General features: G+C 42.9%; 1 protein-coding gene across 1 annotated transcript; it reads right to left on the reverse strand.

Moving 5' to 3' along the window:
• Window positions 1–3,452: 3,452 nt before the first annotated feature.
• Window positions 3,453–42,497, reverse strand: Map3k7cl (MAP3K7 C-terminal like). Its single transcript, XM_057765213.1, has 5 exons — window positions 42,196–42,497; window positions 39,670–39,778; window positions 25,670–25,731; window positions 15,355–15,470; window positions 3,453–4,596 (listed from the first exon to the last, which is right to left on the reverse strand). The coding sequence occupies exons 2-5, from the start codon at window positions 39,737–39,739 to the stop codon at window positions 4,416–4,418; spliced, it is 429 nt and encodes a 142-aa protein (XP_057621196.1). The 5' UTR covers window positions 39,740–39,778; window positions 42,196–42,497; the 3' UTR covers window positions 3,453–4,415.
• Window positions 42,498–72,089: the final 29,592 nt, after the last annotated feature.

Raw genomic sequence — 72,089 nt, forward strand, 5'->3', positions numbered from 1 at the left:
TTAGCCACTCCCTGCATACTTACTAGAAACATTTTATCAGATTCCTCCTATCAGGGAGAAAATTTGGTTTTCACTTTTTGAGGGAATTTTTTTAGAAATATCTGAAGCTGCCCCACACAATTACTTAAGTAAACATATGTTTTCCTTCCTAGATTAAGAATTTCTTGGAAATAGGACCCCCCTACACACACAGCTCCCACTTTTCTCTGCCAGAAGCCTGAAGTACATAGGCACGCAGTAATGTTAAATGGGTGGGAGGAAGGGGATGAGGAAGGGGATGGGGACAGGAACAGAGAGTTGAGGGATGTGAGAACGACCTGAGTGGCATCTCGGTAACTGGATCCTAGATCTAGAGAATTTAGTATAAACCATGGAATCTTAATGTTCTGGTTCAGGTGAGTGTAAATACAGCGACTGAGTAGGGGCATCCGACATGATGTATACGTTATGGCAGATACAATCTATAGACACGCAGCATGAACTACAAAAGACAGAATACATATTTTCTCTTAATTAAAGATCTAGATTTAGTTATGTATACACACAGCTAGCTATACATGTGTGTGTATGTGGGAGACATGAAAACATGAGAGGGGTTATCGGAGGTAGAAGGGGACCAGCCAGCCACAGGGGACTAGCAAAGATGAGGAAGCACAGTAGGAAAGTAAATATGAGCAGAGTATAATGAGCTCTTTATCTAATTTATATGAAAACATCATGATAAACTCATTATTTTATGCTATAATTTAAAATTATTCCAAAGGTGGCTCTGTTGTGCAGTGGATAGCACCAGGAACTTGTAAAATCCTTCAAGAAGTAAATGGCACCCTGTCCTGACCACACCCTTGGAGTCCGACACGGGGGGGGGGGGGGGGGGCTGAATCTTTTTCTTCTCCTTCCATGTTTAAATCACTTAGGCCGTCTATTTGATGTGGATCCCACTTCTGGTGTATCTCCCTTCCCTCCCATCTACTGGTGCATATCCAAGGCTGTTACTCCAGGACCCTTGCACATCCCTATGAACCCCCACCAATCTCTCTCTCTCTCTCTCTCTCTCTCTCTCTCTCTCTCTCTCTCTCTCTCTCTCACACACACACACACACACACACACAGACAATCAACACACTACAAACAGACTACTTATCTTTAATTCCTTACACCATCTGCTCTTGCAGTCTCTGTTGCTGCCATATTTGTTAAATGTGTGATAGCTGGGGTGAAGAATTGCATATGAATTTCAAGTCCTTTCTGCTCCTTGTTTGTGCAGAACTGATAATATACGCAAGCCCTTTGTAACTTAGAGAACCAAGCTCAGCCAGTTCCAATAGATTTGGCTGTTAGCCATAGTTGATCACATTCTTCTCAAGTCTGCACAAACTAAATGGCCCAGAAATAGCAGATCTTTTAGAATAGCAATTGGAAAATATAATGAGATTTTTATCACTCTTTAATTCTAGCTCTAAGGCAAGCGCCTTTACGCTATTACTAATAAGGCCTTTGTTGAATGTTGACGTTCTGTAATAGTAACAATGGTGCTATATCAGGAATTCTTCCGTTCCATTTTTCCTTTTTGTGTTGCTGGGGATTGGCCCTAGGGTCTCACTCAGTGCTAGTGTACTATAGAGTACTATACTATAGATGGCAAATTTTCAGTGATCTGTAGTAGACAGATACTATGCGGTGGTACGTAAGGCTTGTAGGAAGTTGCCAAATGAATGACACATTCTGCCTTTAGGTTTCTCAGACTTGCCATAAAATAGACGATAGTTCACATTTTAATAAATTGGAATCTACTGAAAACACGCACACTTGGGGCAAAGTTTGCGTCTGAGAATTAAATGTGTGTATTTTGGAAACATTGGATAAAAGTTCTCATTGAGATTAGCAGTGCTATTCATACAGTGGTTCTGGGCCATGATCCCAGTGGCATCCTGTGTGGTTTGAATATGAATGGCCCCCATAGGTTCACAGATATCAGTACTTGGTCATTAGGGAGTAGTGCTTCTTGACATGGATTCGGAAGTTTGGCCTTGCTGGAGAAAGTGTGTTACTGGGGTTGGGCTTTGGGGTTTAAAATGCTCAAGTCAAGCCCAGTCTCTCTCTCTCTCTCTCTCTCTCTCTCTCTCTCTCTCTCTCTCTCTTCCTGTGCCTGCCAATCTGGATGAAGAACTCTCAGCTCCTCTCCAGCACCATGTCTGCCTGCACACCACTATACTTCTTGCCATGATGACAATGAACTAATCCTCTAAACTGTAAGTCAGCCCCAATTAAATGCTTTTCTTCTATAAGAGTTGCTGTGGTCATGGTGTCTCTGCACTGCAATAGACACTGACTAAGACATGTTCCAACAGTTGTAACTGCTCTAATATCTATCCTGCCAGCATGAGGACTTGGGAACTATTTCCCGAGAGCCCCTCATCCTTTGCATAAGGTCTCCACTGCTTGGGCTCTGCAGATGCTTTCAGCAGCTGAGATAAACCCCACGTCTGAAGCTACTGTGTGTGCCTGCTACTCCATGTGCCCTAGAATTGTGTATATCTGGTAGGATCTCCTTCCTGTTAGTACTTCTAAGCTTCCCAGCTACTACAAAATAAACATCGAAAATAGAGTCTGGCCAGAATCACTGACTTTTGTTTTGCTTTTGTTTTCTACTTTGGGTCAACGATTAAAGTAACAAAGGCTGTTCAGGCTTCACAGCGTTAGAGACCTGCAGAAAGGTTTCATCTCTATAAGAGGGGGGCCTCACAATCCCTGACCACATATAGGGCAGGCCCTGGCTTCCCATTCTGTACCCAAGATCCCCAGAGATTGGTTCACCATGCGGACCATCACTCTTTGTCCTGCTGACACAGAACTGAATTGGATAGCTCCTTTTAGGAAAGGCTGCCCCTAGTGTGCTGTCATCCTTGGGTTCTGGCCTCCATGCTAGTGTTGTCCTCTGCCCTAACTGTGGCAACCAAAGCAAGATGGCTCAGCGGGTGATTGCTGCCAAGCCCGAGGACCTGGGTTCAATCCTGAAGATCTACAAGGTAGAAAAAGAAAAGAGATCCCAAAGTGATCCTCTGACAATCACATGGGCACCATAGCACACACGTACACACACACTCACACACATGTACTCACACACAAGCACACAAATAATAAACATTTTTAAAAGGAAAGAGATGCCTCTAGACACTGTCAAATATGCCCTAGGGGGACATCATGCCTGGACAGAAACCACTGTCTACATCTAAGTCATCTTAGTACCTCCTAGTCAGTAGTAGTGCTCTGAGGATTTTCCGGCCTCGCAGTCAGTAGCAATGCTCGGAGTACTTCAGATGAGAACGCTAAGTGCCTCCGTGGAAAAGGACTTAGTTCTTTTTCAGCACATCCTGTGGAGAAGACGCTCTAACCAGGGCAACTCCTAGCGCAAAGGGCTCAAGAATGAAGCAAGACACAGAGCTGCACTTTTGATCGTGTTTAATGAAAAAGAAGTCACGTGAATAGAAATGGACACAGAACAGAGATGGTGGGTGGGAAAGCGTGGCAGCTGGAACGACGGGAAGTCGCTTTGCTTCTGACTTCACAGGCACATCCTGTCAGTTACTACTGACCTAACACGATTCCGGAAACCCCAAACATCGCGATAGTATGCCATTCCACTGACCTTCCACAGACACGCAACCAAGTGTGTCCAAATGGTGTCTCTCCACTTTCCCCCAACCCAGATCCCGAAGATACACGCAGCCAAGGCAAGCGTATCCACTGTGCGTTATCCCAGAGCAAGGACGCACAGCAGCCTTGGCTCTTTATTACACAGTAAGTCAGCACGGGCCGGTGTGCTCTGGGCACGGACACGACGGCTGCTAATATTTTCACGAGAGAGCACTTAGGCTACGCAACCGTTTATTCTTAGGACAATCAATCGCTGGAGAGTTACATCTGACTCTGCCAGCTTCAGCTATGTGGAAAGACGTTCCTATGGTTTGTAGCTGAGCAGACGTGAAATATGAAAAGGCATAAAGTTTTAAAATGCACAGATGTGAAACTACAGTGATCATCCTGGCTTGATTTATGGCTCATGATTTTCAGTGGGACCAGTCAATATTCTATTTTTATTATTTTCTACTCTAATGAATAGTACAATCATATCATTCTAACTAGGAAATATACATATATAAATCTTTGGAAAGGAACTCTGATCTCGGAAAATATATACTGGTGAGAGCTTTGCAGTTATGACCTCGCTTAAAATAAAATATCCCTCTCTCAAGCTGGAAGCTAGGCAGCACTAAACTCATTCTAGACATTTGCCATGTGGGTAATAAAGAGAAGCAGTAGATTTTACTCTTCTGTCCCCTTTAAGATACAAATCTTGTTGGCCAGGGCAAAGCAGCCAGCAACCTCGTATGCTCACATTTCACCGACTGACGTTAGGAGGACCCTTGCCTCTTCTGATACTGGATGCGGAGTTTTTCCAGTTGTTCTACACATTGAGACTGGGCCATCTTCAGTGTCCGGTTCTCTTCGGTCAGAGCTTCAAATTCCCGGACCAGCTGAGCAGCGTCCAGCTTCTCTTTCTCTGCCTGGTCCAGCTTGGCAATGAGCTCCTTTCTGAAATTCAGGACACAGGGCAAGAAGCACAGGCTGTGCTGCACACATACCCAGCAATCCGCACTCCCCACTCTGTGTTTCTCAGGGTCTGCCCTCTGACTGTCAATGACACCGCTTACTTTTCCCTCTTCTTTTCTTTCCCTTCCCTTTTCTTTCAGTATCTTTATATTAGCTTACAACGCAACAGGTTTCCTTCCACATGGGATGTTTATACATCTCTCCCTCCTTCCTTCCTTCCCCCACTGTACCCTTCGGACCTCAGGCCTCCCTTCTACTATGTTCTATGACCTTGTCCACACTCCCCTTGAAGCCTTTTCTTCCACTCTCACAGGCCACTTCCCAGATTCCTGCCCTTTACTCATTTACATCCTCCTGGATGTGAGTATTTAACAATTAGAAGTTAGGATCCAACTCAAAAAAAGTCAGTAGCCCTCCTATATACAAACGAGAAAGAAGCTGGGTAAGAAATCAGAGAAACATCACCCTTCACGATAGCCACAAATAACATAAAATATCTTGGGATAACACTAACCAAAGAAGTGAAAGACCTTTTCAACAAGAACTTTAAGTCTTTGAAGAGAGAACTTAAAGAATATACCATAAAATGGAAAGATCTCCCATGTTCTTAGATAGGTGGGATCAACATAATAAAAATGGCAATCCTACCAAAAGCAATCTACAGATTCAATGCAATCCCCATCAAAATCCCAACACAATTCTTCACAGACCTTGAAAGAACAATACTCATATGGAACAGCAAAAAACCCAGGATAGCCAAAACAATCCTGTACAATAAAGGAACTTCTGGAGGCATCACCATCCCTAACTTCAAACTCTACTACAGAGATACAGTATTGGCATAAAAACAGACAGGTTGACCAAAGGAATCAAATTGAAGGCCCGAATATTAATCCACACACCCAAGAACACCTGATTTTTGACAAATAAGCTAAAATTATACAGTGGGAAAAAAAAAAAGAAAACATCTTCAACAAATGGTGCTGGCATAACCGGATGTCAACATGTAGAAGAATGCAAATAGATCCATATCTATCCCCATATCTGTGTATGACATCTATTTCCTTACTATTGTAAAAAGAGCTATGATCCACATGAATAAGTCAGTATCTCTGTAGCAAGACGTATAGCAAGTCCTTTGGGTGTGTGCCTTGGAGAGGTAACTAGGTCATAGACTAGTTCTATTTTTAGGTTTCTGAAAAGCCTCTCACTGGTTTCCATTGTGGCTGCAGTGTTCTATCCTCACATCAACAACAGACAAAATAAGGTCTCACTCTACAGACCAAAGTTGGCCTAGAACTCACTATGTAGGCCACGGTGACCTTAAATGTTCATCAATCCTCCTGCCTCAGTTTTTAAGTGCTGGAATTATAGTTGTGAACTACAATGCCTAAGTATTGATCTTCTTTTTTATCTTAATTTCTCCAAAATCATGGGTCTTTGGAATATGTTTAGGACCCAGAGATCTTTCAATCATTCAAAACAGTGATTTTTCAAATTATTTAGTGTGTGTGTGTGTGTGTGTGTGTGTGTGTGTGCGTGTGTGCATGCAGATGTGTGTGTGTACCATAACAAGCAATAAAATCAGCTCTCTCCTTCTACTATGAGTTCTGGGGATCCAGCTTAGGTGGGCTACCTTGTATGGCAAGTGCTTCTTGCCTGTTAAGCCATCTCACTGGCCTGCGGTATTGTTACAGAATATTTGTTGAACTATGTACAGATGTGTTGCGTTTGTTTTAACTATGTACAGCTATGTTGCATTTAACTGTGTATAGATATTTTGCATTTGCTTTTAACTATGTCCAGCTATGTTGCATTTGTTTAAATATGTGCAGATATGTTGCATTTGTTTAACTATGTATAGATATGTTGCATTTGTTTAACTGTGCATAGATATGTTGCATTTGTTTAACTATGTACAGATTTGTTGCATCTGTTTAACTATGTACAGATGTGTTGCAATTGTTTAGCTATGTACAGATGTGTTGCATTTGTTCATGTTAGAGAATATTTATTCAACTATGTAAAGATGTGCTGCATGTATTTAATTATGGAAAGATATGTTGCTGTCTTACCTTGCCTGCCTAAAGCACCTGATAGATCTAATAAAAAGTTGAATGACCAATAGGGATAGAGGAGGTATAGTGGACTTCTGGGCAGAGAGAGTAAGTAGCAGGAGGAATTTAGGCTCAGGGAAGAAAGAAGAGGACAGGTGGTGTGGGAAGTTCTTCTGAAAATGTGTGTTTTTATTGGTTAATGAATAAAGAAACTGCTTTGAGCCTATAGTGGGGCAGAATGGAGCTAGGCAGGGAAAACTAAACTGAATGTTGGGAGAAAGGAGGCAGAGTCAGGGAGACACCATGTAGCAACCAGAAGGGAAAGACACAAGCTGCCAGCTAGAACCTTGCTGGTAGGCCATGGAGCCTCATGGTAAAATATAAACTAATAGAAATGGGTTAATTCTAGATGTAAGAACTAGCTAGCAATACACTTAAGTGATTGGCCAAGCAGTGATTTAAATAATATAGTTCCTATGTGATTATTTTGGGAGTCTGGTGGCCGGGAAACAAACAAGCAGCCTCCTATAACAGACAGGGAGATGTGGGGATGAAGGAAGCAGGAAAGTAAGGCATACAGAAGGAAAAAAAAAAGAAGCCGTGAGACAAAACATAGATGAATAGAAATAGGTAAACTTAAGTTATGTGTTAGCATATTCCATACACTATAAAGCATACTCAGATATGGATATGTAATGAGATAACACTGGCTGCTAGGACAAGTGGGTGAAAGAAAATCTGATGAGGAACAATATTTTTCCATGTTCTCCAAGTATATTCCCACAAAATCTAATGAACTGCAATGGATAGATGAGAACAGAAACCTGGGTGACTGCTTCAGCCAAATCAAGAGCATTGTTGTCACCATGGAGACAAATAGGTACCACATGCCTGTGAGGAACAGGCATTACAGCTGCGGTCTTGCCCACCCAACCCAAAATGCACACACTAAACATGAGGAATATTAGACAATTACCAGACAGATATCCCACATTGACAGGAAAGAACAAAGCACATTCTGGGAAACTTTTAATAATAAACGACACAAGAAGATTTGTGACACTTTCTTTTGGGTTTTCTGTATGTTTGAAACCTTCAAAATTATCTGTGAAGGGGCAAAAGTTAAATTAGAATAGAAATTCTAGTATTTTCTTTCTATACCTGATAAACTCGCTTAACCACTCAATTTGGTATCGGCTGAGCAAAATCAAGCTTTACAAAAGAAAGAGGACCCAGCAGGACCAAAGGGGAGGGTGTGGAACACACTAAGTCTATGGGCTCCAGTTGATCTCTGGATCTTCCAAGATGTTTACAATAAAAACTTGGCAAATGAATAATTGAAGAAAAAAAGTACTTCAGGGAAAGATCATTTATATCTTAAGAGAAAGGAAACCTAACTCAAAGTGCTCTATTTAATTAAAAAAAGCCACACAGCTAATAAGAAAAGGCAGAAATCAAGCCTGTCCTGATTAAAGTCTTAGTGTTCTGTGTCCCTGAGCACAGGTAAAGCAGAAAATGCCGATAATTAAATATTGATCAGGAAAAGTTCTCTTGTAATGATCTTAAAGATATTAATGAGAAAAACCCTACACGGGGTTGAGAAAGAGAACTGTGGCAAATCCTCCACCCATCAGGTCATCCCTGGTCTGCCTGGGCCCCCCCTCACTTTAAATTACCTACATCACACAAACCATTTAGAGTTCCGCTTTCACTACACAGTCTGGGGGTGGCTAGTACCAGATCGAAGGATAGCTACTTTCCTGACTTTCTGTTTGACTTTAGTTAATCCCCTGATGCTCTCTGTCTTTTGTTTTCATTTCTAGAGATGACCAACTGCAGGATCACTGACTTTCTAACTGCAAGGAACGGTTGAGACTGTCTAGTCCCATCTCTCTACACTGGAGAATGTCAATAATAATTTCTCCTTTACTACAGTCAAGAAGCCTCGGCTGATAGGTTTCTAAATTAGCTTCATGTAAGTAATTATATAGATAGACAATAAAAACTGCCAAGATGTCTGCTGTTTCCTGTTTGGAACTTATTTATTTAGACACATTTATGTTCGTCCATTAGCAAGTCATGAGTAAGGCCAGGCACATCAAGCTACTGAAGCTATTTCATAAACAGATGATTCCAAGAAGAATTCATTGTTTACAATGAGGCAAAATATGGACCCAACTTTGATCTTTCAGGCTACTGTGTCTATCACTCATCTACTGTTATAGAATGTGGTGGAGGGAAGACATAGCTATGGGAATCTTTTTTTGATGCTAAGAATCTGTAACCTAATACTCTACATGATGTATCTCAGCAGTCTGAGGGCCACACCCCTAGCATCTACCATGAATCATCAGATGTCCCCATCCTAAGCCACAGACTTGAAAAAGTTCAACTTGTAAAGAAAAAGGAGAGAAGGAAAAGTATTAGTAAGAAAAAGATATGTGGAACTTAGTTTCAAAATGTAGGAAATTCTTTAGGCTCCAAGAAGTTGATTCATTGATAGTACAAATACTTTTTGATCTAGAGAGATCACTCTTGGGCTGGAGAGATGACTCAGACATGAAAGGCTAGGCTCACAACCCAACATACAGGACTGGAAGAATCACTATTATGGTCCTTGGTGATTATAAAATTAACTAGGAATTTTTATTGAGAAAAAGTTACAATTCTAGACAGTTTGGCTCTGATGAGCTAGTAGGATAAACTTCATTTTTAAAACATTCAAATCCTTGACTTGGTGGTGCTTATATGTTCAGAGGCCCTTATTTATATAGGATAGAAAAAGCAGATGCCTCCAGATGAGTGAAGGATTGAAGATCTTACCTTCCTTTTTTTTAACGATGGAGAGATAATGAATTATGTTGAATCGAGGCTTCCAAACTCAATCTGCCAATGGTGCTGATGGCTCATGAATGGTAAGTGCATACATGTACTAAGAAATGAGGAGGCAGAAGCAGGCCAGAGGACAACACTGTACCCTTGCGGGGGTGGGGGTGAAATTGAGTCTAAACAAAGGCTTGTTTAATGTGAGCATGGTTGGCATTTAGACCTGAAGAGTCTGCTCTAGACAATGGCATTACAGGAGGCATAGCATCATCCTTGGCTCTCAATCGCTAGACGCTAGACACAACTTCCTCACTTCCTGGCCAGGAATTCAGACATTTCTCTAGATATTAGCCTGGTCCTGGGTTGGCAATGAGGGAGCAGAGTCTTCTTATGAGAAACACTGCTTTAAGTAAAGAAGGCTGCAGGGCTCACTCAGGTCAACCTGAGCTGATCCCCGGGTGGGGTAATAAAGTAAAAAGGAAGACGCTTCTTTATTCTGCTCCTCTGGAGACTGTATTGTTGCTGCCTCCTTGGTAAAGGAAATAAGTTAAAGATACACTCATTAAGGGTCCATAAATGCCTTGCCCATTTTAATAAGGCCTCAGGCAGAAAATAAGGGAAAAAGATGTAGTCAAGAGACTGGACAGCCCTGGGTTAGATGGTGTTAGAGATCCAATCACTATAATGGGGGCATTAAAAAAGTATGATCTCACAGCCAGGTGATGTCTGGAATGTTGACATTTAACACAAAACTAGCTATTTAAATGAAAAGCATCCATTTGGCCCTTCCTCTGCCTCCTCAAGCGAAGCCTTCGGCAGTCAATTTTCAGACTCCTCTGGTCAACTTGCTCAACAAGTATTATGTCCAAGCGCAAACCAGGCAGTGTGTCTATTCTGGCTGGTGAGCTGGTGTCGGGAAGCACACTCTCACTGCTGGGAAATGAACTCAGATCCCATACTTTCCCCAGGAAGGAAGTTGCACACATCAGACATCATGAGAAAGAGAATTTAGGTGTTTGCACCGTGTGCCCACCCACTATTATAAACACCTGGGGGAAATACCACTCTTGCTGTTCCTGGATGACAGGGAAAACCCAATTTCTAGACTGAGTAAATGCATAAGACCCACGTTTCTGGAGGACAGAGAGAGGTGCAGTTCTCCGTGTGTTCATACTTTACAACAGTTTTACAAACCTCCCCCTCCAATAGAGTGGTGCGGATAAAATTGTCCTCTGCTCGCTCTATGACAGTGGCCTATTGAGCTCCTCTCTGTCCCCCAACTTTGAGAGACTTTCCAAGAACTTGCTTAAAAATCTTTCTTTGAAAATAATCTCAGGCAGCAAGTGTTCCTATTTAAACACAAAAACCTCTGTTGGCAGTTTCAGAATGAGTTAAGTAGCATGACAAAAGGCAAGTAAAAGGAGGGTTATTTTTACATTGAAGTTTTACAAGTTATCTAAGTACCCCTTCCCATAGTGCAGTGCTCTCCTAGTAAGCTATTGTTCTCCATAATTACTTTATATTAATAAGACTTAAGCATGCAGCTCTTGTAATGTTTGTGGCTTCCCAATACAAAAAAAAAAAAAAAAAAAAACCTTCTAATGCTTCACCTACTACTAAAGTTATATAGTTACTCAATGATAAAATGAAAACCCTCTTAAAATTGGGCAATGTATCTAAGTAAATATTTCTCCAAGGAAACCTAGAGACAGCCCAGAAGTGCAGGTAAAGCTGTGCAGCATCATAGCCATCAGGGAAATGCACGTGGGTACCACAAGGACACACCACTTCCACCCACTAGCACTGGCATCCTCGGGACCAGAGCAAGCACTTGGAGAGATAGATGTGCAGCAACAGACTTTCAACAGATGTTAATAGTGGCATCATTCAAAATACTAAGCAGGGCAAACAACGCAAATATACATCAACCAATGAAAGGCAGATAAGATGTGGATGATAGGATATTATCCGCAGATAAAAAGAAGGAAGCGCTTGTGTGTGACACATGGATGAACTTGAAACACCATGCTCTGATAGTCTGAGAGTCACGGCAGAAACAGATTACACAATTGCATTCATTTAAAAAAAAAAGTGTCCAGCAGCAAGCCGGTAGATACAAGAAACAGGTTCAATTGCTAAAATAGCTAGTGAAGAAGGACAATGAGGGGGACTGCTCACGACTACAAGATTTCCTTCGGGGCTGATGAAAACTGTCCACATACAAGACGGCAGCACTCAACGCTGGAAACACCGCAGAGCCTCAAATGTCAAACAGAGAACTTTAGGGAGAAGTATCTTCTCATCCTTTGTAACTATCCCTTTCTGATATTGCCCATCTCCTCAGAATGGTTCAAATACAGATTGGTGAAATGCTTTCTCTACCAGACAAGACGTGCGCATGTCGAGAACTCAGTAACCTTTATAGCCGGTGTTGTCTAATCAGATATCTTAAATCATTTATGTCTGGCAATTGGTGCCAGATATCTAAAGTTATACAATGTACAAAAGAAGCTATGTGTACCAAATGAAAATTCTTATAAGATGTATCAAAAATATGTCATGTTTCAATATATGCAATTATAAAAAATATGGCCACATGCAAAAAGATCTAGATGTTCAACTAACGTAGGAACTGACTTTCTACATCATTGGTCATATGCCAGAAACACATTTAAATAAAATAGGATTTACTCTGTAAACTTTGAGAAAGTTTGACTATCTTTATCCACCCAACAGATATGACCAATGACAGCTAACTCTTCTCTCACTGTGAGTCCTCTCAAACTTGATGCAGGGAGACCTCCTCTGGAGATACGAGAGAAGTTCAGTCTCAAGCGCAAGCATCCGGCTGTGCACAAACAACCCCAATAAAGAAAACCTCTCTTTAAAAATACTTGAGAATCTTTGTGTCTCACTTGCATGAGTCAACTGCCAAAGGCATCAAAGTCAGTCACACTTTATGAAAGGTTGGGAAAGAAATTTTCATCATAATCCTTTTTTAATGGAATGCTAATTGCTTGGGTCAAATCTGTATGGCCAGATTTATCTTGCTTGAAAACAAAGGCTTCGGAAAAAGATCTGTTATAAAATGAACCACTGGCTCACGACAGCGTGATGAGAAGCAGTGCTGCTAACAGCCCTTAGAGGATGGATTCCGTACGGTGGTGACTCCAACCACACTTTAACAGTTTATCTTAGCAACCCTTACTAACATCAAGTCATATTTTAAATATGAGGCTGTAGCAATACAAACAAAATATGTTTACGCAGAGGGCATTAATGCAACCTATAACAGGTTACTGTAAATCAACCTAATTCATACTTGACATCTATGATCTATGATCTTTCCTGGGGCAGAAAAGACATACTAAAGAGAGTGCATGCCTGAGAGAGAGAGAGAGAGAGAGAGAGAGAGAGAGAGAGAGAGAGAGAGAGAGAGAGAATCATAATGACAGGAATAAACTTAATCATGACTCCTGATAGCACTAACTCTCCAGTTTCTCCTTCATTTCTGAAGAAAAAAATCTGATCACCATGAATGAGGACAGGGGCTGGATCTTCCTAGAGGAACTGCTGCATGTGGAGCAGACACAGACAGGACCAGCTATGTCCTGGGAATGGGAATAGGCTGATACAGTTGAGGCAGTGTCAAGTTAGGAAGTTCTATAGTGGTCTCTGGGCATGTTACTGTAGGTTGTGAAACCCAGGCCAGAATTGGGTGTGGGGACTGGGAGTGCAGGTCCATTTGTAGAATGCTTGCCTAGCATGCAGGAAACTCTGGGTTCGACTCCCAGTCCTTCATATACAGGTGTGGCTGTACGTGCCTATGACTGAGCCATCAGGAAGGTCAAAAATGACCAGGAGTTAGGGCATACTTGGGTACACAGTAAGCTTGACTCCCAGCCTGGATCCATGCGACTGCCTCCAGAGAGAGAAGGGGCAAGAGAGAAGGAGAGAAAGAGGTGGGAGTTCTATTAATTTTAAAGAAGAAAAAAGCCACACACACAGGAAGGAAAACACAATATTGCACCAACCAAGATTTGAAGCAGAAAATTGTAAACCCAGATAAAAGAACTGGGAACTTGAGAAACTAAATGGGGCGGGGGGTGGGGTAAAAGATTTGTCCTTGCCCTGTATGTAGCCAATTGTTTAAAGAATTGAGATACAATTGATGAAGGAATAAGATGACTTGTACAGAAACACACGTGGCCTTATGAGTCCCTAGGGGGCAGGCTTCTCCTTTGAGGTCCTAGAAGGTTGTATAAAGGTTTTTCCCTAACCAGCTAGCTGCTTCTTTCTGAAACCAACTTGAGTCCTTCTTCCTTTGATGCTGCGGTGGTACCCACAAGTTATTGTTGTTCTCAACACAGGCCATGGGAACAAGTTCCAGATCCCTGACATTAGCCATTCTTATGCCATGATCCTGCCATAGTTCAAAATGCGGCACACAAAAATAGTGTGGGTGATTCTTAGAGTGGGTGATTCTCATATTGCTAGAAAAATGCCCCATATGAGGTTAAATTAAATACCAAAGTCCTCAAGAAGATGCACAGTGAAGAGTTATCTATAAAGACGAACTACCTAGGTGCGTTCTTCCCTGTTGTGCCATCACAGTCTGTGTGTGCCCAGAAAATGCACTCACAGGCTACTCATCCTAAGTCCTCCTGTGGCTGCAACATCGGCCACTCTCGAAAGTCACGCTGTGGTGACAAACGCAATCTAAACATTTTGAACAGCCTACCAAGACTCTGTGACCAAAAGGAAAGCCTTGGATTTTAAAAGTTGTGCCTTCTGATTTCTTAACAGTTCTTAATCTTTTATAACCAAAAGTTCAAGTCAATGTTTGTGTTTGAAATGAAGCAAAGCAGGGAATTTTGAAGAGGCTGGGCTCATTGGGTAAATGCAGTTGTCTGTCTACCAAACCCACGGCTGCATAGATATCCAACCGCTATACAGCAGTCTCAAGAGTCCTAAGATTTTTCTTAAACAAAGCACATGTCACCTTCTTTCATTCAGAAATTAAGTAATAAATATGTTGTGTCGCTGCAGTAAGATAAGGGAAGAAGAAAGATAAGGCTGACAACTGCCGTGTTTGTGAGTTCTATACACATCCTGACAATGTTGTGTTTAGCACTTAGGTGTACATAATAGAGAAGGCTTCAGGAGCTCAACGGCGAGAGGTGCCTGTCTAGCTATGCTTTATTGGGACCACGTCCTGGTCAGAGGTGTAAATACTACCAACGGATCTCCCTAACAAGCATGTAGGAACAAACTGGCCAGAGGAAGAGGATGTAGTGTTTAATACAATGCTTTTCAGGAATAAAAAGGGAAGAGTCAGTGAGGAAAAAATGTTGGCAGAACAAAGTGCAATTAAGCTGGGTTTCATGAAACAGCCAGTAAAACTGAAGTGCTCCAATTAATTGAATTGTCTAACTTTGCCTAGCAGACCCGTAATGATAATAAACGATATCATGATAAAAACTTACTGGGACTATAAAATGCAGTTAGTCAACTAATGCATTTACATAACTCTAAAAGGGTTTTCATTTCATGGGGGACCTTTACTGCTTAAACATCAATTAAAATTCACTCCAAGCCAAAGTGCCCCGAGGTCTCTGGGTACAGCCAGAGAGAATATGGCATGGCTCTGGATGGTATTTTGGCAATTTTAATTTCTCTCACTAAAATCTCTCATTTCAAAACCAATTACCTTTTGAGTAGAAGCAAGCCCATAGCTCCCTTTCTTAGTCAATGGGGAGAGGCATTTGATCCACAGAAGGTCTGTTGCGTGTGCCCACAATCCCCTCCCTTCCCACCCACCGACCGCAGTCTCTGCTCAGTAGAAGAGAGTACTTACTTCCTTTCCTCGAGCAAGGCGATCTCTTTTTTGACCTCATGGTACTCTTCTGCTATTTGGCAGTGCTGTTTAAACACCTGCATGGATTCTACGGAGTCGTGACATGGCGGCAGAGGCTGCACAAACGAGGAGAAACGCAATCAGTCCACCGGATCAGAAAGCAGCACCGCCAACGAACACTGCAGAGTCGGGAGGCTTCTGTTTGAGGGATCATAGAGAGGTGAGGCGATCCTGCTGACACTGACTTTCCTGGCCGTCTCGACCGGAAACTGGATCCCCGAGACCTACTACATGTTAGCTACCTGCCACATTGATTTGTGGTTGTTCTTAGAACTTGTAAACTGCTTTAGAAAAGATCAGGGGAAATACTCCAGTCATCTGTTTCAATTCCCCCCCTTTTTTTCCTACGCCTATAATCCTGAGGCCAAGCCCACGAGAGTGGCACAGTCCTGCGGGTAAAGAGGACCAGAACCCTAAACCCTGCTTGGGGCACATGAGACAGAACACAGAACAGATCTGAGTTTCTTCTTCCCTCCCATCTATGAGGAAAACAGGTCCACGCAGCAAACTTTTCCTACATATAACATGGAAAAAATGCCTACCTCCAGAAATCATTTTTAACTAAGACTGCCATGACTTTGTAATTCTTATTTCCACATCAGCAATGTGTGATTTAAAGCACTACTGTTTGGGATGCTCTTTTAATTGTCTTTTAGAGAGGTTTTTAATCACCCCCTAATTACTTATGGAAAATATGTAAAATCTGAGAAGCATGGAAGTTGGTTGCTGAACAAGCTCTTGGGTCTTACCTGTCGTTATGGTCTATGCAGGCAAACAGTGTCTGACTAGGTACTATTCTCACTCATTTATTACAGTAAAGTGTGAACTGATGCATCTTGTCCTTTGCTCCCATATTCTCCAACCACAGCACACAAATTTCTTGGGGTGTCGTATTTGCTCAGTAAGTAGCAGCAATTCAATATAATGTGTGCTCTGGCTGACAGCTAAGAGCGCCCTTCTCATTCAAAGGAAGTAGAATTCTAAGTAGACATAGGCATTATTGACACATCACACTGAACCTCATTAATATGCACAATGAATACTTGTTAATAATAAGTTCTGCAATGTTTTCGAATTCTGATTAGGACAAATTTTACATTCGTGTGAAATCCTTGATGTCACTTAACTCACGTGGAATCTGACACTGGCCACTTTACGCGGCATCTTTCTCTGGACCCCTATGAACATATTCACAATGCCAGCCCAGCCAGCTGTAACCATGACGCTTTTCAACACAGAAATAAATGGAAAACCAGGACCCAGCGGTACAACAATATAATTCACCCCAGGCAACAAAACGACTGCCAAAGGAATTCACGACTCCTGACTCCTCCAGTCTGTAGCCCAGAAATGTCAGCCCTTCACCAATTCTCACCTGTTACGCTGGCAAGTTACCAGGTATAACTGTTAGCGGAATGAAAGCGACATACCCGGGCTCCCAAGCCAAGCTTTTAAATCATCTGTGCCCTGTTAGAAGACTTGCCTGCTGGCAGCCGTGAGAGTCCACATCCCATCCTGCCCTCATGAACACCACATAAACCACACTCATTCAAGCAGGATGCAGCAATTCAGTCGCCACCTGCAAGTACCTGAACTGCAAATTCCACAGCGACCTAATGCCATAGCCAAGAATCTAAAGGACTGTGTGCCTGCGAGAATAAAGATGATGGCGGTCAAGGCGGGAGCATCCTTTCTGCATGCCTTGAGAAGAAAACTGAAAATCACAAGTGCACTTCCTCCAGGCAAGGAAGCTTCCCCCCTCCTCCTTCCTTTGCTTCGCACCTTGCGGTTCTTTTAAATAACTAGCACGTTTTCCTCATGATTTTGGATTTGTGGGTTTTTTTTTTTTTTAATTTTATGAGTCTGGGTGTTTTGCTTGTATGTTTGTCTGTGCACCACATTCATGCAGAGTCTCAGAAGCCAGAAGGTATTGGATCCCCTGGCAGTTACAGACTGTTCTGAGCTGCCCTGTAGATGCTGGGAACCGAACTCCCATCCTCTAGAAGAGCAGCCACTGTTCCTCAGTGCTGAACCACTTCTCCAGCCCCTTTACTTCTGTTTTTATTTGTACATTAGCATGCTACCACTAAGAGACAGCTCTAGACCTTTTACATCTTTATCTTTGGACAGTATCATACTAACTTGCCAAAAGCAGCCTTGAGTTCATCCTTTGCAGGTAATCCCCAAACCTGTCTCCTCAAGCTTCAGTACCCCACCCAAACAGCTGGGATTACAAAAGTTCACCACTGCATCTGGGCAACTGGCATCTCTTAATTGTAGAAATCAGATCTTGTATTTTGGAAGAGGCAGGAGACCTGCGGGAGAGGAGGAGGAACAGGTGAGGGTAATGGGAGGCTGAATACAGTCAAAGCACGTTATGTACATAGATGAAAATGCCATAATGAAACCTAGTTTTTACAGTCCATGTTGATGTAAAGACAGTTTCTTCTGAGACTTTTCTCTTTGCCTAGTCCATCTAAGATGTCTTCCTCCGGGGTCTGCTGGCTGAGGCATGTCTCATCTGTACTCAGCTTTTGTCCTCCCCGACCGTTTTGCCAGGGAATTTCAAATTCTCACCACACTTTAAAATTCCAGGCCATGTGCGGCTAACCACCAATGTTGCCAGGCAAATCAACATGTCTACTGCTCAGGAGAGTCCATGGCCATCTGAAGACACTAGACATTTATCTGAGCCCAGAAAATTCATTGAAGAGTTTGTTTACGCGCATGCGGTTTGCATCCCAGAAGAAATTCCAATCAATGAAAGTTTCCTAACTACTGCAACTTAGACTTCTGCTGTGCCGCTCTGTGCCTCCTAACACGCCTGGCCATGTTTTCTCATATAGGCTCTAGATCATCACGTTGGCCCTGAACCGACTACGTGGCTGAGGGTAGCCTTGAATCTCTGATCCCCCTGCGAAGTCCGTGTCTCTGAAGTTGAGCAGATGGAGGAGAGTGAAATTGTCCATCATTGCCAACTGCCCAACTCTGAGAAACTCTGAAATAGAATAAGATGCCCTTTTGGCCAAAACGTGTCCATCACCGCAGCAGCAAGGATATTGAACTGAACATAGCATGTGGCAAATTCTATAGAATGAGCACACTGGCTGCCATTGATCAGGGTGATTCTGATATCATTAGAAGCATGTCAGCACGGGCTGGAGAAATGTAAACCAGCAAAGGTTTTAGGGGAAACTTACTAGAACTTGTTTAAAAATAAGTAAATATATATATTTAAAAAACAAAACCAGAACCACCCATAGGCTTAAGTAAGGAAGATCTAAATCCAGGCGCGGATGACTTACTTGGTTGTCGATCCCGCTTAACACGTGTTCAAACTGAAAACTTAAGATAAGCTACAAAAATTCCTAAAATAGCTAGACAGAAAGTGTTAACTTTGGGGAATAAAAGCAACAGTTTCTGCCAGGCATGGTGCACACCTGCAATCCCAGTACTTGAAGGTCAAGGAGGCAAAAGTTCAAAGTCACCCCTGACTTTGAGTTCAGCACAAAACTGCTACATAAGACTATTAAAAAAAAAAAAAGAAGTAAAACAGCAATTAAAAATGATGCTGTCTTTATTCCCAACACTCAATTTAAACTAGTCCTATTAGAGAGAATACTGTTCATCGAAATCCCATCTGAGTGGGGGTGGGCAGTTAGCCAACTTCACGTCTATGTTTTCCTCTTTCATCAGGAGACACCGTCCTTGGTCCCCTCGCATTATTAAACTGCACTTCCTACACCTTGATGCCCTTAGTCCACACTCTCCTCAAAGGAGCGAGGCTGCATTCCAAAGGAATCCCAAAATGGTGAGCAGTGAAAAGATCCTAGAACAGCCTGGGAAGCCGCCAGAGGCGGAGCCCATGCCTAGCGTTTGGGAGGCCCTGGGTTCAACCTCTGATATCACGCCCCTCCGTGTCTCCCCCAACCCATCACCAAAAGCAATTGTTTGAGATCCTAGAACATAGCTGCTGTGTTATCACAGAAACTGGTTTCAGTCTCACTCTGTGTGAAGATCTGTTACTGGAGTTCGAAGTAGATAAATAAAGATGTTCTCCCAGCGTTGCTTCAAGCCAACTTTGAAACACAGGTTCCCAAGGCACAGATTGGGGCTTGGATGAGGTCAGAGCCCGCCCGCACCACCCCCCAGCTCCTCTCAGCCCCCTCCCCCGCTTCCCGCGGTCATTTCCTCTTCACCCCCTTTCCTGAGAGAACTGAGTTTGCAAAGGTTTTAAATTACACCACCGCAGAGTCGGAGGTGGGGGCGGGGCACATCATGGACTCTGGTACCCAGCCCAATCCCCAGGACTAATTTAACACAATGAAGTAAGGGAGAAACCAAACCACAGGCTCCGGTTCCAAGAATGCGGCTTGAACCACACCGCATCACCTCGGCCATCGGTTCACAGCCTCCAGAAGTGTCTTCCATCCTTTGGAACTGAGCCCGTGAGAAGCACGCAGCCAAGCATCCCTCAGCAAGGGGCAAAGCCGGCTTAAGCGTTTCCGTTTTCTGCTTGGCTACTTCAGAAACTGCTGGCCCAGTCCCCTTCCAAAATGCAAGAATTGAATTTTCCTACCCCAGCTTCCCACACAGAAGATATATTTAGGAAGCCAAACATTCTACAGTGGCTGAGTGGAGTTTGTATTTATTTTTTTATTCTCAGGATTACCTATTTGAGGGGAGGATAGAGGATACACTTCATTTTAGTGTCTCTCAAGATTAACAAGCATTGTCTGCCAAACCTAAGAGAAACTTAGCCCAGACTGGAGGAAAGAGGATCTGGAGCACATTCAATTATGGTCACTCAAATTTTATTATTTTAAGACTTTAAGGGTTTGAAAATTTATTATAGTAACTGACACTTCGTCAATACATACAGTAAAATCCTAGTAAGTGTGCTGGAATTTATATTGTGCAACTTAACACATTTTACAGCTTGGAGTAAAACCCATTTGTGTCCTTTCCATTGATCCAGAAGACAGGAAAGAGCAATATACCTGAGGAGTTCTCAGACTTCCTGGAAGATATACCCTAACAAAACTGACTGGGCTTTCCAAATATTTTGGCAAAGCTCTAAAATATCTATATATGATCCCTGAATGGTCACCAAATCCAAAGGATAACTCTAAGACACTCATCAATGTGTGGACAACAGAGAAAATGCCCGCTGTTTTCAGTGCACCGCCTCCCTCCAGCCTTTGCCGTCCATGGCTCCAGGAAGGTACTGAAGACATCGTGGTGGCGGAATCCAGGGATGCTGGTCTTGCTTCATCTCTCAACGTTTTCATTTCCCAGGTGTCAAGTGATATACCGAGGTAAGCACTAAAAGAAGTTTCTGGAGAGGCTGCCCGGATAACGGTATATTACGCTCCTCAGGGGACACTGAAATTGTCTATTTGTAGAAGTGACATCAGATTGTGGACTTACTGGATCCTGTCTGAGGAAAGGCAAGTTCAGTGTGTACCACGGAGACACCTGTCGCTGCCAGCCCATCAGATGAGAGGACTAAGGTGCTGGAGCTATTGCTCAATTTAGTTTTTTGTGTTTGTTTTTAAAGATCGTTGTTTTCCAAGTGCCTGACCAGATAGAGAGAACATCCAAAAAGAATCCAAGGCATTCAGCTTTGGTTTTGCTTGACACATTAAGAAATAAGAAATTAAGAAATCACTTAGTCTAATTAAGAATTTCACCAAGGAAGACCATTTGTTTTTAACGTACATGAGTGCTCTATCTGCATGTATGCCTTTGTGGTGGAAGAGGGCATCAGATTCCACTATAGACGGTTGTGAGCCACCATGTGGGTGCTGGGAATTGAACTCAGGACCTCTATAAAGGCAGCTAGTGCTCTTAACTGCTGAGCCCTCTCTCCAGTCCCAAGGCAACCTATTTATGTTGACTGAGCAATTATTTATTTTCAATTTTTATTTTCTTTCAACCTCCCTGGTGCCATCCTTCATTCCTACCACTGTATGAGACAGCTGTTGTTAACTCCAGGCAGCGGCTGATGAGCATGGGTCTTAGAGCTTTGCTAAACCACAGTGACTAAAACATAACCCTTCTACTTGGGCTGTAGGATGGACTTGGTCTTGCACTGGACCGTGAAAGAATCCCATCATCTTTCCAGATAGAGAAAAGATAAGAAATCCGTCAACACTGCTCCAAACAGAAGAAAATCACTTTTTCCTGAAGAAAAGCAATAAATTTTCATTTACTCTTGAAGTATACATAGAATATCACTTTTTTTCTGTTCATATAATCTAAACCTGCTGTACCAAATATTGCTCCTGATGCCCACAAGAGATCTGGAAAATTAGGCTCAAGAACGGAATGTAAAACTAGCCTCCCACCTGCCCTTCAGCAGAGGCTCGGGGCCTAGAAATGAACATTATAATGTTCATTTAATTCCACCTTACTCTGAGGTCCGTGACCCAGAATATTGCATTGATAGAGACATCAAGAGAGAGGTCTGTCACTGCTATTCTTGCCCGAGGCTTTTTTTGGCTTCTGTGAAAATAGAAGCACCATGAATTACATGTTCAAACATGTCCACATTCTTGGCAAAGCAACAGAAAAAAACTTGGGGGTCAAATTGGTGCTAGCGTATCTACCAAATAGATATTTTATAGCTACACTTTATAAATTACCAAGGAATGTGCAAAGGATATCAGAAAGTCCCAGCAAGTTTTACAAGGCGGTTTTAGAACTGCATCACAGTAACCTTGCCTACCAGAAACAAAACAAATCTCAGCTTATCGAACTAAGCCCATGTGCCCCACGAAAGGGACTAAGCAAAAGATCAGCAAATTAATTTAGACCAAAATTGACCTCAAGTTTCTCACGTATAAAGTGGAGACGAAACCGCTTCTATAATTATTGCAAGAGTCAAATGAGATCACATGTAGAAAAATGGCCCTTGCCTACTCCAGAGTCAGTGTGTAGTGGTGGAACTTCGTTTCCAGGGTTTGCAGAGGGAACCCGTAGTAATGTCTGGCATTGTTTGTTTTCTGCTTGGTGAGTTTTCAAGTCTCCTGTATAGTGACAGCCACAAGACCTTTCTTTCTTTCTTTCTTTCTTTCTTTCTTTCTTTCTTTCTTTCTTTCTTTCTTTCTTTCTTTCTTCTTTCTTTCTTCCTTTCTTCCTTCTTTCCTTCCTTCCTTTCTTTCTTTCTTTTTTTCTTTCAGATAGGGTTTCTCTGTGTAATAGCCCTAGCTGTTATGGAACTAGCTCTTGTAGCCTTCGAACTTGCAGAGATCCACCTACCTCTGCCTTCCGAGTGTTGGGATTAAAAGCATGTGCCACCACCGCCCAGCCAAGACTCTTCTTTCTAACTGATGTTTATTTTCCCATAGTGGATTATGACAGTCAGAGAGAAAGAATTACAAGATAGAAGAACTCGAGCCTAACTGTAAAGAAGACTTCTTCCCCTCTTCCCTGTTTAAAAACAGGGGGATGGTTTCTTTTGAACATAAAGTGGTTTCATTGATGTTAAAACAGGACTTCTTGATGCAGAATGGTTTTAAATTGTATGTTTGTGTTAAGCATGGGAACAGAAACTGTGTACTTTTCCTCCTCAGTCCTTGCTGTCTTGCTGTATTTTTTTTCCACTCATGCCTTGGAAAATAGAATAAAGATTATAAGCAACAGTTCTAGTCAGGGGTAGTTCTATCCAAAAGTCTTGACAGCTGGTGAATGTTAATAACAAACTCAGTCTCATCTCACCTCTCACAAAGGTCCTTGAACATGTTTAGTTGTGAGGCTAGTAAAGTCCTTACTGTTCAGGAAGAGGTGATGTCATAACCACACTGAAGAAGAAATTCAAAACCCCTAAGGCAGAAACCATGCACCCAGATGTCTAACCCACCAAAGACAAAGACGGAAGTTTCTCACTGGAGTAAAATAATAAAATCTATTTAATTCCTAGTACACGTCATATAGAATTAAAGCTGTAAAACTCAAATGGACTCAGTGAGGCTCTAACAGAAAATTATCTGGATAATCACCAGCGTGTGGTGTGCATTCTTCTTGTGTGGTCTGTTGCGGTGAATCCTCTACAGCCTGAGTCACAAGGCAAGGAAGACACTGATAGTCCAAGGAGGAAAATGATTTTTCCAACACTATACATACAAGGAAAAACAACAGCAATAACAAAACCCTTAGGATGCATGATCCATAATTTCATGGCAGAACAGGAACCTGAATTGACTTGCTGATATATTTTCAAAACACACTGACCCCTGTTTTCACATGATTTTTATGCTAATTAGACAACTTTGAGATGACAGTATAATAAAGAGGGAAATATTCCTTTTACGATCCCGACTGTTCTACCAGTGGTGCGTCCATAGACAGCCCCTGGAGGACAGCACCCAAGCCATGTGCTGTGTGGTACGAGAATAACACAAAGAAAGGGAGCCTGGGAGAGGGAGTACCGAATAGTTCTCTATGCTGAAAAGATGCTGGACCAGTGTGGGAGTAAGGGGAGCGTGATGAGACACCAACAGCCTGAGAACCAGGCGGAAGAGGCTGCATGGAGCACGGAGGAACAGGAAGATGTAACTGATAGCTGGAGAGGGCATCTTTGGGATTACAGCATCCTCTCTTGATAGCTTTCCGCCTACTGTGCAATCTTTAGTGAGCCCTACATAGGTGGTCATGTAAACAGGCTGGCCACTGGAAGGGATTGATGATACCCTATATCTGAGTGTTTTGTGTTGGTTCTGAGATGCTACCCCAGCCGCTCTTCTAGAAGACCCAGGTTCAATTCAACCACATGGCGGCTCACAACCATCTGTAGTTGCAGTTCCAGGGGATCTGACAGTAAGTAGCTCAAAGGTGGTACACAGGCAGACATCTAGGTGGAAGCCCCAAATACAAAATAAAAAATAAATTTAAAACCTCCTTTACCAAATGCCAGAATATTGCATCTAAAAAATTAAAAGAAAATAAATGAGCATCTTTTTTAAAAAAAAAATCTGGCCAGGTGGTGGTGATGCCAACACTTGGGAAGCAGAAGCCTGTGGGTCTCTGTGAGTTCAAGGCCAGCCTGGTCTACAGAGTGAGTTTCAGAACAGCCAAGGCTACACAGAGAAGCCCTAGAAAAACCATTTTTAAAAAATAAATAAATAAAACAAAAAACAACAAAAGCCATTTCAATGTGTTCTACTGGTGTGGTCTGCTGGAATGACCTTTCTATAGGTCATCTAGAAACTATTTTCTCATCAGCTGAACCAACAATTTTCTGAAGGTCTTAACTCCCCCTTGTTACAGTTTACTAGAGCAGCGTTTCTCAGCCTTCCTAATGCTGGGACCCTTCAATACAGTTCCTTACACTGTTGTGACCTCTAACCATAAAATTATTTCATTGCTACTTCATAGCTGTAATTTTGCTACTGTTAAGAATCATAATATAATATAATATAATATCCGATATATGACCCCAAAGGAGTCATTACCCATTGGTTGAGAGCTGCTGTACTAGACGTTGTTGGAGAAAAGAAGCAGGTAGTAAAATAATTATTATTCCAAAGACTTGGCAATATGACAAACTGTTGAAAAAGGGGGCCACTTGTTCATCCCGGCCACCCAGAATGGAAATAATCACACAGAAATTATATTAATTAAATCACTGCTTTGCCCCTTAGCTCTAGCTTATTATTGGCTAACTCTTATATTAATTTAACCCATTTTTATTAGTCTCTATATCACCTTGAGGTCATCTCCTACCAGCAAAGTTTTGGCATATCTGACTCTGGCAGCGACTCCAAGGTATCTCCTCTGACTCCGCCCTCTTTCTCCCAGCATTCAGTTCTGTATTCCCCGCCTACCGAAGTTCTGCCCTGCTATAGAGCCAAAGCAGGTTCTTTTTTTATTCATTAATGGTATTCAGAGCACACAGAGGGGACTCCCACATCAACAAACTTTCTCTGCAGAGCATAGTACTAAATCATTAACCCAAAATGGAGCTAAAGTACAATATTTGGAGACATCATGGCAAAGGAAAGTGGGACCAGGCACAGTCTCAGCTCCAGCTACTTCATTTAGCATTTGAAGTCCAGGTATCATAGCTGGATAACCAAGGCCCTTCCATAACTGTTCCTATCTCACCTTAGAGCTCTGAAATACCAATGTTTGTGACTTAGAAGCCCTCTTCCCTGCATATCAATCCATCTTTCCCACTTGGCCACCTCCTGGGTCACTGTGTTTGTGGCACTATAGGAAACCAGGCAAACGTTTGTGGAATTGGAACCCTTACCTGGAGCTGCTGCTCTAGCTCTGGGAAGACCAAAGGAATGGTATCTTCGGACGGTGTATCGTCTAAAATACAAAAATACGATGATTACTCCGCATGCCCTGTGTCTCATGAGCATCACCCTTCATTTCTGGGCACGTGGAGGCACAGAGAGCTTAGATGGCCTGACACAGTTTTTTAAAGTGTTTGTGTGTGTGTGTGTGTGTGTGTGTCCTCAAATGTCTACTCTAGGAGCTCTCCAATTTAAAAGGGATACTTAATACTGTCACATTAGCCCAAACCAAAAAATATGATATGCATGAAAGTACTTTAACAAGGTGCTAATGGAGTGGCCAGGGAACTTCAGTGGGGCAGGAGCCTCGCTTAGTTGTGCCCTTCACTCTTATCACAATCCACCATTTACAGGCAGCTCTCCAGACCTCACTCGGGGTTCCTACAAGTAACAGCCAGCGGCCTGACAGGGAATCTCTCCCCATAGAGTCAGACAACACTGCCAACCTGGAGCAGAATTCACAGCTGTGTTTCCGAACGAATGAGGCCACACAACTGCTGTACCTGTGTCCTCGGTGGCCTACACAGTCCCTTAAACAAAAAACAGCTCCTGCTCCTTCAAAAAATAGATAGAGTCTTAGAAGCCTGTGAGGAAACCTGGCAGAAACGTTGCCTCCAACATTCAAGTTACCCAAAATTTTTTCAAGAACAGGCTGCTAATCCAGCCTTGGTGTTTTGTTTAACAGGATCTGTCCCTCTAGAGAACTTTAGCTTCATAAGGACATTCCCTGTTCGTTTCTAAACCCTTCCCCTGTGTATGCCTGAGAATACAACATACACACACAAACATACACATACACTTAAAACCAAAACCATTTCAAGTCATAATAAAGCAAGAAAATGCATTGTTTTTTTTTTATATTCTCACTAACTTAACCAAATTCACTGATAAAACTAATTAATGTTCATTTTTAATTATGCATGTCATACACAACAAACAGACAAGGACAGTCATGGTTGGTTTCCATGGAGATTTATTTCCATGACCTCTTACGGATAAAAGTCAGAGGAAGCTCAACTCAAGTCTTTATATGATATGGAGTGTTTACACGTAACTTAAATGTGTCCTCACACATACATTCATCTCTCAGTAGCCCTAACAAAGTACAATGTGATTGCTATGGAAATCCTTGTATTCTACAGGTTAAGGGATAACAACAAGAAAATGTCTCTACCAATTCAGTATATACACGGTTTTATGTTTTCCCTACCCTTGATTTAATCCCAAATACCAAACTCACAAACACACAGAACTGACTATATCCTCTCCTGGTTCACTGAGAACATGGTTCAAAATAAAATGTAGTAAATACACAGGGTATTTGAGGCTTCTGGGGGATTACAGCTCTTTGAAAGCATGGAAGACAATCACCAGAGAGATGATTTAAACAAGGATGGTATTAACCTCTACCTCTACCTCAGGGGTCTGGTCACTCAATAGCAGTTGGTATATTTTGGTCAAGAGTACTGAAATAATACTCCCATTTAAAAGTGACCTAAAATAATGGCAATATATCACCAACATGAAACTTTTTTTTTTACTTCAGTTGTGCTGGTCAATGGATGCCAAGGATTCACTGGTACTCCTAAACACAGGCTTCAGAGAAGGGTAAAAAGCCTGTGCCCCTTGGATGCTCCCTTCCTATCAGAGTAGGAACAGTAAGTTCTAGTCGGTTCCTATGGCTTTCTCTATCCACACCGTCATTGGCAAAGAAGCTGGGTGGAATCATCACTACCTGACACATTGGAGAGAAGCCTCCCATTAGAAGGTTTAGAAGACTGATTTGGGTCTTGAGTGCATTTGATTTACTTCAGTACAGTTCCAAAAGCCTAGACATCATGATGATTTGAGCTCACCAGGTTCAGGACCAGAGTAATTTGGCACAGTAAATTGGAGCATATTGTACTTTGGTTCCCAGCCCCAATTACCGCAGAGGAGGAGACAAATGGAAGGAGAAGTCGCTTCCATAAAATACAAACAGACAGGGCATGCTAGAATTCTAGAAAAAAAAACTGAGGCGTGCAGCTCAGGGCTGCCTGACACTTAAGTCATCCTGCCCACCATGCAGGCACACTCCTTCTTGTTTCATTATTTAAAAAAAAAAAAAAAAAAAAAGAGTGGGCCATTAACCATTCGTTGCCCTGCCATATTGTAGACAGCAAGTGCCTGATATGACCCAGAATGAATGAAGCAATGTAGAGATCAATGTCTTTATACACAGCCAACTGCGCTGAGCCACACAGGACTATGAAACTAATTTGTGGCTAAACACAGGCTTGCGATGGGACCTCTTTGACTGAAAGTCTAATCGACATAATGGATGTTTTACAGACAAGCAGAATGAAAGCAAGACTTTTGTTTCAGAATGGATCAAACTGGATTAAGCCAAGCAGGAAATAGCAGCGGAAACAAGCAAACCCAAGACAGATGCGAGGAGTCTACCAGCTCTGAACGCCAACCGGCATCTCCCCCTCCATGCCATCTGCTTTAGCTGGCAGCCTCGCCTGCCAGAAATTTCGGGGTTTGAGGAGCTGCTCACGAAGCTACCCCGTGTTGGTGTGAGGGGTGTTTACTTTTAAACAGTGGCTGCCTTCTTTGACTGGCTTTAAAAATAGGCAAATATTCTAAAAGCAGATTGATGAATCACAGGGCTGGAAAATGACTGGAAAATGACTCAGGCAGGCTAGTAGCACAGCTGTTGCACAAACATTTGGCCAAATCGTTGTAAAACATTTCCACCATGATGATGGATCAGAGTCCCTGAGAGTGCTCAAGTTTGTTATGACAGTCCCAGAAGCACAGAGCAGACCTCACGGTAGCTGTACCAAGAGACCCCTGGGCATATTTAATTGTTTTTTTTTTTTTTCTAATAGGGAGAAAAAGGACAGTTACTAGATACAATTATAGTGGGACAGAATCCCAGAATAACTGCATTTTTACTATGATTTAACTGCCAGATATTTACTGGCTATCATGTGTACAGTAAGGTCTCAGACTCCATCCTGAGTCAGAAAAGCACTTTATCCTAGCTTGTAATACATTGAGAAAATAATATCAAAGCCATGTGAACTTTATAGCATGAAGAAGCGATGAACCCCAATAGTAGAATGTTCATGTAAAATGCCAAGAGCCCATGACCAACACAGCACAACCAGCACAACTTAACAGAAAGACCAACCAAAATCTATCCAAAGGAATGTCTTTTTTCTTTCTAAAGAAGTTTTTAAACAGGCTTGTCTGTTTTGTGTACATGTGTTTTACCTGCATGTATGTCTCTGCATCATGCATGCCTCACGCCCACAGAGGACAGAAGAGGAAGGGCATCTGATCCCCTGAGACTTGCATCACAGATGGTTAGGAACCACCATGTGGGTGCTGGGAGTTGAACCCAGGTCCTCTGGAAGAGCAGGCAGTGCTCTTAACCACTGAACCATCTCTCCAGCAAGGATGAGATACACAAAGGAGAGAGAAAAGGGAGGAAAAGATTTTTTTTTAATAAACAGATGTTCACTGCCTCTTTGGCAGTTGTAATATAAGTAAATCCGACATGATCCTTAAGACAGCCGCACTGGCACACCACAGTGCAGGTTATGATGGGCTCGTTTCAGCATCCATTGAGCAGATGTTGGTTGGTTTTCAACGGCGTTCTCTTTTCAGAGTCCCTTAAACCATTTGAGCTATTTGTCCATGAAACAGATAAAGGAGATTCACTAAGTCTGGAAGCCAACGCCTCACTGGTGTCTAGGAATTAGCCTCTCCACCTGAGTTACTACAGAACTCTGAACTGAAGGAGCTGAGCAAGCATCTGGCACAGTCCACTGAGAGCAGAGTAAGGAACAAGTGACGAGGAGGGAGCTCTCTAGAGCGCCATGACTAATGACCTTGTGAGACAAGGTGCCTCCCAACCCAGGGTTCTTCCCACTGTACCACTCTGCTCCTCACCTTGGGGGCCAATGATTGCCCAGACTTAGGAGAACAAATTCTCCCAAAATATTGGAAACTACACTTTAGGTTGCATTCGAGTTTTTATTTAGCTTGTGAAAATGATTCAAAAACAATTACTATACATTCTTAGTTTCCCTGTGCATCACAGAGAAGCTTTAATTAAAAAAAATTACATAAAATTTAGAATAAAAGGGTGACCATCGTATTTATAAATTTTGCTTTTCTTTGCTAAAGCAATGTACTCTAAATCCCCTTGCTACATCTGTTTTTATTTTGTTTCAAGTGAGAGAGGTGAAAACTCCATCAAACGGTTCTGCAAACTAACATTTGAGAATTGCTTTTCTAAATACTCTCTTTATTGGGCAACATTTTTGGAAGGGCAGCCAGGATTCTTAACCACTGAGCTATATCTCGAGCGCTTGGGCAACATTTTTATTGGACTTTTGGATCAATTATTGCCCCACAGACATTGTTTCTATCACAGACATAACTGGAATATAGAGTAAAAGACACTAAGTCCTGTTATAAAGACCGCAAGTTTTCAAACACAGAGTCCAGAAGAAGAGGATCTACATTTAGAAGACACTCCCAAGCCCATCCCACACCCCATACAGAACACAAGCTGTCCTGTCCTGAATCCTCTGAATAGCTCTGTTTTGTGGGCTAGGGAGATAGCGCAGCTGGTACAGTACTTGCTGTGTAGGCACAAGGGTCTAAGTTTGGTCTCCAGAACCATGTAAAGGGCTAGGCAGTATGGCTTATGCCTGCAACCTGGGTACCTGGGAATGAATGAACCTCAGGCTCAGTGAGAGACCCTGCCTAAAAGAATAAAGGTAGGCCAGGTGGTGGTGGTGAATGTCTTTAATGCCAGCAGTAGGGGGGCAGAGGCAGGTGACTCTCTAGGTCTGAGGTCAGCCTAGTCTACAGTGCTACCCAGAAAAACCCTGTCAAAAAACAAAAAATAATAAATAAAAAATAAATAAATGTGGAAAGCAGTAGAAAAGATATTCTACTATGTCCTCCACACCCCCACATGCACACATATATGCACCCAAATGAATATCTCCACATACCTAAATTAGCACACACAACAACAACAACAGCAAAAGCCAGCAACACAACACACATAACATACCATATACATATACATACACCAAAAAGAAAAAGCTGGGGCTTGAGAGATGGCTCAGTGGTTAAGAGCACTGGCTACTCTTCCAGAGGACCTGCATTCAGTTCCCAGTACCTATCTGGTGGTTCACCAACACCTGTAACTCTAGTTCCAGGGATAACTGTAGTGCCAGGAGAGCTAGTGCCCTCTTCTAACCTTCTCTGACACCAGGTATACACATGATGCACAGATATACATGCAGGCAAAATACCTATACACATAAAATAAATAAAAATCTAGAATTAAACAAAGAGGCAGATTGATTTCTGTGATTTTGAGGCCAGCCTGGTCTACAGAGTGAGTTCCAGGATAACCAGGGTTACATAGAAAGGCTCTGTCTCAAAAATTAACAAAAAATATAATAAATAATACTATTTGTATCAGTTATAATGGCTTCATATAGCTGTGGTCTGTGTAGTCACTAAGAGTTGTAAGGCCAGATGAGCCATACTTGTTTTAGTGTTTTGCCATGGTGTCTTGATTTTTCTTGATAATACTTGAATAAGGAGTCCTACATTTTTGTCTTGTGCTGTACACCCAGGCAGCGTACAACTGGCAGCATGACCTCTAAGTGCTCGTGACCCGGAGGCAGTTCTGCAGGCCACCAAGGGGCAAGTAACCTACATAATGGTTTCAGATATGAGGGTCATGCCCAGACTTTCCTGGAAACTGTTTGCCTGTAAGAACTCATATCCGCCTAGCAAACCACCAGGGAACACAGCAGAACAGGTCTGTGTGAAAACCGTAGGTCCACCTTAGTTGGTGAATGTGAACAGTCAGTGTGACTGCTTTGAGAGTTGTGGGATTTTTTTTCTGCAAATGGGCAGAGTGACTTGTTTCAGAGACTTGTTATTGATGAAGAAATACACGTTAGCCTGAAGCATCATATCCTGGACATTGTCATTAACAAGGATGAGTCCCTGGTATAATTGAGTTTCGTTTCCATTCCTTCTCATTATAAACCCCATCGATGTGTGGAAATGGGGAAGACATATGTGTGCACAGGTGTGTGTACATATATGTGGTGTTGATATTCTCAACTAAAACAAAGAGAACGGACATGGGTCAAGGTCACTGTCTCTACGTCTTACTTACTTCTCCCCTGACAGCTGAGGGGTCTTCCCAGGTGTAGCTAGCACCTCAGGTCTTATGATTTACTTTCTTCATCTAAACCTGCATTGAAGAACTATTCTCTCCTTCATTTCCCCAGCAAAGGAAACCCTTCCTAAAATGTTTTCTGAAAAATTGAACTCATATAGAAAAGTTCAAGTGTTTTATGTAAAATGAAGATGGTCCACACATTTCTAATACATCATCAACAACAACAATAAAAGCTTTTTAAAATAGATATCTAGAAACCCCAGCTCTTGTAAAAGCACAGCAGTTTTAAGCTACGTTTTAAAACATGTTTTAAAATTTTGCTTCCTGCTTATTAAACGTTATGTGTGAATTCTGTAATATGTGCTGGATTTTCAGTGGCATAGATCTAAAAGCACAACTAGAGAGATGGATGGGGTGGGAACACTGACATGGTAAAGAGAGAGCTAGTAGGACACCCAGTCACTGTTGGTTCTTTATCATTGACAAATACCCTACTGCTGTGGGACAATGGTCTTGTACCCTGTAAAGATTTTTCAGTTGTATTGCTTTAATACAATACTGATTGGCCAGTAGCCAGGCAGGAAGTATAGGCGGGCCAACCAGAATAGGAGAATTCTGGGAAGAGAAAAGGGTCAGCCTGCAGTCGTCACCCAGTCACAGAGGAAGCAAGATGAGAATGTCTTGCTTATAAAAGGTACCAAGCCACGTGACTAACACAGACAAGAATAATGGGTTAATGTATGATGTAAAAGTTAGTTAATAAGAAAAGTCTGAGCTAATAGGTCAACCAGTTTATAATTAATGTAGCCCTCTGTGTGTTTCTTTGGGACTGAACAACTGTGGGACCAGACAGGACAGAAACCTCTGTCAACACCCTGATACCGGTGCCACCACCATGAATAAACTAATGCTACTTCTCTGCAGAGAAGGACTTGGTGCAGCTTACAGCAAATTTCATGTTTCACCGAAGCACTCTTCGGTTTTGTTATTGTCCGTGTCATCTTGATGATTCCATCATTTTTCCTTTTTCTCTCAGAATGTTTTGATGATGGTCTTACTCAGATTCGGATCATTGGAACTCAGTTACCCCAAGGCATCAAGCACAGCATGGTACACACAGCTAGCTCTCTATGTTTATGAAGTTCCACACCTGCAAGTTCAGTCAATCACAGACTGAAAATTCGGGAGAAAAAGACATGTCTGCATTGACAAGTTCCTATTTCCTAAATAATAAAAGATGGCAGGCATTTACTCAGCCTTCATGCTCTATTTGGTAAAGTTATCCAGAGCTGAATTATGGGAGGAGGTACATTGGCCAGGCAAACACTATGCTGTTTTCTGTAAAGGGTTTGAGTATGTGTGAAATTTGGTATTTTCAGGGGTCTGGAATCAAGGACCTCAGAAACCTCCAGAGGAGGACACTTATTCTCAGCACCCCACCAAATACATTTCCACCTCTCCTTTTCCTCCTACCCCCAACAGCTTACCAGGGTAATATCTCTCCCCTTCTCCCCCTGACGACTGGGGAGCTATTTGCTTGCAGGAACACTCATGCTTAAAAAAAAAAAAAAAAAAAAGATGAGGTCTTTATTACAGAACTTGAGCTTTCCTGGAACTTGTGGAAATCTCCCTGCTTCTGCCTACTAAGTTCTTTAGTTCTACACAACCATGCACCAACTCATGAGATCCCCTCCTTGCATGGGCCTCTTTACTTCTGACTGGGTAGTGATACAAAACCACCCAGGACCTGGCTTTGACGCACTCCTATTTATTACTGCCGGTTTTGTTCCTTGAGGAAACATTTGCACAAATGGTTACAAAAACCTCCTATGGCATTATTAGCGGTATGAAATTGAGGTGACAACACAAGTACAAACATTGCATACTCCATAAACGTCTACCTCCCTTGCAGCCTTTCCTTGAAAACTTAAGCAACAGATTTCAACCAAAATAAACAAAACCTGATTGCATCTCAAAGAATTTTCATTGATAGAATGAACTCCAAGTAGCTGTAGATATTGTATTATTGATTTCAAAAATGTATGATGAGTCTCTAAAGTTAAAAATGACTGTCATGAAATCTTTGTCCTTGCTGGGTTTGTCAAGCATCCAGAATTCCAGCAGAATTTTCTCTTTTATCTCTCTATCAAATAGACAGGTAAAACTTTTGAAGAACAGATTAGCGATTAAAAAATAGGCCTCGGTATTCCCTGCGGTTAGACAAAAGTTAGGCTTCCCAGATTCTTCCCGGAGAAAAGCAATGAAGAGTATATAGAGAAAAAAGTACTAGAAACATTTGGGCCCCAAGGAGAAAGGAAAATATAGAATCCAAAGTAGGAAAAGTTGATGGGAGGAGACAGTGGCAAGGGACACTGCACCTGAAACCGCCAGTCTGATAGCTAAGCACTCTGGACAGGAGAGCCACTGCACCCGGTCAGAATGCACGCAGCGGCGGCTGCTTTGGCTACTCTATGGAATTCCCACTGCTAGACAGAACACTGGATTTTTGAGATAAAAACAAATACTTTTAGCGACTCTGACACAGTGGGTCCTTGATTTTTAAACTAAATCTTGCGTGGTTAGTTTGTGCCCTAATGTAAAAATTCTAACAACTTAATTTTTTTTAAAAACAAAACAGAAAAGCTTCTAGGCTAGGCTCCTGCCAACATCCCTGGAGAGAGAGTGGGGTGAAGAGAATGAGTACATCTAAATATGTATGAGAATATGCCACCCTTGTGACTCAGTTGACAATAAAGACAATCCTGTAATTAAATGAAATCTAGCATCTGCCCACGTCTAAATTCTCCCCCACTAGAAGGAGCCTGTGATTCTCATAACTCGAGGTGGAGGGGTCTCATTTCTTTTCAGCATTTGTTGCTGTGAAAACTAATACACTGGATGACCTCATTTAGGAAGTTAACACTTCGTAGTTCCTGGTTTGGAAATACTATTGAGATGACTGAAGGCAGGGATGGCCGCCTCCAGGAATTACAAGGATCTAAGTATCGTTTAGTGAGGGGCTCTGTCAAAGACTTGGGAAGGTGAGTGTACCTTACAGGACTCCCTCTATTTCTGCCCAAAGCCTGCTCCTGTACTTGTGTTCTTGAAGGTTCATGGAGACTTTGCTGTCCTGTGGCTCACTTTCTATCGACGAACAATCACCAGTTCTCGCTCTCAAAAGCCAAACCATCACCCAGCTGTGCCAATCCTTCTTTCAAATTCATTTTCAAACTCCACCATTCCGTCCTAACCCAGACTCACGTCACTTTGTATCAGCATAAAGCGTCTCTTCCATTCGCTCTTCTCTCCACATTCCAGACTCTTCCACCCAGTTTCTACCCTCCCGTTATATCATATGCACCCCTGCTCAGGGAGTTTGTAGACTCCACTCAGTTTCTACCCTCCCGTTGTTATATCAGTGCTCTGCTCAGGTGTGATATGATCCCATAGTTCAGCTTCTGTGCTAACAGACTGTGGGTTAGTGGAGTTTTTGTTTGTTTGATTGATTTGTTTTTCATTTTCTTAGTATGCTGTGCTCTTCCTGACTCCTAGTTTTGCTCTTGATTTCTGCTGGGAGCATGAGGAAGAAAAATGGCTAAAGATAGGTATTCTCATATATATTCTTTATACCAATAAATTTCAAAGGACTTTGACAATTTCTCTAGATAACATGGGCTATTAACAAATCTCAGCCTTTTAGATTTATGGAAGGGGTCATGTCTGGCCCTGTTACTCATATCCTAGCAGCCTTGGCAGGGTACTGGAGGCACAGGAACTAAGAAAGGCCAGTTTCTTAGACAGGAGAGCTAGCACTAGCCTCTCACTGGGTTACTAGTCCTGCAAACAACAGCAGGCAACTACACTGTGAAGTGTATCTCGGCATCAAGGAGCAGTGTGGAACATCCATGGGGCAATGCTCCCTAGTAGTTTATATTTGTCTTAATATTCCACAATCAGCTATGGGGACAACTTGAATATTTAATTTGTGTCAAATACTTTGCTAAATTCTTCACCTACAAGGTGACATTCCATTCTTACTTCCATATGCAACTGAAGGAGAACTGAAATCCAACAAGGCTGATGGCTAACTTATCCCAGATCGTGGTAATAATGGTGAAGATGAGCCCCAAGGCACCCCTCTCTAACTTCAAAACCCTAAGTTTCTATATTAAATGTCTCAGGAATAAATACCAAAAAATTCTAAAAATTAATGAAGTATTAACCATATTAGTCCCGTAAGAAATGAATTCTTGGAGGCTAGAGAGATGATCACTGGTTAGGACCATTTGTTGTGTAATCATGGGACAAAAACCCCAACCCCAGCATACCTGCTATATTGTGTCCTGGAAATGCCTATAATTCTGGCTCTGAGCAATCAGTGCTCACTTCTAGTCTCAGTATAGCACACACACACACACATGCACATACACACTCACACACACACACACACAAGTAAACAAAATAATAGACATGAGTGGTATGATCAAGATATATTTTATACACCTAAAAAATTGTCAAAGAAAAAACGATCTTCAGAAAAAGAAACAAACGGCACTATTCACAAGTGAAGCGTCTCCCTTCCCCTTTGACTCTGCATATTCATCAAGAATAAATCCACAGTGAGGAATTACTCCTCATAAGTCCAGGTTCCTTCCCCCATTCACTATTAAGTATAGGATAATTCCCTTTGCTTTTTTTTTCTTAGTAAATATGTGGTCCACAGGATTTGCACACTGGAATTCAAAAGGCATGTACAGCTTGCATGATGGCAAATGTCCCTGTGTGCGTGCCTCTGGGACACTCCACACACACCTTATTTGAGAATTCAGAGGGCGTGTCCCAAATATCTGCAAAGCCTCCTTTGGTGAACTGACAGCTTCGCATGGAAAATTTCCAAGCCCTTGGCTCTGAGTGACCCCTGAAAGGTTGCACATCTGGTGTGTATAAACATATAAGAGGGCTTTCTTCTTCCTCAAAGAGAAGTACTGAGTCTCTGAGATCAGCATAGGAGTAGTGCCTTTAGGCATGTGCTCTTTGTTCTTAATGTTTGTATTTATTCTTTGATAATTTCACATATTTTTACAATGTATTTTGAGCATATCCATCCACCATTACTTCCTTCCAGGTCCCCCTAGTGCCCCCAACCCGTCTCCCTCACAATTCCATGTCTTTCTGTTTTTGTTTTCCTAAACATGTGTTCTTGATGGATGCTATCAAGTGATATAATCAGGCAAGGCTGAGGAACACTGAGAATTACCTCTGCCTTAGCATCTATAGGCAGACAGCCTTCCTACACAAACTGAAACACATTGATCATGACACTAAAATAATTAATCATGATGATAGATTCTTTTGACTGGTTTGGTGTTTTTTTTTTTTTTTTTTTTTTTCAGGTTCTCTTTGTAGCCCTGGCTATCCTGGAATTCTCTTTGTAGATCAGGCTGGCCTCAAACTTAGAGACCCTCCTGCCGCTACTTCCATATAAGTCTTCCTAAGCATCTCTTTGAAGAAGTAGAGGATAAGACTTACTTAAACTGTTTTCAAAGAGATCTATTAAGAAACATGAATTTCAAAAGTGGACATTTTGAAAACATTTAAAATTCTAAAAAGAGACTGAATTAATTTAAATAAATTTAAATGTATTGATTAAAAATGTCCAAGAACTCTCATCTAGGATCAAAAGAATTCAAAGGCAGCACTGAACAAATCTCAAGTCACCATTTTGGACTTTGAAGAAGAGTTTATTCACTCGGCCAAAGAAGAGTTTATTTGCTCGGCCCAAGGAAGAGACTCCCTTCTCTGTGGTTCTTTCCTGGTATGCTATATTTCTTTGTCTTGTCTAAAATTATGCAATACTTTCACTTGGGTAAAGCAAGATTTATGGACTGAGAATTTCTTCATAAATCTGTTGATTAATTTAACAGGATAAGTCCCAGTGGGACGTGAGGAGAAGGGAAATTAGATGCCTCCTTTCTTCCTGGACTGTAAACTTGCCTGTCTGTGTCTTGACGACTACTCTTTATATACAGGCCATTACCTGCAATTTGGAGCTATGAAGTGCGTTGAAGACTGGAAGGGATTTTCTTGTACTTTTTAGAGAAGTAATAAGACATAATGAAGAGACTTGGACTTCTAAGGACCTGTGTTTGGATCACAACTCCATGATTGAACTAACAGAATGGTCATAAGGCCTCAGAATTCCACCCTGTAGATACAGAATGCTCACGGCTACCCTGCATGGTTGTTTAAACTGACTTGAATAACAAAGATCAACTCCTAATGCAGAGAATCAGGATGGTAGCGTTTGCGTCTGTGTTGGAGTGGATCTTCCTAGTGTGAAGGTTTCCCCTTCACCAGAGTCTTACAGAATAACCCCGGAGTGGAAGACACAGTCTGTGAAAACAGGTCATAGGAAGACTGCCAGAAAAACAATCAATAAAGAGCCAAAGTTTTTTTTATCTCTTCATACTCTAGCATGGCCTCCTGTGGTGACCACGGTCTGGGAAAGTTTAGGGTAAATGAATGGCTGTATAATCACCCAGCATTTGGCTGTGTCACACCAGAATTTCCAGAGCCAAATTTCTTACTTTACATTATTTTGAGTTGATTCTGCCCCTTTTCACACATTAACTATGTGTGTGTGCGCACGCGCGCGCACGCCTGCACGCACACGCTAGCTTGTCTGCATGTGACAAACTGCATGTATCATTGTTTAAGGGCCACCCACCTTGTTTTTTAAGACAGAGTTCTTACCATCCTGGAACTCACTGCCTACGCTGGGCCGGAGAGCCCAGGGACGCTCCTGTTTCTACCTCCCTGGTGCTGGATTCACAAGTGTGCACCACCATGCCCAGCTTTCTCACAGGCTTTTAGGGAACTGAACTCGGGTCCTCGTGTTTGCAAGGCAAGCACTTTACTACTGAGCTATCACCCCAGCCCTGGAACATTAGTTTTTAAAGCATCACGCCTATATGAACACCACAGCAAGAGAGACAGTAGCAGAGAAAATAAGACTTGGTTCTCAAAAGACCTGAGGTTTAAATGGTAACGTGTGAGCAAGTGATTTTAACAGAGGACATTAAACTAGAGCGACGGCTGATACCAGCGGTTGTAAACCCAACCTTCCTTTCATAGACGGTGACCTCCCACCCCTTGAGTACCTTGTTCAAGGGTGGTGCAATTCCATAGGTGTTAAGAGGTCACCGAGGGGAGCCTTGACGAAAGGCTCTAAATATGGCAGGCTCACCTCAGACCTTACTATTTAGAGAGGCCCCTCCTCACCTGTCCCATTCATCATTTCTGCTGAAGTCTGTTTGTTTAGCCGGAAGTGTGGGGACACCCAGTGAGAAACCAACGTCACACACGTGTGGCTGGAATGGGGACAGTGATATTTTTATATTATCCAACCAACTGCCAGCTCTGAATAACCATTTCCTCATGCCATCTTAACAATGACACCGTTTTCTATCCTTGGAAATTGTTATAGCTCTGTGTGTCTCATCCAAAAAGAAAGCTAAAATGGGGAGAAGAGGCGGAGTTACAACACCCCAGTCAAGGCGGTGGTGAGAACTGACAGGCATTTCTGGATGCCACAGCCTAGCCGTGTGTGATGGAATCTCAGACGCTTCTCATCAGGTCATGCAAACATTTCATTTTAAACATCCTTCATAGAATCACAGAATACGGTGAAAATTTTGGCAGTGCGGGAGGCACCCCTTTCCCCTGGAGCAAGCGTACCTGGGGCATCACTGAGGCTGAACGCGATGCGCACTGGCTTGTCTGCAGGTACCCTGGCTGTGCTGATCATGTGGGCGCCTGAGGCCCGGCCTTCTCCTGGGTCTTCCAGCTGTAAGGACAAGAGATAGCCATTGTCATTTTACCCAACGCAGGTCTAGAACACCCCATAAACCCTCAGAAACTAGAAGGGAAAGTTAGTAAGTTGCCTTTTCTCATGTTGTAGATTCCTGGTCCATTTTAACTTTTTTCTGGCTTCTACAAAAATTACTTTGATAATGGACATTCAGAGTGGATGAAAGGTGGTTTTTAAAATCTCTATTTCATATTCTCAATATCCCTTCCCATTGATAAGTTTAATCCTGACTTTGGAAGGTCACCTATATTGTTGTTGTTGTTGTTGTTGTTTTTAATGGGAACAACATAGAAAAGATACCTTCTTAATAGACATCAGATAACTTCAGACTCAGTTACCTTTCTAGCTTAAAAGCCAATTTAGGGGATGAGGAGATGGCTCAGCTTGAGAAGTGCTTGCCATGCAAGTAGAAGAATCAGAGGTCAATCCTCATGTAAAAAGGAGGGGGCAGGGTGGTACACACTCCTGACCTAGTAAAGAAGAGACAGAGACAAGAAGATCTCTGGGGCCCCCAGGGCAACTTGCTCAGCCTAACTGACAGCAAGCCCCAGGGACTAGTCAGAGACCAGGTCTCCCAGAATGAGGAAGACAGAGCCTGAGAAATGACTCCAAAGGTCAGAATGTGTCTTTCATGCTTGTGCACATCCGCACACCCATGCAGATGCACAACACGCAGACACACAAAGCCTAAATTAAAAACAATGTTTTGTTTGGGAAGGAGTAAAGAATCAATACAATGAAATCATTTGAAGTAAGTCCCAAACCATCTTTAACCATGTTACAGTTGTTGTATGAATATTGCATTCACAACTATCTGATGACCTAGAAATCTATCCGACATTTATGCTTAAGGTTTCACCTCATAAGAGCAGGCTACAGCAAAACTTGTCCATGGGGCACACAGCTGTAATTACCAGCGCTTGGGATGTGGTAGTGGGAGGATCGGCCGATCTGAGGTAATATTTACTAAATAGAAAGTTTGAAACCAGCTTAGGCTACATGAAGCTCTGTCTTTTAAAACAAAACAAAACCCAAAAACATCCTATGAGGATTTGACTCTGCCTATTAAATTATCATTTAGTCAATAAACTTAGAGATAATGAGTGAGAAACATCCTTTGCGTAAGATAGCAAGAGCAAAAACTGTACTTAAGGGAATTTAACATAATTATACTTTGAGGAAGATATTTGATAATTTGATGTTCAGCGGGACTATGAAAACATGTTGTAATAAACACATAATACAGTTGTTATTTAGAGACATATATTTAACATTTCTATTTTTGGTCATGCCTCTCTTAAATCTCTCCTCTCCATCTCATGTAGACAGAAAAGAAAAAAAAAACCTGCATGACATTTTAAGGAAAATGTCTCCAAAAATGGCAAAATATAAATAATGTCTTTAGCCATCCTTGGCAGGATCCTGGGAACCTCTGCTCCAGAACATTTTCTCATGGTCAGGTCTCTTACTTTTTCCCATAGCTTTTCTGTCTAAAAATAGTGTCCAGAGGGCTGAGTGCTGTTTTTACAGTTACTTAGGCGGGCAAGCCCAGGACACACATTTGTACAAGTATACTCAGATGTGCATACATCTTAGGTACCATATAGAAAGAAAACAGACTTATATTGACCACCCAGTAAAGCTATAAAAAAAAAGAAAAACAGAGCAACTGTCTGTGAGCCACTCAGAGTTCTGCTGAGCCCATTAAGTTAACCCTATGAATAGCTCTGAGCCTCGGACGTTCTACACACTGTGGCACGTAACTATAAGTTACAAAAGGATGATATCCTGGATTTGCCATGATTTAACACAGGATTTCTTGCTTTTACAAAAACAACCCTCTGGCACACTGCTGTGTAGATTCCTCTGCCTAGTATCAAGTATTCTTTTAGCCACCTGCCTTTGAAGAAATAGCGCAGATTGTCTCAAACAGAACAAAGCAAACAAAGGCCCCAGAAGTTGCAGCTGAAAGGCAAAGTCTTGCTGCTGGGCATCCCACAGCACCCAGTCCACCTGAGCGTGACTTCGAGGGATAACCTAGCTCGCTCCTCTTCCGGTTCACCCCTCCACACTTTCCCGCGTGAAGAAGCGCACGAGGTGGAAATCTGTCTCTGGGGCTTACCCAACAGACCTCTGCTCCGGTTTCAAGCTAGAGAGAAGAAATTGATGAGCACAGCTAAGGACTGCACAACAGAAAATATCTGTCTCCCTCTGAAAGAATGATGCCAAGGTCCTGCGGATGTTGTGATCCACACAGCGTCTACGACTTGCCTTTCCATCACACCTCCTGGGGAAAGCGGCTGCTGGTCCCTTCTCCTGGCCGCTGTAACAGAGCCTTAGTTAAGCTGCCGGTGCTCGGAGCGGTTAGCTGCGTCTCACACCTGCTGTCTTACCTCACTTAGTGGAGAGTCTGCACTTGTGTAATCCAGGGCCAGCCGCTGCCTTGGCCACTCGTTGCGTGTGTGGAGTCAAGACTCAGCGAGAGAGCAGTCTGCACCTGCTGCATAGCAGCCACTGACACGCTGAGGGGCAGAGACAGCTGTCCCGGCTCTACACCACTACCTGCTCAGCCCCAGACCCCGGCGTCCCAGCCCACGGGACCTCCCAGCCCACGGGACCTCCCCGTTCCGCTTCCTTGCACAGCCCCTCTCTCCTTTCCTTGCTACTCCAACAGCCAGGATGTTGTCATGTTTCTAGAAAAAGCAAGAGCAAAAGAAAAACCCTCCTCCTGTCAGAAGCATTGATAAACAGCGAGTTGTTGAGAGTCCAAATGTTTTAATTCATTAGTCCTGGCAAACCTAAAATACAAACAGTCTTGCTTCACGAGACAGGAATGTCTTCGCGGTGACCCAATCCGTGTCTGTGTCTATTCCAGCAAACTGGCAAAGATAGCATGACTCTAGTCAGCAAAAATGTCAGCTCTGCTAGGCCTAGCCAACTTGGACAGGCCACTAGCTGACTCTTGGATCATAGCTGTGATGATCCCAGCAAGAAGGCGAGGTCTGAGGTTGAGCCCGGTCTGAGCTTGATGATTTGATCCATTCTACAAATGCAGACATTCACAAAGGGGGTCAATGGTGAAAAGGGAACATGGAATCCTTCAACCTTCTTTTTACAATTGTAAACGTGAATGTCTTGGGTATTTAAAAATAACTGAGCCATGATGCTAAGGTTACATAGTTAAATATGAATAATATTGACAGAATGCAAACACAAGCCACCAACTGAAAGAAAGTACTTGCCAGATTCACACAGGGATTCAAAGACTGCAAGGAAATCTTCAACTGAGCAATACGAAAACAATCAAGTCTGGAAAGGGGGATAAGACTCTTGAACAGACATGTCATCAACAGGGGTGAATGGATGACGGGTAAAGCCATGAAACATGACCCGCTTTTATGTCACTAGAGAGTCGCAGGCTGAAACAATGGTGCACTGCTGTGCACCTGTCCCCATGGCCCACATCCGCAAATGGTCAAGTACATATGTAGAAGAATGGTACTTCTTCACTTCTCCTGGAATGCAAAGTGGGAAAGGAACTTCAGAATGCAATCTGATCATTTCTTCCTAAACTAAACACATTCTTACCATGCAATCCATCAATTGCAGGCTGCTGAGTGGCTCAGCATCCAGGTTCACATGACATTAGATTGGAATTATCTCGATGCATACATTCAGCCTCAAAGCAATAAAAGTTGTTCATCCTTTGGGAGCTGAATGGGAAGTAATAGTTGCTGTGTCTTGAACCTTAAATGTCATCCAAAGGTCCATGCACTGAAGGCTTGCTCTGCTACCCACAGCACAACTGGGAGGTGGTGGAAACCTTCATGAGTGGGGTCTCATTGAAGAATTTAGGTGACAGAGGTGTGTGCCTTAAAGGAGATTATCAGTGTCCCAGCCCCTCCTCATCCTCTCTCTCTCTGCCTTCTGAATTTAGTGACGTGAGCAGTTTCCTGCAGCACATGCTCCATGATAAATTGCCTCCCCACAGGCCCAAAGGCCACAGGACCACGTGAGTATGGGCTACGGCCTCTAAAACCATGAGACCAAATTAATTTTCCAGGCTTATAAGTTGAGTTTCTTAGGTCCTTTGCCAAAACTAATGCGACATCACGTCTTTATTGATTGCCACCTCAGCCCTCCAGGTCCACCTCTAAGAAGCCTGATGGCGACACTGATGTTGTTGGAGTTATCAGTAACTGCTATCATCTGGATTCTAGTGAAACGGAGTTAGGGATGGAAAAACGGACTGAGGCAGCACCTTTCTTAAAGTGACAGTTCACATTAAATACATGAAAATCATCTCCTTCCATGGTCGTGGAACTAGTACCTGACAGATGCAGCAGCTCTCTGTCCTAGAGTCACAGAGATCCTGGAGGATTCCCAGAGCACAGGCTGTCACACTGATGCCTACTTCTTATACATGTCAAAGATGTCTTCAAGACGGTGGTGGGGCATATGTTATGGAGGTAAAGATTGTGACGAAGGATAATTTGGCAACAATAAGTAGGGAATAAATAAGAAAATGTCTAAACACCTTAAATATGCTCTGCCTGAACCTGGAATATAAATTGAACCTTTTCCAACCATAATACCTACTAACTCTTCTGTTGTCTTATGAGTGATGGTGCATTTCTGGACTTGTTACCCAAAAAACACTCAAGACAACAACAAATAGGAAACACAAGTGAAATCTATTTCCACAACTGAAACCCCAAATAACTACATGGAACTTTAGTAATGCAAAAGAATTAAGAAAATTATAATATATGTGCACATGAAAATATTAACACATTAACAATATGTGTCTGAGTGGTACTAATACCCAAGAATTTTATTTTATTCTTTTCAGCAATAAGTACTTCACTGTTTGTGTTAATCAGCTTTCCATATCCATGACAAAATACTCGAGATAAATCAAATTAAAGGAGGAGGGGGCTTGTTTCGTCTCATGTTTCAGGGGCTTCCATTCATGGTAACTTGGGCCCACTGGTTGGAGTCTGTAGCAGAATAGTGCATCATTGCAGGTGCATTTGATGGAGAGGGTGTTCTCCCTCATGGACAGAAGAAGCAAAGGGGGAAATTCAACAGTCCCCTAAGTGCCTCAGCAGAGGATCAAGTCTAGAACATATGGGTCTTTGAAAACCCTCTAGACTCACTCTAGAGCATTGTTATATGGGGCGTTATCTTTAATAGAAGGGGACTTTGGACTGGGAATAGCGTGCATGCCTTTAATTCTAGCACTTAGGAGGCAGAAGCAAGAGGATCCCTGATATGGGATTCCCCTCTGTATGCTATGAATATGTTTTATTGCCATTGGTTAATAAAAAAGTTGCTTTTGGCCAATGGCTTAACAGAATATAGTCAGACTGGAAAAGATATAGAGAGAGAGTAGGTGGTGTCAGAGAGAAGCCATCACAGGAGACAGACACCAGATGCAGGACAGAACCTTACTGGTAGGCCACAACCATGTGGGAATAGACAGATTCATATAAATGGGTTAATTTAAGATATAAGAGCTAGCCAATAAGAGGCATGAGCTAATAGGCCAAGGAGTGGGCTTCATAGTGAGACCCTAGTGTCGAGAGGGAGAGAGAGAGAGAGAGAGAGAGAGAGAGAGAGAGAGAGAGAGAGAGAGAGGAAGAAGGAGGAGGAGGAGGAAGAAGAAGAAAAAGAGGAGGAGGAGGAGGAGGTTGGAAGAGGGCATTGGAGGTGTGGTGGATCTAGGAGGAATTAAAGGAAAGAATAGGGAGTAGTATGATCAAAATATTTTTAATGGAATTCTCAACGAACATAAAATGTTTTTAAGAAAAGCCAACAATCATGAATTAAAGACGGGTAAGAATACAAGAGGCAAACGATTGTTTCACACTATGTTCTGGGCACGACACAGCTGATGTCATCATGGTCTCACAGACACTGAGGTTGCCTTCAGTGACCTGCATAAGACTAGACCTGTCAGTCGTCAATCATAAGTGAATCAGGGAGGGTTCACTAGGAACCTTACACTCTCTGCTGCACTATTGGCTGTGATGGATTCTGGGGTGGGGGTGGCTATTTTATCCCTCCTGATGAGCCCACTGACTGGGCTCTGATGATCACACAGATGGCCCTAATTAAATTTAATATATCACAAGCAAAACAAAACTACATGAATAGAGGAAAGAAACTTGAAGTGATAATGAGGGAGGGGGAGAGAAACAGAGGAGAACTGAGAGTAATCAGAATATACTATATATGTGTGTGGAATTGTCCAAGAACAAATACATTAAAGCTACTTCTTAAAAGATTAAAGGACATACACTCACTGACTAAAGTTAAACCAAGGAATAGTAGATAAATATTTATGATCGCTGGGACAAAGAACTAATAATGAACATGCACGTGGGTGCGCACACACACATGAACACACACTCACTTATGTGAGTATAAATCAGACACGTCACAGCTCCGTGCCCTAGTTTGCTTGACTAGGCCAGCAAATTTTCTGTAAAGAGTCAAATAACGAATGAATAAAAAATAAGATGCTTGAGATTTCAGTCCGGTGCTCCAATGTGGGTCTTTGTCTCTGTCTCCTTTCATCGCCTAAATGTTTTTCTTTGGTCCAAATGAAGAGCAGGAGACAGCACGAGCAAGGAACTCAGGACCGCGAGGGGTGCACCCACACACTGAGACAATGGGGATGTTCTATCAGGAACTCACTAAGGCCAGCTGGCCTGGGTCTGAAAAAGCATAGGATAAAACCGGACTTGCTGAACATAATGGACAATGAGGACTACTAAGAACTCAAGAACAATGGCAATGGGTTTTTGATCCTACGGCACGTACTGGCTTTGTGGGAGCCTAGGCAGTTTGGATGCTCACCTTACTAGACCTGGATGGAGGTGGGTGGTCCTTGGACTTCCCACAGGGCAGGGAACCCGGATTACTCTTAGAGATGATGAGGGAGGGGGACTTAATGGGGAGGGGGAGGGAAATGGGAGGTGGTGGCAGGGAGAAGGCAGAAATCTTTAATAAATAAATAAATAAATAAATAAAATAAGATGCTCAGCATCCTTAGCCATCAGAGAAAAGCAAATCAAAACTACTTTTGAGATTCCATCTTACACCTGTCAGAATGGCTAAGATCAATAACACAAGTGACAGTTTATGCCAGCAAGGATGCAGAGCAAGGGGAATACTCCTCTATAGTAGGAGTGCCAACTTATACAGTCATAATGGTGATCAATGTGATAGTTCCTCATAAAATTGGGAATCAAACTACTTCAAGATCCAGCTATACCATTCTTGGGCATATACCTAAAGGATATTTCATCCTACCACAAGGATACTTGCTCAGCTGTGTTCATTGAGACTTTATTCATAATAACCAGAAACTGGAAACCACCTAGATGTCCTTCAACAGAAGAATGGATAAAGTAAATGTACATTTACACAATGGAGTATTACTCGGTTGCTTAAAAAAAAATGACATCTTAAAATTTGCAGGCAAATGGATGGAACTAGGAAAGAAATCATCCTGAGTGAGGTAAGTCAGTCCCAGAAAGAGAAATATGGTATGCACTCCCTTATAAGTAGATGGCTCGGCAGTTAAGAACACTGGAGGACCTGGGTTTGACTCCCAGCACCAACATGGCAGCTCACAACTCCAATGTCTGGCTATAAGACAACTTCTTTTAGCTTCCACAGGCACCAGACTAGTATCACGGCACACTTGACGTATGTGCAAGCAAAACACCCATGCACATAAAATAAATAAATAAATTCAGACAAGAATGTGCCCAGCTTTCTGTGTCCATTTGTCAATTTATAGTGAAGATGTAGAAAGAAGCATATTAAAAGACATAGTTGTGGGCTGGAGAGATGGCTCAGAGGTTAAGAGCACTGGCTACCCTTCCAGATGTCCTGGGTTCAATTCTCAGCAACCACATGGTGACTCACAACCATCTGTAGTGAGATCTGGTGCCCTCTTCTAGCCTACATGCAGACAGAATAGTGTATACATAATAAATAAATAAATCTTAAAAAACGACACGGTTGTATGTGAGAAACTGTACGTTTTTTATTAAACAGATTTTTAAAAAATGTAAAAAGAAGTATGTGGTGGATAATTACAAATTTTTAAAAATATAAGAAGCATAGCAACCTTACATTTGGATTTTAGATAAAAAATTTAAAATGAGTTGAAGAAATAAGATGATTGAGGAAGGTAGATGTTTGAAGTGCCTGGATAATGAATTAACCATAAAATCAGTGATTCTAGGAATTACTGTTTTCAATCTCATTGCTTGATATAATAGTATTCTCTGGTTATGTTTTAAAAGGGGGTGCTGTTGCCTTTTGGGGGGTATACACTGGAATAATTACAGATAACTAGAAATTTAAACTATCTTTAGGATAGCATTTAGAAAGCTAAATCTATATTGCAATAAAAAACAAAATGTAAGACTTAGTTACACTATTTCTTCTAGGTTATATTATTGGGAAATATGTGGATGTTGGATCATATAAGATAAATATGATTTCCTTATCAGCTAAAACCATCAGAGGAAATTTCACTTTCTCCCCCAGAGCCAAATGTCTAAGCTGTTGTCAGAATAGGAACACAGATGTCGTGTTAATCGACGACAGCTGGAAAACGCGGGGAGTATAAAGCCTTTGAATTGTTTAGAGAAACCATTTTTAAAAGACAAAGACAAAAGATCACTTTATTCCAGTTGGGAAAACTCTGGTTTATCTAATGTGGGCTTTGTGGCTAGTTCTTCCTAGACCAAGCACCTGAGATGAAATTTTGCTTCACTATCTGTTTTGGTCGACCTAGCATCTAGAAATGTTTTTGTTGTTGTTTGTTTGTTTGTGACATTTGAAAATTGTAAGAAATACTAACTTTATTGTCTAAAATGCAGTTTTCCTGGCATTCTGTTAAACAATGTATTTACTATTTTTCCAAATAAAATTTTATTGGAATCCTTCCGGTTTGTCTATTATCTGTGTCTACTCAGTTTAGGTCGGGAATGAGCAATTATGATCAAGGTTGTGTGGCTTGCAAAAGTTACCCAAAGTCATTCTCCAACTCTTTCTTTCCTCTTTTACTGAAAATGGATTCTTTTCTCATACAATATATTCTGGTTCTAGTTTTCCCTCTCTCTATTCCTCCCAGGTCCCTCCCTCACCTTCTTTCCCCTCCAGATCCATTCCCTTTCTGTCTCTCATTAGAGAAGAATAGGCTTCTAAGAGATAGCAACCAAACATAATAAAATTAAATATAAGATGCTGCAAAAATTATCATATTGACGTTGGACATGGTGACCCAATAGGAGGAAAAGAGTCCCAAGATCAGTCACAAGCCAGAGATCCACTTGTTCTCACACTCAGGAGTTCCACAAAAATGCTAAGCTAATAGCTGTGCTATATATGCAGAGGACCTAGAGTTGACCCATAAACACTTGTGCTTACTGCTTCAGCCTCTTTTAGGTCATATATACCTTGCTTAGTTGATTCAGAGGGCCTTGTTCTCCTGTGTCCTCCATCCCTTCTGACTCTTACACTCTTTCTGCCTCCTCTTCTGCGGGATTTCCTGAGCTCTGATGGGAGGGATTTGATGGAGACCTCAAATGTAGCCTTTCTCTTCACAAAAATGTCTGACCATGGTCTCTGCATTTGTTTTCATCTGCTGCTGGAAGCCTCTCAGATGATTGCTGGGTAAGGCACTGATCTATGGGTACAGCTGAATATCATCAGGAATTATCTTATTGATTTTGTTGTTGTTGTGTAGACCCGTGGTGTTTCGCTTTACCCTTAGTCTCTGGGTTATCTAATCTCCGGTTCTTGGTTACCCAAGCAATGCCAGGTATGGATTCCTTCCTGTGGAGTGGGCCTTACGTCAAATCAGACATTGACTGGCTATTCCCACAAGTTCTGTGTCGCCATTGCCGTAGCATATTTTGCAGGCAGGACAGATTGTAGGTCGGAGATTCTGTGTAGGTCATTTCTCTTTCGGGAGCCTGCAGAGAGCCTTCCTGAACCAGAGACTGGAAGGTAGGAGTGAAGGTTACCACGTGGGCACCAGCTCAAATTCTCCATGTTCAATGAGTAAGTGTTGTCCTCAGAAGTAGGGCCCCACTGTCAGTTTGGGAAGAGCAACCCCTTGTCTTAGCAGCAGCCAGAGTTGTTTGGGGATTTTCTTGGGACCCCCTTGGCTAAGAATGCAACCCCAGTCACGCCACTGGAAGCCTCACCTGACTACGAAGGTTGACACTCAGGATCCCCCATTATTAGGAGTACCCATTAGGATCACGTCTATAGGTTCCAGGGAGTTTCTACTGCACTAGGTCCCCTCAACACCCCTAAGTGCCCCCTGATTCAAGCTGAATTTATTTATTTATTTATTTTATATAAATGGGTGTTTTGCTTGCACATACATCAAGTGTGCCGTGATACGAGTCTGGTGCCTGTGGAGGCTAAAGGAAGTTGTCTTATACCCTGACACTGGAGTTGTGAGCTGCCATGTGGGTGCTGGGAGCCAAACTTAGGTCCTCCAGTGTTCTTAACTACTGAGCCATCTCTCTAGGTCCCTGAATTTTCTTTAAAAGACTACTTCACAGGAAGTAAGCACTATTCATGTCTCCACTTTTGATCTAGATTCCAATTGTGATGGTAATGTGTATTTAGCACAAGGTTAAGACTACACAGAGCTCCTATAAAGTCAAGTCTATTATTTAAATACAAACAAGACAACACATTTAAAATGCAGCTCAACTGAACACAGTGCATTCTTGAAATGAAACAAATGTACAGAGCACAAACACGGGACCTTCAAAAATGCAGGTTTCCTGGATTCCCCTGCCAACACTGCATCGCAGGTGGGCATTGGGTTCTTGTGGGGCTTCCTTTCTATGGCTTTTACAACCTGTCGTTGCCTGGTGCCTGTGACATCATTGGCAGAACAACACACCATGCAGACAGCGATGAGCATCTGCCGTCCATGAAACCTGTTCATGCTCTCTGCTAACCAACGAAAATAGGCCTCTTAGAATCGAGCCTTAATCCTCTATATTCCCTGGTCTTATTGTTACTTAGAATTATTAATGAAATTCGTTCAACTGTTCCTTAAAACTTCAAATTGACTGAATCTAGGAACTCCGGTTTTCAAAGTGAATCTAGAGTTTGTCAAGTTGACAACCAAGATGAATGGTTACAAGAGCCTGCTGTCTTTGTATGGAAAACCTTCTATTTCCAGAAAGAATTACAAAAAAAACAACAAAAAAAAACCAAACCTCCCAAGTGAATGATGGCAAGAAAAAAAAAAAAAAAGAGTAGATCTGAGTGACCCATTTCTTCATTTCTGAATTATTGCTAACCAGCTAACCAAGTTAACATGACCTTACCTTCCATAGAGCACAGTTGGGCTCAGAAACCTGGGAAATTCAAGAACCTATTAGTTCTACAAGCAGATTTTATATAAGTTGATATAAAAATGATATAAACTTGGGGATAGGGGGAGGAGAGTGGGGGGAGGGGGCAATATTTGGGAGGAGGGGAGGGAAATGGGAAATGGGGAGCAGGTGGAAATATTAATTAAAAAAGAATAAAAAAAATGATATAAACTGACTTTCCTCACCTTTGGGACAGCTCTAGTGTAGGCTGACTCCATTTCCAGTTGGAGTTCCCCCGTGACATGGCTGCTACCTGCCTGCACATGCCTCCAGATCTATATGCACAAAGGGAAGAGAAGAATTCTTGTCCTGAGCCTTTGAACCAAGCCTGAACACCACGGTCTTCACTGTAGTTAAGAGGGGGAGTACTGTATCACATGAGACCTGTCATGGGTCCATAGGTGAGCTTGAGTATGAAGAGACTTATTTTTTCACCTCATCTTGAAGGAATTTATGTTAGGAAGGAAGGAGGGATTAAAGAAGAAGGGAGGGAGGGAGCAGGGAGGGAGGGAGCAGGGAGGGAGGGAGGGACAGAAGATGGATGGAAGAGGGAAGTGGATGAAGAAAAGGAAATTCAAAAGTTCTAAGCTAATACCTTCATGGATAGAATGTGTTGGACTCATGAAGTACCTTGGTTTTAAGATAAGGGTGAGACACTGCATGCAGGAGGCAGACACCAACGGGCAGATATTCAGCTATCTGCACTAATTCATGTGGTATTTAATGTGCAAGGCTGCCCTTTAACATTCCTGTTTTATAAAGGAACAGAGAGTTAGAAAGTCTCAAATATTTGCCCAATGTTCCATGACTCAGGAATTACACTCAGTTTCTTGCCAAAAATAAATCTTTTCAACAACGCACCAAAATTTTCTTCACCTTTGAAGAAGATCCTTTCCTATTGCTTCTTGAGAAGTTCTTTCTTTTGTCTTTAAATATTTTTATTAATTCTTTGAAATTTTCATACAATGTATTTAATGATATTCATTCTCGCTCCTCCCCCAGTTCCTCCCAAATCTACCTCCCACCTTCCCACGACCTCCAAACTTCATGTCCCTTTTTAAAAATAATGAAGGGAGTCCAGTTTGTACTGCCCATATGCTCTTTTGTGTGGGGCCATCCACTGGACATGGTTGGCCTCTCAGGGGGCACACCCTTAAAGAAAACTGATTCTCCTTCCCCAGAAGCCACCAACTGCTAACACCTTCTTGGCAAGTGGCAGAGGCTTGTGAGCCCCTCTCTCCTCCACACTGGAATACTGACCATCTTGATCTGGCACAGCGAGCCCCTCTACCCTCCATGCTGGAATACTGACCATCTTGATCAGGTACAGCTCTTGGGAAGTCAACCACAGCTTCTGGGAGTTCATGAGCTCACTGGTCCTTTCACGTCCACAAAACACTGCTGTGGCCAGATCCTCTAGGACCTTCAGGGTAAGCAGCTACTTCTCAACAGAGGAAGAATACAAAGGAGCTTGCTTATTTCACCAACCAAATACTGTAGGTACAAATCTGACAGCTTCCTCCAGTGAACTGAATCATGAGTTATTCCTTGTGCAAGAATTTACTATGACATCCCTATAGACCAGTGGTTCTCAGCCTTCCTAATGTTGTAACTCTTTCATACAGTTCCTCATGTAGTAGTGACCTCAATCATAAAAATATTTCTGTTGCTATTTCATAACTATAATTTTTCTACTGTTATGAATCATAATGTAAATATCTGATATACAACCCCAGAGGGGTAATAACCCACAGGTTGAGAACCACTACTATAGATAGCATTAGAACTAGATAGAATCTCAGTCAAATGCCTTCTTCAGGAAACTGTACACAGGAGAACAAAAGGACAGTGCAGAGAACTCAGTGTCCACAATTGGAGGGATCCTTACAGTAGCAGCCTGGTCCTCATCAATTTTGCTTTCTATACATGTACACATACCACCAAACACGACCTTTGAGAGCAAACTACGACCCTAAAAAGGAAAGGATGTATAACATTTAAATGTTTACAGAGGTTTCTGTCCTGCCTGGTCCCACAGCCCTTCAGTCCCAAAGAAACACACAGAGGACTACATTAATTATAAACTAGTTGGCCTATTAGCTCAGGCTTCTTATTAACTAACTCTTACATCTTATAGTAACCCATAATTCTTGTCTGTGTCAGCCACATGGCTTGGTACCTTTATTAGTGAGGTATTCTCCTCTTGCTTCCTCTGTGTCGAGGTAACGACTGCAGGCTGACCCTTTCCTCTTCCCAGAATTCTCCTGTTCTGGTTACCCCACCTCTACTTCCTGCTTTGCTACTGGCCAACCAGCATTTTATTAAACCAATACAACTGACAAATATTTACAGGGTACAAGATCATTGCCCATAGCATTTAAATTTTGAAAGGAAGACAGGAAATTTTTCTAATATCATTGAAATTGGGGTTTCCTTTTCTTTACCTTTCTACATAGAATCTTCAGCTAAATCTTACTAATTCTTCTTTGGAAAGCTATACATGTAACATAACACCAAACCTGTAGATTTTCCAAACCCCAGATTTGAACCTCTTTTGGTTTACCTTTGCTGTGTTGGCAGAAATGGAGTTGCTAGAAGTAACTTGTGGGAGTGAACTAAGGAAAAGTAGTGTATGTTTGCTGTCCATACGTTTTTGCAATTGCCTCAATAGAGTGTCCAGAGTATGTTATTGGGCTTTCCCATGTAGAAATCGTACGTAGGATTAGCCCCATCACTATCCCAAGAGAAAAAAAAATTCTGATACTAAGAGTCATAGTTTATACTGATTGTCAATTTGAAAGGATCTAGGATCACCATGAGGAAAATCTCTGGGCACATATGTGAGGGTTTTTACATCAGTTTAATTGATGTGGGAAGATACATCCCAAATTCCAATGGGACCATAAGCAGGAGAAAGTGGGCTGAGCACAATAGCATTCATCATTGTCTTCTGACTCGGATGCCATGTAACCAGCCAGCATTCAGTTCCTACCACCGGGACTTCCCTATCTACCACCATATTTTCCCTATGATGGTGCAATGAGCCCCTTGAACTGTGAGACAAAATAAAACCTTCTCTCCTAAATTACTTCTTGTCAGATATTTGGTCAAAGCAATAATTAAAAAAAAAAAAGGAAATAATACTGAGTGGAGATGTCTCAGGCTCCACCCCTCCCCACAATGGAGCCACTGCCCCTCCTTTCAGTGTCCTCAAACACCCCAGCTTTGATGTCAACAATGTGGTTTTGAGGATCAAGTCCCTCACTGCTGTCACTTTCTCTGTGTGGTCACCCAGCCTTATCCTCTGAGTCCTCTGTTCATTGTCACGCTAAAGCACTTAGAACATTGGGTGTCTGTGACTTGCAGGTTCACCTCCCAGGCTTCAGACAGTGTAGACACCACTCTTGCATAGTGTGGCAAAGATGGATGACATAGAGAACTGTAGTGGTCAACCGGATGAGAAGCTGCTGATAGGGCAATGATATTTCCCGGTCATGATGGCACACTCTTAATGATGCCAAAGTCAAGCATATCAGTTTGATTGACAGTTCAAATATCCTCAATGTCTTCAGGAATAAGGTCAAATGTAAAACCACACAGAGGGCATGGTGAGGAATGAATACCTTAGCTATTCACTACTGAGTGCAAAAGCCGTTAACATACTATCTGGAGAAGACCAATGCCATGTTTGGCGTCACACCATTCTATCTGTCTTGCATCTTGGTTTTGTCTCTTACTCATTAGCTGTGCTGAGATTGCTGCCTAGCATCTCTCAGCCTTGTTTTCTCTTTTGGAAGACAGATACTTAAAAGTGATAGTTTACAACGTTTCTTGTAATTCTAACTTTGCTAATTTTAGGAGACAAAGCTGGCCCTTAATTGAAAATATAATTACTCCCAGAAATCTCTCCCTCACTTTGGTTCAGGAAAAAAAAAGAGTGAACTGGTTTGTAATAAACTAAAAATACATTTTACAGCAGCCATCAAGAAAAGCACAGAATGGAGCTAATCCCTTCTTTCTCGGCTGAAGCCGACCTCCAAATTCACTGCCAAGCCCACTTAGTCATCAAATATCTGGTACCCAAGCAGTACCCGTTTAGTCCCTGATTATGCTGTGAAACCCGAGAGCATCCCAAAAACTGACAAGGAAGTGATGGTGTTTTGTTCATCAAAACACTTTTCAAATGAAGCCATCACATCCTAAAATAGTATAGTAGAATCATCCATCAGGACATCTTCCTGGAGGCGGGGCATCAAGAACTGTGCAGTTACAAAAATGACTGAGCGCAGAAACCTAACAAGACACCTGTCAATCCGCCTTTTTTTAGCCCCGCTCCTTTCCATTCATACGAGTTGTCTGACACAACACATTTTGCTGACGGTTCCGTGTGTGCTTAAGCAATGACACCATCCAAATGAAAATGGAGTTTTGGATATTTCCATCCTCTTCTTAAAAGGACATTTTAAGAATTACAGTATTAACCACAAATGAACGGCTGCCCGGCCTTTCAAACGAAACACGGAAATAGCATGTTAAGCCCATCTGTAGAGGACCAGGTCCCTACTGCCGCTGCAGCTAAATGGGGCTGAGGATTTCCTAGAAGAGACCAGGAATAGGATCTGACATTTTCCTGGAACAGAAAAATCCAGGGAAAGTCAGGAGATTATCTCCTTTAGGGATTTAAAGATCTCAGATCTTACGATTTATATGAATATTCATTATGTTGAGTAGGAGGGACACACCTGTGACAAGGGTAGATATTGTACATGCTTTTCTGTTGAGATGGCAGCATAGTGCTCAAGATGAGCAAGACCACAGCTCAAAATCAAAGAGGCATTTTTGCAGGCTGCCAAATTAACCCAAGCAATTTCAATTAAACAAATCTGTACTGTTCTCTATGGTCTCTGTTCCAAGAAAAGGAAGGTTATTTATGTATCAGGAAATCATCCCTCCTGGACTAACTATAGCCAATTTGCACTAATGATAGCCAATTCACAGCCTGTATGGTAAAAATCAGTTACATATTCAAATTGTTCAAAGTGCTTTCTGCAGAACCCAATTAGCACAATTTTAGACTCTTCTTTCCAAATTTGGATTCTGAAACTTACGATGAATAAGAACAGTACTCCTTACAAGAGAAAGTAAACACTGATGAATTAGATTCCCTTTGTAACTTATAAAAGACGGTTTCAAGAAAATGTTATTGTCCGTTTTAAAAATAACTCCTTTAAGGCTATATTAGAGCAAAGTACAGTAACAATTCTTCAGACTAAGTCGTCCCACGTGTATCTACATGAGTGGTGGGAAGAACTAAGCCAAGCAGTTAGAATAGGATGGCCAGAGCCAGACTTCTCTCAACCTGACTCATCATCCCTTCATTGAACTCTTGAAGACTCACCTCTCACCTATACTTTGTACATATTTACTTATAAGTTTTCTCCCATATTTTGATACTCAAGTCTCAGTGATATTTTCTTCTCTTAACTCAGTGACTTAGGAAGCAAAAATCACATGGTACTGGAGAGATAGTGCTGAGGTTCAAAACATTTGCTGTTCTTGCAAAGGACCAGGGATCAGTGGCCAGCACCTACATGGTAACTCGCAACTGCTTGTTACTCCGGTTCTGGGGAACCTGACACCCTTCTGCACTCCGTGGACATTTGCCAGCACATGGTGCACACACATACACTCAGGCAAACACAGATAGACAGTAAATAAATAAGTCATTTTCTATAAAAAGAATAATGTGACCATTAAGTAGCAGAGTGATGATATTATAAGTTATTCTAACACACTAAAGTGATGTAATAAATTACATAAAAATCATAAGTTACATATGACCACTGTTCTTTTTGTGCATGAAATATAAAAAAAGCATTCAAATATGATGTTCGGGAAAATTACCATTATTGACGAGATCCATGGGATATCCATGAGTAAACTATGCAGGGAGTCTCCAGGCACAGTCCAAGCCTTCCTCTCCTGTCATACTGAACTACCCATGATCCTTCGTTCTCACACTATTCAACCCTCAGTTTCTAGGTAGCCATTTATAGAATGTATAAGTGCCGGACACTACTTTAAAGGCTTCCAATACTAGTCTATTGAATTCTTACAACAATGCTGTAAATAGGAACATCTTTCTGGGCAGTGACACATGGTCTCACTTCTGGGGGGTCCCCCACTTATGTGGTGCTCTGATGTGGTCATCTCAAAAATCTTAACAAGGGTATCCCCATTCCCATTTTATTCCAGTGTGAGCCGAAGACTCTAAAAATGATGGATCTGGTCCTCTCCAGCTTAAAGACTTCAGCATTTTACAGCTGGGGATATGAAGGCAAAGAGAAACTAAGCAACTGCCTGAAGAATGGCCACTACCAGGTTCAGGTTGCACCCCCTGGTGACCCCAACTTTGACCACAGCACATAGGGGAGACAACGGGAGCCATCAAGGCTCAGGTCCTTAGCAGTTCCATGGGAGATTTGCTTCCGTTCTAGTCATTCCTTCAGTATTTCCCAGAGGGGCAGAACTGGGGTGGATAAAGAAAAGGACACACCTTCATAAACAAGTCCGATTTCAAAAAAGAACTGCTTAGCTAGATGAAAGGCGAGAGGGCTTTAAATGGTCGTGGCAGGGGCTTAGCTATTTGAACGACGAGCTAAACAGGATACCTTCGGGGCTATTTCAGACTCTGATTCTCAAATTAGAGCTTTTAGGGGTGGGATCTGGAGCCCTCCATGGGGAAGAGGTCAAGGCTGAGCGGGTCACGTCAAAGAACCTTTTATAGACCTGCAAGCGGCCCAACCATCCCCGTGTCCAACGGGAAAACATAAATCAAAGACTTGAATCAGCTGAGCATCAAATACTAAAGAAAAGAGGATTCTGAGTCAAGGGCCAAGTCCCCTGTGGAGAGCGGCATCCGGCCTCAGAGCAGCGACTGGTCCAGCCCTTTCTATCTCACATCATACCTAAAGTAACTGTGGGTGTCTCACCCTGAGGAAAATCGACCGCTAGAGGAATGGGATGTGGACATCTATGAACCCAGGTCCTGATCCACCCATCATAACAGGAAAACTAGTAAGATCGTCACTATTTGTTATCAATTGCTTTCTGTCTTCACGGGTTTGGTTTGGTTTTGGTTTTGGTTTTTAAGACAAAGTTTCTACTATGTACCTCTGGCTGACCTGGAACTCACAGCAATCCACCAGTCTCTGCTTCCCAAGTGCTGGCATTAAAGGTGTATGTCAACCACACCTGCCTCACCCCCACTGCCCTTTCATAAACAAATAAATCTCTCATCTCATTTATTGTGTCATAAATTCCAAAGGTCAGTGAAACCACTTGCTAGATCTGGTCCAAGGAGAACCAAAGAAATCCACTATTCTGAACCAAACACACTCCGTTGCCATATACCCTGCCCAGCACAGGCCAGAACCAAATGAAAAATGCTAAACAGACCTAGAAACCAGTAGTAAGGGGAGCACTATGTGAAAACAAGAGATTTTAAAGAAGCCCAAGAGTCTCCAACAACATGCACGTCCTTTGTTTGAATTAAGTGAGGCAAATACAAACCAACCCTGCTTACACTAGTATGATTTTCCCAAAAGCCCACAAGGGCCTCTTTGTGTGTTAATATTTAACCAATTAATAATCTAAGCCAACCTTTGTCTCCTTATAAAGTCTCCCAAGATACCACTCTGTTCACAGAATCCAAGGACCGCGTGAGAAAAGAGCCTTTCCTGACTTGAAATACATTCCACATTCATTGCTTATAAGACAATCTGACGTAGCATCCCCTCGACAGCATCCTTGTTTCATGTGCAAACAGAAGTTCTAAAACAGAGTGGAAGCGGCAGTATGGAGGCCCTAGTTGGCAGCAGAGGCACTTAGAGAAAAGGTTGTCTCCTCGGGGTTTGTGAGTGCTGAAATCACCTGCAGCAACATGAAGTCAGAAGGGACAAGGCTCTTTGTGGCTCCTCGCCTGGTCCTTGGGTGTTGTGGCAGGGTGAGGGGGGTACTGAAGACCTCACTGTATGTAATAGCACCACCATGCTCCTCAAGGAAGTTCCTGAACAAAGAGATGTAGTTGTGAACATGTTCAGGAATGTCCAGAAATCATTGTGTCTATCTACTGCCCTACTGACAAGAGCTAATGAGGGGGTGGGGGACAGTAGGTGCCAAAGCCACATTTATGCTGTTTGTTTGTTTGTTTCAGGACTGGTATATGACTTTTCTCACCACCATGACACCATAGTGACAAAAGCAACATCAGAGTTGGACATGGTGGTGCATACCTTTAACCCAGCACTCAGGAGGCAGAGGCAAGTGGATCTCTGTGAGTTCGAGGCCAGCCTGGTCTACAGAGAGAGTTCTAGGTGGCCAGTCAAGGCTACATACAGAGTAAGACCCTGGTCACAAGATAGATAGATAGATAGATAGATAGATAGATAGATAGATAGATAGATAGATAGATAGGGAAAAAGGAAAAAAAAGAGGCAACTTAAGGAAGGAAGGCTTTGCTTTGCCTCACAGTTCAAGGGTATGCCCATCAGTCATGGCAGAGAAGGTGTAAGGAGCTCTAGCTGTGGTTGCAAGAGGATAAGGTGGCAGCAGGCCACACTGCGTTCCTGCTTTCCCCCTTTAATCCAGTCCATACTCTAGCCTGTGGGACGGCTACTGTCAGCATCTCTGGGGTGATCCCTACAGATGTGCCCAGAGGTGTGTCTCCCAGGTGATTCTGAATCCAGTCAACTGGACAAAGAAGAATAATCCTCACAACAAGCTTCACAAATTTTACTATGTGCCCAATGCTAAGATATCATACAATGAGCTAACATGTGATGCTTTGATCACATTCAAGCAATAAAAGTTTGCTTTGAGTCAGAGGGCAAAGCTAGCCACTTGCTGAGCAAAATTAACCATAGAGGTTTTGGAGAACTGAGGACAGATAGGAGACAGGAAGTAGTAAGGCGGGTCTGTGAGAGGATCTCAGTTTTTTTGGATGGGGGAACGGGAGAGATGGGAGGTCACTGGTCACTTCTCTGCTACTTCTCTGATCATTCAGGTTCTTACCCCGATACCTGACTCTTGATTTTTTTTTTATTGATAAAGAATAATTAGATAAACATGTCAGCTCGTTGTATGATATCTCAGTATTGGGGCAACCTTGAACTTGAGTCTGGAAGAACCTAAGGAGAGCGAAGGGATTTTGTTCAAGTGTCTCAGCAGTGAGTTGTCCCTACTTGTGTCTTCTCCTTTCTGCCTGCCCAAGAGACGGGGTTGCCAGCACTGGGAGACCTGAACAAATGGAACTAGGACACAGTGAAGGTCGGAGAAAAACAACACAGAAGGAGGCCCAGCAGTGGAGAGAGGGATGGGGGATGGGGAGGTCCAGCAGTCAGAAAGAGGGTGGGGATGGGAGGGGGAGGCCCAGCAGTTAGAGAGAGGGGTGAGGTGGGAGGAGGAGGCCCAGCAGTCAGAGAGAGGGTGGGGATGGGAGGGGGAGGCCCAGCAGTCAGAGAGAGGGGTGAGGTGGGAGGAGGAGGCCCAGCAGTCAGAGAGAGGGTGGGGATGGGAGGGGGAGGCCCAGCAGTCAGAGAGAGGGATGGGGGTAGGAGGAGGGGACTCAGAAGTCAGAGAGAGGGGTAGGGTGGAAGGGGAGGCCCAGCAGTCAGAGAGAGGGTGGGGATGGGAGGGGGAGGCCCAGCAGTTAGAGAGAGGGGTGAGGTGGGAGGAGGAGGCCCAGCAGTCAAAGAGAGGCCCAGCAGTCAGAGAGAGGGATGGGGGTAGGAGGAGGCCCAGCAGTCAGAGAGAGGGATGGGGGGTAGGAGGAGGGGACTCAGAAGTCAGAGAGAGGGGTAGGGGTGGAGGGGGAGACCCAGCAGTCAGAGAGAGGGGTGAGGTGGGAGGAGGAGGCCCAGCAGTCAGAGAGAAGGGTGGGGGTGGGAAGAGGAGGCCCAGCAGTCAGAGAGAGGGCTGGGGTGGGAGAAGAAGGCCCAGCAGTCAGAGAGAGGGGCTGGGGAGGGGGCCACAATCAGTCAGTGTTCAGATTCGCACAGAACAACAGAAACAGAGACAAAGGAGAATGCTTAGAGGAGAACAACGAAGAAGTTCAAACTCAGGTCTAAGAACATCCCAAGGCTAAAAAAACAAATTATAAACTCCCAACTCACAGTGCATGAAATGAGTTAAAAGAAAGGAAGGCAATACTGTGACCCCAAAATAGTGGTGGAAAATACCTAATGGAATAAATATCTCAAAGCAAAAGAGAAAATATAACTAGGTACAAATTACAAAAGGAAACAACTTTGGAGGGGAAAATGACCACAGGCCAGAAATCCTAGATTCAAATCACCTGCCATACACATCGTGACAGAGGTTCTGAAGCATAGAGGAAAACAAAGAGGAAAAATAAAGGAGGGAGATGATGAGCAACTGACAGATGAGAGAAAGAGAGTACAGAATCGATAGTGCCATTAAGATGATTAGGAAGAAAGATTATATTGAGATTCACAATAGTAGGGAGAGAGACACGTGGGTTGCACATAGAAATAGAGCCATACACACCTTCATAACATTGCACATGGATAATGACACACCACCTAGGAATGCGCATAAAGCATTAGTGAGCTCTATGAGGATGAAACCAGTAGTAACCGCATGCACCGAGGGGGGAAACCAAAGTACAAAGCATTTAATTAGCGGACCCGTGAACACAGAATCAGGGCATCCAGAGCCATGATGCAAATCCAGATCATCTGGCTTTAAAATAGCGACCTTGGGGTATTCTTCATTCTCAAATAGGAACTCTTAAAAGACAAATATCGGACATGAAGAGACTGGAGGGAAAGGGGTACATTTATGTGTGTGTGCTCGTGTGGATGGAGGCCTAAAGTTGATGCCAAGTTCTGTGTGTGTGTGTGTGTGTGTGTGTGTGTGTGTGTGTGTGTCAAGTGAGTGTATGTTTGGGCATAAGCCTGTGATAGTCAGAGAACAACTCCTGAGGGTCAGTTCTCTCCTTCTACCGTTGGGTTCCCAAGACTGAACTCATGGTCAGGAAGCACTTCACCCGCTGGCCCTTAAGAATTTTTCTAATACAATTTATTTACTGTGTGTCTTAGTTAGGGTTTCTAATGCTGTGAAGACACACCATGACTATGGCAATCTTATACGGGAAACATTTAATTGAGTTGCTGGATTACAGTTCAGAGGTTCAGTCCATTTTCATCATGTCAGGGAGCACGGAGCGTGCAGGCAGACGAGGTGCTGGAGAAGTAGCTGTGAGTTCTACTTCTTGCAGGCAACAGGAAATCAAATGACACACTGGGAGGTGTCCTGAGTATAGGAAACCTCAAAGCCCTCCCCCACAGTGACACACATCCTCTAACAAGGCCACACCCACTTCAGCAAAGTCACACCTCCTAATAGTATCGCTCCCTATGAGATTATAAGGCAATTACATTCAAACTACCACAGTGTGTGTGTGCATACGTTTGTGTAGAGATCTCCATGCCATGGCATTCATGTAGAACTGACTTATGGAAGTCAGTTCTCTCCTAGCGTGTGGGTCTCAGGGATTGAACTCAGGTCATCTGGTTGGTCAACCAGAACCACTGAGCTATCTCACAGCCCTACACACACACACACACACACACACACACACACATTTTTTGTAGACAAGGTCTCTCAGTTAACTTGGAGCTCACCAGTTCATCTAGGCTGACCGGTCCAGAGCCCTAGGGATCCTTCCATTTCCACAGCAGTGGGTTCCAGACACACACCATTGCACTCAGTTCTTAACGTGGGTGCTAAGGATCTGAACTCAAGTCTTTGTGCTTGTCGGACTTCTGCCTAGCTCCTGTGGAGTGATTTGAAATTATGTATGGTGATGGCTGCAGCAATATTCTTTGAGGGTAGAACTGCTCTGGTTATCGTGGTGAGGGGCTATCTGTTGTGATTCCATATGAATTTTAGGACTAGTCGTTTTAGTTTGGTGAAAAATATCATGGGAGCTTTTTTATGGAGATTACATTGAACTTGTATATTGCTCTGAATATTAATTCTGATAATCTATAAGCAGAAGCGGTCTCTCCACCTTCAAGTACTTCTTCAGTTTTCTCCTTCATTATTTTAATTTTCAGTGTAGAGACATTTTCCTCTCCTTGGTTAAGTTTACTCCGAAGTCTTTGGTTTTGTTTTGTGTGTGTCTGAAGTTACTACGAGTGGAATTACCATGGTCTTTTTCCTCTACATGTTTATTGTACATGTATAGGGGAAACTGCTGGCTTTTTTTAATATTTTGTGTCCTGCCACTTTGCTGAAAGTTTTGTTCAGATCTAAAAGTTTTCTGGTAAGGCCTTTAACATTTCCGAGCACGGGATCCTGCCATCTAAAACAGAAATGGCCTGGTTGTGTCTTCCTACCTTATCCATTTATTATTTCACTCATTGCTCTACCTAAGAGCCCACACGCTAAGCTGAAGAGTTGAGTGCACTCTCGTCCAGTGCCTGCTTTAGACGAAATGCTTCCAGTTTTCCCCCATTTAACATAATGTTGGCTGTGAGTTTGTCCTGTGTAGGCTTTATTACGCTGGAGCTCATTCCTTCTATGTTATAAGCAGTTTCAACACTGTGTCTATTCCTGAGGCTCCATCTTCCATGGCAGATAATTTCTCTTCATAAGTTAGATTGATATAACTCAGAGTTTGTGGACATTGTCCCCGCTTAGCTCTCAGCTGTAAAGTCTAGCGTACCATGGTTCTTTCTTCTCTGATAAATTATCCCTTAGACGGGACTGGTCAAAGCCTTCAGTAAGAGCAGAACCTGGCGCTGAAAGGACTGGCAGTGAAGGAGACAGGTCCTGTGTATGGATGGAGAGACACAGTGGGAAGCTAAGTCCTGCTTTAACTGGTCTACCACTCTGTGCGGTCTGAGGCCTGTTGGGGGATGGGCTGCTTGTGGCCGCCCCGCTAGCTTAGCCCCAAAATAACCACACAGAAACTGTATTAATTAAATCACTGCTTGGTCCATTAGCTCTAACTTCTTATTGGCTAAGTCTTACATATTAATTTAGCCCATTTCTATTAATCTGTGTATCGCCAAGTGGCAGTGGTATACCGGGTAAAATTCCCAGCTTCTGTCTCTGGTGGATCCATGGTCTCTCTAACTCTTTCCTTCTCCTCCCAGAATTCAGTTCCATCTTCTCCGCCTACCTAAGTTCTGCCCTATCAGGCCAAGGCAGTTTCTTTATTCATTAACCAATACAAGAAACATACAGAGGGGACTCCCACATCAGAGGTTCATGAGAGCTTGTGTTCTTAGATGTAACAGAGGCAAGGAGTGGTCTGTACAGGGTATGCACACATGCGCACACTCACATACACACACACATGCACACACAGACTTGGCACTTGTGATTACAGTCTCCGTTCTGAGTGTTAGGAGCTCAGTGGAGAGCAGCAGGAAGAATTGTATCTGCTGAAGGCTAATCACCAGCATGGCATGGGAGCGGGGCATCAGGGAAAGGGGAGATGAACCTGTAGGCGAATTTTCCAAAGAAGCACAACTTTTAGTGCTGGAGACAAAGAAAGCTGGTCAGAACCAGCCCAGGACTCATCAGCAATTAACTGGGTCTGTGGAAGCTGCACAGATGGGCAGAACTCACATGGCCCCCAGAGGAGCAGGAACTTCCAAAGACAATTCTTTTCCCCTTGTCAAGAATCGCAACCTTCCCAGTGTGAGACTGCCTACAAACACCAGGCCTTTGCACAGTGCAAAGGACCCAGAGTCTCCCCCAGGAAAGCTGGCTACCTACTAACTTAATTAGTGTGAGGGAACTCGGTGGGGGGGGGGGTAGTACGTTAGTTCTGTATGTCCCAGAGAACCGGCCACTGAGTGTCTAAGGCACGAGAAGACTGCAGGAAGGATGCTTTAGGAAAGATGCACATGCATAAAGAATGTCACTAGGTGGATGGGGATTAGCTGGAGGACTCACTGCAGGTCATAGCAACGGTACCTTAGGCATGATGCTTCCTGAAGTGCTGTAACAGGAGAGGCTGAGCACACGGTCTGTACTCGGACAGGTCAACCAATACCCAGCCCTTTCCTGTGTGTGAGTCCAAATGTTCCTGGCTTGGGACAGTGTCGGGTTTCCGTCCTGGAAGGGAAGGAAGTTCTCAGATTCAAAGTGAGTAGGTAGGCTGTTCAGAGCAGTCTCAGAGAGCCGGGATGTCTTCACAAGAATTGTTTGTTCTGTCCACAGTGAAGGGGAAACGAAACAACGGCAATGCTCGTCGCCAGGGAAGAAATCCATACGTTTAGAATTATGGGATGGGGCTCTTCTCCAGAGACTGCCACAGTTTATATAACCACAGCTCTCACTTTGAGGAGATATGAGAGATTACTCTGATAGGAAAACAGAAATAACCTCAAGTTAAAAAGGGAAAGGAAAAAAAAAAAAAACAAAGGGAGACATGATTAAGTGCACATGCTATTTTCCCAGAGAACCTGGGTTTCTATTCCAGCACCCATGTCAGGTGGCTCACAATTGCTTGTAACTCCATCTCCACAGTGATCTGACACCTCTGCACTGGCACTCACATATATGTGCACATGTATGAACACAACACACTTTAAAAAGTAAAATTAAAAATGTTTAAAAAGAAAAAATTAGGCACTAGGTGTATCTCAGCTAATAGAGTCTTTGCCTAGCATGAGGCCATGACATTGAGCCTCAGCCCTGCACAAGCCAGGCTTGGCGGTGCACACCTGGAGTCCAACTCTTGAAAGGTAGAGATAAGAAGATCAGGTCATCTTCAACTCTACTTGGGCAACATGGTAGATCTTCAGGAAAAAGAGAAGCCTGAGGTGCCCTTCCGTGATGATGGTGTAAGCTGTGTCTGGTTATTCCTTGCGCCTCTGTACCAGTCCAGTTGGGGAAAATGGTTTTCTATGTCGGGGCCCACGGGCCTTGACAGCAGAGGACTTAGAGATCACATGATTTAACTGAGAGCAGCTGAGTCCGAATGCTGTGAAACTTGCACGGCCTGCAGCAGGTGTGCCAGCTCCCTGTGCATGCTGTGCTGCCACATAGAGGATGCAGGAGGGAGAACTGCTCTCTAGGACGAGAAAACCACCTGCTGCCCTAGCACTCAGAGGCCGAGGCAGGAGGATCCTCAGCTCAAAGCCAGACTGGGTTGCACTGTGAGACTTGGTCTTGTTGGGAGCTCCTTCAGCCAATAGCCGCTGAGATACCAGCCCATTGGGACGTGGTCTCTCTCTCTTTAAAAAAACGTCTGCTTGCTCTCTGGTTTCTGGCTCCTGTTGGGAGCTCCTTCCGCTCCTTCAGCCAATAGACGCTGAGATACCAGCTCATTGGGGCATGGTCTCTCTCCCTTTAAAAAAGTGGCCACTTCCCTCCGCTTGCTCTCTGGCTTCCGGCTCTGCTTCTGGAATGATGTGGGAGTGACTTCTTTCTATCTGTTGCTTTCATTGGTTAATTAATAAAGAAAACTGCTTGGCCTGATAGATAGGCGGAATAGACTGAACAGAATGCTGGGAAGTAGGGAGGTGAGCCAGATGCCAGAAGCGGAGCCAGAAGCCAGAGAGCGAGCAGAGGGAAGTGGCTGCTTTTTTAAAGGGAGAGAGACCACGCTCCAATGGGCTGGTATCTCAGCGCTATTGGCTTAAGAAGCAGAAGGAGCTCCCGCAACACGGTCTCAAGACTACTACTGCTACTACTGCTACTACTGCTAATAATAATAATAATAATAATAATAATAATAATAATAATAATAATAAATAGGGCAGGCTGTTGGAGGAGGGGATTACCGTGCTCAGGAGCAACTGATGTTCATTGAAATATTCCTAGCTGCAATGAACATAATCAAAGGAATCAAGCTCACTTTGTTACAACTTAGCACGGAACTCTAAGGACAGAGGGCTGGAAAACATGGAACCACAGAAAAGGACAGCATGGTCAACAGCATGGTCACTATCCCTATGTCTACCTGCTCTGAGGGATCTTAGCTTATTCCAACTGGTTGTTCTCCTAGGCTTTGTGTGTGAGTTGCAGCGACTTTTCCAGACCCTTTCACTGTACCTTCAAATCTTCTAACATTTTTAAACATCATCTCACACTCAAAACAAGAAGACCAGTTCACTAGACCTTGGGAAAACAGGTCCAAGTTGCTGTACGGGGGAAATCTGCACAGAAGCAATGTCAAAATTCTACCTGCTACATTGGCATCCTTAAATTTTTAAAGGATGCTTAAGGTCATGCGGATGGTGTCCTAATCACAGCTGAGGGTCCCATGAATGCACAAGTAAGGAAGATGCACAGGGGTCTCTTTTCAAAACAAAGGAACCAACAAGAGATGCCCTTTGCCAGGCAGCTTGAGTTAACGCTTTCTAAACTTGGCTGTCAGAGTTATCTTGCTTTTCCTTAACAGCTCTGCCACTTTGTGGTGGGAGAATACACACACGCGATTTGCTTCCTCTGGAATTTAATTTCTGTCTTTGGGGGAAAAAGCAGGAATGATAAAGTCTTTCTTGTGTATTATAAGGGTGAAGATGACTTATTTTTAAAAGATATTGCAAATTATATACAGTGAAAATACAACAAATTTTTGATTTTCTTATGTTCACCCTGTGTGCACAGCATGAGAGTGGGTCCTTTGTAAGAACAAGCGTTTCTTACCACTGAGCCACCTTTCTCTACCCAACTTTCATCTCTCACACGGTGACTCACAACCACCCATAACTTCGGTTCCAAGAGATCCAGTGCCCTCTTCTGACCTCTGCAGACACCAGGCACACACAGGGTGAACATACATACATTATGCAAGCAGGAAAAAAGTAAACAAATAAAATATAATGAATCTTTTAAATATCATCTTTAAAAGAAACAGCATCTTTCACTTCTAAGAGAAAGGGGTACTCGCTGATGCTATCAGAACCACGTACAGTGAAGGTAGACTTCAGTCCCATTCACTACACGTCAAGTGCGGATGCCAAAGGGTAGTCTCAGGCGGCATTCCCAGGACCTGCCCACATTGGTTTGGTTTGGTTTGGTTTGGTTTGGTTTGGTTTGGTTTTGGATAGGACCCTCACAAGGACCTGGAGCTCACCAAGTTGGCTAGCGTGGCTGGCCAACAAGCCGGGGGACCCTTCATCTACACCTCTCCAGCACTGTGATCGCAAGCTGGGTCACCACGTGCCGCTGCGTCACCGCGTGCGGCGGTGTCACCGCGTGCAGCTTTTTCCTTTGGTTTGGGGATCACACTTGAGCCGTCATACCTCCACGGGAAATACCTTACCAACTCAGCTCTCTCCCTAGCTGCAAGAAGTGAGCAGTGCAGTCTAAGTAATATGAAACCTGATGTTTTCCTAATGGGTTCCTTAAACTGGGCCTGGAGAAATCACTCGGTGAGAAAGGACATTTGTTGCACAGCATGGGGGACTGAGTTCAGATCCCCAGCAACTGCACAAAAGAGAGCCAGCCATGACCATAAAAGTCTGCAACCACAGCACTGTGGGGGGCAGAGACGGGATCACTGGGCTTGCTGGCCACCAGCTTATCGCCAGGTTAGTGAGAAGACCCTGTCTTAAGGAAATACGGGCTATAGCAGACCTAGATGTTTTGCATGATCTTCTGGCCACTGTATTTACATGCATAGGTGTATGCACCTGAATGCACATGCACAAACACCACACACACACATAAATGACACACATACTCTCAAATAATAAAATAAAATGGATTCCCTAAATATGCAGACACAACCATTCACCAAGTCTACAGTTTGCTTTGATAGATACTTCCATGACATCTCAGCTAAAATCTGGGAAAAGGAAGAAAAAGGGCTTTCCTACTTCTTTGAGTTCCAATATTATGGCATTAATGGCTAACCCCCTTCGACCATTGTAAACAAGCATAAATTACAGCTTTACAGGTTTTAACTAAGTTGGAATACTTCTCCTCTGCCTAATTTATGAGAAATCAATTACTCTAACCACATATCACCTTATTTGACCATAATGCTTACAGAAGAAATAATCGATTTCAAAAGAATTCAGAAAGAGGGCGATGACCTAAACAGACTCATAATAAATCTGTCTCCTGGCCCGGGGATGGTGTTGCTGTCACACTCAGGGGCTGAGCAGCATCTCAAGGGCAGTCACAGTAACAATTGTCTTAAGCCATCTCTTTATGTTTTGTTCGTAACAACGAGCTGTTTAACTTCTTTCCTTTCCAAGCATCCTTCTGTTCCCTGAAGTGTGGACACCCTATCAGTACTCAAAACCAAACCTATCATTAAGATGCAGTCAGAGAATGTCCAATGCCAGATGGTCTGGAGGCATTTCTAAGAAGTATAAGACAGGTGGATTGTTATGAGTTCAAGGCCAGCCTGGGCTACAATATGAGACCCCCCACCTCAAACAAACAAACATAAGTCCAATATGTAGACTAAAGAGATGCTCAGTGGTTAAGAGCACATACTGCTCTCGAAGAGGACCTGAGTTCAATTCCTAAAGCCCACAGCTGGCAGCTCATAACTAAAGAACTAAAGTTCCTCCATTTTGCGCTCCATCTCCATCTTGTGTCTTGCGTAAGCTATTTCCCATAAAACATTCCAGTCCTCAGAAATGGCTAGGGGCAAAAGTAACAGGGTAGCCCTCTAGAAGCCCAGATAACTGCAGAATGTTCCCACCTGAAGGTCAGCCAATAAGAAAACTTGACAAGCAGCAGGCGAGGTTCAAAACTAAAATTTCTGAAAAGTCCCTAGGCATGAGCAAATCAGGGTTGAACTTGTCACCCACACCCTGCTAATGTAACTTTTCTGGGGTTTGCCTTTAAATAATGCCCTCTAGGAGGGCTGGGCACCTCCTCTTGTCGCTGCTGTGCCAATTGCTTTGATGAAGCCCCTGCCTGCTTGTATTGTGCACACAATAAACCTTGCTTTTGCATTTCGGTGAGTTGGTCTCCTTGGTGGTCTTTTGAGGTCCCCACAGACTGGGCACAACAATACCAACCTCTAACTCTAGCTCCAGAGGATCCAATGCCCTCTACTGGCCTCTGCAGGCACCTGCACTCATGTGCACAACCCCCCTCATACAGATATGCATAATTAAAAATAATAAAAATAAACCTAAAAATGTTAAAATTTAGTGTGTGAATATGTTGTGACTACTCCCTTCAAATTCCTGCCATATACTTTGTGGACTCAGTCCTCTCTCTCCTCCTGACTTTACGTGGGTTTCAGGGACCAAATTCAAGTTGCCAGGCTTCTTCAGAAAACGCTCACTCACTGAGTCACGTCACCACTCGCCCCTACTGAATGCTGGGAGCGTATTGCTATCTGTCCATCCAGAACCACTTTGCAACTTTTCCCCCTAGTAATGGAAATTCTTTCCTTCATGGTGTATTATAGCGAGCATCCTTGTGATTCTGTGAGTCAGGCAAACCTCGATACTCCTCTCCTAACCAGAGTCATCAGGCTAGGACTGCACAGAGTGCTCATCAATACCCAGCCAGAACTCTTGGGGATGTTACTAGTAGATTTGTTCTGGGAGGAAGAAGTCCTCACTTTTTTGCAGAGACTGGGCTGTTGCATATGTGAGACAGCTGAGGTGATCACCAGTGGTCTCCCAACCATGAGAGGAAGCAATCCTAAAAGAGAGACAGAGTAGCCTTCTTCCAGGGGAAGCAGAGGAGAGGAGAGAGACCCTTTCACTTCTCTATGCCCAACGCCAGCTCCACCCACATTCTGTTTACTAAGGCAACAACCCTCCCTTCTATACTTAAGCTCCCCTGAGTTTGTTTCTGCCACCTGTAATCCCGTGTGTCCTGTTCAGCGCTGCTGTGCTCTAGACCCACAACGTTGTACTCTTTCCCTCCCTGTGCTCAGACACACTCTCTAGTCACCGTGCTTTCAAGTCAGTGGATCTCCAGTCACGCCTGGACCACTGCCTGCAGAAACACCGCCTTGTTGAAAGGCTCCCACGCCTCCAGGGCTCGAGAGACAGCTCAGCAGTTAAAAGCACTTGCTGCCCTTGCAGTAGAAGCAGCTTTGATTCTCAGTACCTACATGGTAGATAGCTCACAGCCATCCATAACTCCAGTACCAGGGGATCCAATGCCCTGTTCCAACCTCTATGACACCAACCACGGATATGGTGCACATGCATACATGCAGGCAAAGCACGCATGAAATAAAACAATTAAATCTAATTATAAAAATAAAGAAAGTCCCCCTCAGATATTTAAAGAAAGATCATTCACCTTCTATAGCTCCTTGGCATCCAGGCCTTTTACTATTTCAAATTCTCTTATCTCTAATATGACCAAAGATCATTATGTATGTGCATTAAAATACTACAGTGAAGCCTGGAATTTTTGTATAATTAATACGTGCTAGCAGACAACAAATGAAAAATCAAAAGCCTCGCCCTACTTATCATGATCACATCTCCGTAGCTTGTCTTGGTCAGCAGACTCTAAGCTTCATGAGAGCAGGAAATCGCATCTGCCATGTTCCCCAGTGCCAAGAAAAGGGCTTGTCCCAGAATCAACACGGGATGAATAAACAAGCAAATGAATAGTGTTTTCTCCTCTACTTTCTCATTTGAAACTGACAACAAACCGATGCTTTTGTCAATACATTTTTGAAGCACAGTAGATATTTTCAATTATACTTCTTAACAGAATCAATTTTACAGATAGCAGGCTCTCAACGCCCCCCATAACTCCCAATCCAGCTCAGTTCTCTTTATAAACATCTGCTTCCAAAAGTATTTTCTGTGAAAAAAAAAAAAAAAACCTGTGGGGTCAGGGTTAAACATCACTGTTGGAAA

This window comes from Chionomys nivalis, chromosome 3 (genome assembly GCF_950005125.1).
Source record: "Chionomys nivalis chromosome 3, mChiNiv1.1, whole genome shotgun sequence".
Taxonomy (NCBI): domain Eukaryota; kingdom Metazoa; phylum Chordata; class Mammalia; order Rodentia; family Cricetidae; genus Chionomys; species Chionomys nivalis.

Excerpts from the sequence above, each read along its gene's own strand:
- Map3k7cl (XM_057765213.1), bottom strand. The coding sequence starts at position 39,739 with ATGATCAGCACAGCCAGGGTACCTGCAGACAAGCCAGTGCGCATCGCG. Across the intron at positions 25,732-39,669 it reads CAGCCTCAGTGATGCCCCAG|ACGATACACCGTCCGAAGAT; the intron begins GTACGCTTGCTC and ends TTTGTATTTTAG. Across the intron at positions 15,471-25,669 it reads AGCTAGAGCAGCAGCTCCAG|CCTCTGCCGCCATGTCACGA; the intron begins GTAAGGGTTCCA and ends TCGTTTGTGCAG.